Here is a 72,089-nt window from a genome sequence, read left to right as displayed (position 1 = left end):
GTGTTTATTTTTATATTATATTATCTATATATAAAAAGAGCGAAGTTATAATATTTTTGGTTTGTTCAACTTGCACTGTTTCAACGGCCGCTTTTTTTTTTTTTTTGGAATGCGTAAAGCTACAGTAGTTTTGCTATATTATTTTTGATTTGTTCAATTCGCAATGTTTTACAAAACTATTTTCGATAGACTTAGGAAGAGTGTCTCGGTTTAGTCAAGTATTTGGAATCATTCAAATGCTCGCAATGTTTCACAAAATTATTTTCGATAGACTTACGAATAGTGTTTTGGTTTAGTCAAGTTTTTGGACTCATTCTAATGCTTCTAAAAAATCTTTCATACCTATTCAAGGCATTTGGCCAATCTGGTGAGATGGATTTTTTTTCTTCTCATGTACGCCAATTTGTTTTTGTTTTGTTTCATATTATATTATCTATATATAAAAAGAGCGAAGTTATAATATTTTTGGTTTGTTCAACTTGCAATGTTTCACCGGCCGCTTTTTTTTTTTTTTTTTTTGGAATGCATAAAGTTACAGTAGTTTTGCTACAATATTTTTGTTTTGTTCAATTCGCAATGTTTCACAAAATTATTTTCAATAGACTTAGGAATAGTGTTTTGTTTTAGTCAAGTTTTTGGACTCATTCTAATGCTACTCAAAAACCTTTCATACTAATTCAAGGCATTCGGCCAATCTAGTAAGATGGATTTTTTTTTCTTCTCACGTACGCCAATTTGTTTTTGTTTGGTTTTATATTATATTATCTATATATAAAAAGAGCGAAGATATAATATTTTTGGTTTGTTCAACTTGCACTGTTTCAACGGCCGCTTTTTTTTTTTTTTTTGGAATGCGTAAAGTTACAGTAGTTTTGCTACATTATTTTCAATTTGTTCAATTTGAAATGTTTCACAAAATTATTTTCAATTGACTTAGGAATAGTGTTTTGGTTTAGTCAAGGTTTTGGACTCATTCAAGTACACGCAATGTTTCACAAAATTATTTTCAATAGACTTAGGAATAGTGTTTTGGTTTAGTCAAGTTTTTGGACTCATTCTAATTCTCGCAATGTTTTACAAAATTATTTTGAATAGACTTTGGAATAGTGTTTTGGTTTAGTCAAGTTTTTGGACTCATTCTAATGCAAGTAAAAAATCTTTAATACTTATTCAACGCATTTGGCCAATCTAGTGAGATGGATTTTTTTTCTTCTCAGGTACGCCAATTTGTTTTTGTTTTGTTTTGTTTTATATTATATTATCTATATATAAAAAGAGCGAAGTTATAATATTTTTGGTTTGTTCAACTTGCACTGTTTCACCGGCAGTTTTTTTTTTTTTTTTTTTTTTGGAATGCGTAAAGTTACAATAGTTTTGCTACATTATTTTTGATTTGTTCAATTCGCAGTGTTTCACAAAATTATTTTCAATAGAATTAGGAATAGTGTTTTGGTTTAGTCAAGTTTTTGGACTCATTCTAATGCTCGCAATGTTTCACAAAATTATTTTCAATAGACTTAGGATTAGTGTTTTCGTTTAGTCAAGTTTTTAGACTCACTCTAATGCTACTAAAAAATCTTTCATACTTATTCAAGGCATTTGGCAAATCTAGTGAGATCGATTTTTTTTATTCTCATGTACGCCAATTTGTTTTTGTTTTGTTTTATATTATATTAACTATATATAAAAAGAGCGAAGTTATAATATTTATGGTTTGTTCAACTTGCACTGTTTCACCGGCCACTTTTTTTTTGGAATGCGTAAAGTTACAGTAGTATTACTACATTATTTTTGATTTGTTCAACTCGCAATGTTTCACAAAATTATTTTCAACCGACTTAGGAATAGTGTTTGGGTTTAGTCCAGTTTTTGGACTCATTCTAATGCTCGCAATGTTTCACAAAATTATTTTCAATAGACTTAGGAATAGTGTTTTGGTTTAGTAAAGTTTTTGGACTAATTCTAATGCAAGTAAAAAATCTTTCATACTTATTCAAGGCATTTGGCCAATCTAGTGAGATGGATTTTTTTTCTTCTCATGTACGCCAATTTGTTTTTGTTTTGTTTTGTTTTATATTATATTATCTATATATAAAAAGAAAGAAGTTACAATATTTTTGGTTTGTTCAACTTGCACTATTTCACCAGCAGCTTTTTTTTTTTTTTTGGAATGTGTAAAGTTACAGTAGTTTTGCAACATTATTTTTGATTTGTTCAATTCGCAATGTTTCACAAAATTATTTTCAATAGACTTAGGAATAGTGTTTTGGTTTAGTCAAGTTTTTGAACTCATTCTAATGCTCGCAATGTTTCACAAAATTATTTTTAATAGACTTAGGAATAGTGTTTTGGTTTAGTCAAGTTTTCGGACTCATTCTAATACTACTAAAAAACCTTTCATACTTCTTCAAGGCATTTGGCCAATCTAGCTAGTGAGATGGATTTTTTTTTCTTCTCATGTACGCCAATTTGTTTGTGTTTATTTTTATATTATATTATCTATATATAAAAAGTGCGAAGTTATAATATTTTTGGTTTGTTCAACTTGCACTGTTTCAACGGCCGCTTTTTTTTTTTTTTGGAATGCGTAAAGCTACAGTAGTTTTGCTATATTATTTTTGATTTGTTCAATTCGCAATGTTTTACAAAACTATTTTCGATAGACTTAGGAAGAGTGTCTCGGTTTAGTCAAGTATTTGGAATCATTCAAATGCTCGCAATGTTTCACAAAATTATTTTCAATAGACTTACGAATAGTGTTTTGGTTTAGTCAAGTTTTTGGACTCATTCTAATGCTTCTAAAAAATCTTTCATACTTATTCAAGGCATTTGGCCAATCTGGTGAGATGGATTTTTTTTCTTCTCATGTACGCCAATTTGTTTTTGTTTTGTTTCATATTATATTATCTATATATAAAAAGAGCGAAGTTATAATATTTTTGGTTTGTTCAACTTGCAATGTTTCACCGGCCGCTTTTTTTTTTTTTTTTTTTGGAATGCATAAAGTTACAGTAGTTTTGCTACAATATTTTTGTTTTGTTCAATTCGCAATGTTTCACAAAATTATTTTCAATAGACTTAGGAATAGTGTTTTGGTTTAGTCAAGTTTTTGGACTCATTCTAATGCTACTCAAAAACCTTTCATACTAATTCAAGGCATTCGGCCAATCTAGTAAGATGGATTTTTTTTTCTTCTCACGTACGCCAATTTGTTTTTGTTTTGTTTTATATTATATTATCTATATATAAAAAGAGCGAAGTTATAATATTTTTGGTTTGTTCAACTTGCACTGTTTCAACGGCCGCTTTTTTTTTTTTTTTTTGGAATGCGTAAAGTTACAGTAGTTTTGCTACATTATTTTCAATTTGTTCAATTTGAAATGTTTCACAAAATTATTTTCAATTGACTTAGGAATAGTGTTTTGGTTTAGTCAAGGTTTTGGACTCATTCAAATGCACGCAATGTTTCACAAAATTATTTTCAATAGACTTAGGAATAGTGTTTTGGTTTAGTCAAGTTTTTGGACTCATTCTAAAGCTACTAAAAAATCTTTCATACTTATTCAAGGCATTTGGCCAATCTAGTGAGATGGATTTTTTTTCTTCTCATGTACGCCAATTTGTTTTTGTTTTGTTTTATATTATATTATCTATATATAAAAAGTGCGAACTTATAATATTTTTGATTTGTTCAACTTGCGCTGTTTCAACGGCCGCTTTTTTTTTTTTTTTTGGAATTCGTAAAGCCACTGTAGTTTTGCTATATTATTTTTGATTTGTTCAATTCGCAATGTTTCACAAAATTATTTTCAATAGAGTTAGGAATAGTGTTTTGGTTTAGTCAAGTTATTGAACTCATTCTAATGCTCGCAATGTTTCACAAAATTATTTTTAATAGACTTTGGAATAGTGTTTTGGTTTAGTCAAGTTTTCGGACTCCTTTTAATACTACTAAAAAACCTTTCATACTTCTTCAAGGCATTTGGCCAATCTAGCTAGTGAGATGGATTTTTTTTTCTTCTCATGAACGCCAATTTGTTTGTGTTTATTTTTATATTATATTATCTATATATAAAAAGAGCGAAGTTATAATATTTTTGGTTTGTTCAACTTGCACTGTTTCAACGGCCGCTTTTTTTTTTTTTTTGGAATGCGTAAAGCTACAGTAGTTTTGCTATATTATTTTTGATTTGTTCAATTCGCAATGTTTTACAAAACTATTTTCGATAGACTTAGGAAGAGTGTCTCGGTTTAGTCAAGTATTTGGAATCATTCAAATGCTCGCAATGTTTCACAAAATTATTTTCAATAGACTTACGAATAGTGTTTTGGTTTAGTCAAGTTTTTGGACTCATTCTAATGCTTCTAAAAAATCTTTCATACCTATTCAAGGCATTTGGCCAATCTGGTGAGATGGATTTTTTTTCTTCTCATGTACGCCAATTTGTTTTTGTTTTGTTTCATATTATATTATCTATATATAAAAAGAGCGAAGTTATAATATTTTTGGTTTGTTCAACTTGCAATGTTTCACCGGCCGCTTTTTTTTTTTTTTTTTTTGGAATGCATAAAGTTACAGTAGTTTTGCTACAATATTTTTGTTTTGTTCAATTCGCAATGTTTCACAAAATTATTTTCAATAGACTTAGGAATAGTGTTTTGGTTTAGTCAAGTTTTTGGACTCATTCTAATGCTACTCAAAAACCTTTCATACTAATTCAAGGCATTCGGCCAATCTAGTAAGATGGATTTTTTTTTCTTCTCACGTACGCCAATTTGTTTTTGTTTTGTTTTATATTATATTATCTATATATAAAAAGAGCGAAGATATAATATTTTTGGTTTGTTCAACTTGCACTGTTTCAACGGCCGCTTTTTTTTTTTTTTTTGGAATGCGTAAAGTTACAGTAGTTTTGCTACATTATTTTCAATTTGTTCAATTTGAAATGTTTCACAAAATTATTTTCAATTGACTTAGGAATAGTGTTTTGGTTTAGTCAAGGTTTTGGACTCATTCAAGTACACGCAATGTTTCACAAAATTATTTTCAATAGACTTAGGAATAGTGTTTTGGTTTAGTCAAGTTTTTGGACTCATTCTAAAGCTACTAAAAAATCTTTCATACTTATTCAAGGCATTTGGCCAATCTAGTGAGATGGATTTTTTTTCTTCTCATGTACGCCAATTTGTTTTTGTTTTGTTTTATATTATATTATCTATATATAAAAATTGCGAACTTATAATATTTTTGATTTGTTCAACTTGCACTGTTTCAACGGCCGCTTTTTTTTTTTTTTTTGGAATGCGTAAAGCCACTGTAGTTTTGCTATATTATTTTTGATTTGTTCAATTCGCAATGTTTTACAAAATTATTTTCAATAGACTTAGGAATAGTGTTTCGGTTTAATCAAGTATTTGGACACATTCTAATGCTCACAATGTTTCACAAAATTATTTTCAATAGACTTAGGAATAGTGTTTTGGTTTAGTCAAGTTTTTGGACTCATTCTAATTCTCGCAATGTTTTACAAAATTATTTTGAATAGACTTTGGAATAGTGTTTTGGTTTAGTCAAGTTTTTGGACTCATTCTAATGCAAGTAAAAAATCTTTAATACTTATTCAACGCATTTGGCCAATCTAGTGAGATGGATTTTTTTTCTTCTCAGGTACGCCAATTTGTTTTTGTTTTTTGTTTTGTTTTATATTATATTATCTATATATAAAAAGAGCGAAGTTATAATATTTTTGGTTTGTTCAACTTGCACTGTTTCACCGGCAGTTTTTTTTTTTTTTTTTTTTTTTGGAATGCGTAAAGTTACAATAGTTTTGCTACATTATTTTTGATTTGTTCAATTCGCAGTGTTTCACAAAATTATTTTCAATAGAATTAGGAATAGTGTTTTGGTTTAGTCAAGTTTTTGGACTCATTCTAATGCTCGCAATGTTTCACAAAATTATTTTCAATAGACTTAGGATTAGTGTTTTCGTTTAGTCAAGTTTTTAGACTCACTCTAATGCTACTAAAAAATCTTTCATACTTATTCAAGGCATTTGGCAAATCTAGTGAGATCGATTTTTTTTATTCTCATGTACGCCAATTTGTTTTTGTTTTGTTTTATATTATATTAACTATATATAAAAAGAGCGAAGTTATAATATTTATGGTTTGTTCAACTTGCACTGTTTCACCGGCCACTTTTTTTTTGGAATGCGTAAAGTTACAGTAGTATTACTACATTATTTTTGATTTGTTCAACTCGCAATGTTTCACAAAATTATTTTCAACCGACTTAGGAATAGTGTTTGGGTTTAGTCCAGTTTTTGGACTCATTCTAATGCTCGCAATGTTTCACAAAATTATTTTCAATAGACTTAGGAATAGTGTTTTGGTTTAGTAAAGTTTTTGGACTAATTCTAATGCAAGTAAAAAATCTTTCATACTTATTCAAGGCATTTGGCCAATCTAGTGAGATGGATTTTTTTTCTTCTCATGTACGCCAATTTGTTTTTGTTTTGTTTTGTTTTATATTATATTATCTATATATAAAAAGAAAGAAGTTACAATATTTTTGGTTTGTTCAACTTGCACTATTTCACCAGCAGCTTTTTTTTTTTTTTTTGAATGTGTAAAGTTACAGTAGTTTTGCAACATTATTTTTGATTTGTTCAATTAGCAATGTTTCACAAAATTATTTTCAATAGACTTAGGAATAGTGTTTTGGTTTAGTCAAGTTTTTGAACTCATTCTAATGCTCGCAATGTTTCACAAAATTATTTTTAATAGACTTAGGAATAGTGTTTTGGTTTAGTCAAGTTTTCGGACTCATTCTAATACTACTAAAAAACCATTCATACTTCTTCAAGGCATTTGGCCAATCTAGCTAGTGAGATGGATTTTTTTTTCTTCTCATGTACGCCAATTTGTTTGTGTTTATTTTTATATTATATTATCTATATATAAAAAGAGCGAAGTTATAATATTTTTGGTTTGTTCAACTTGCACTGTTTCAACGGCCGCTTTTTTTTTTTTTTTGGAATGCGTAAAGCTACAGTAGTTTTGCTATATTATTTTTGATTTGTTCAATTCGCAATGTTTTACAAAACTATTTTCGATAGACTTAGGAAGAGTGTCTCGGTTTAGTCAAGTATTTGGAATCATTCAAATGCTCGCAATGTTTCACAAAATTATTTTCAATAGACTTACGAATAGTGTTTTGGTTTAGTCAAGTTTTTGGACTCACTCTAATGCTTCTAAAAAATCTTTCATACTTATTCAAGGCATTTGGCCAATCTGGTGAGATGGATTTTTTTTCTTCTCATGTACACCAATTTGTTTTTGTTTTGTTTCATATTATATTATCTATATATAAAAAGAGCGAAGTTATAATATTTTTGGTTTGTTCAACTTGCAATGTTTCACCGGCCGCTTTTTTTTTTTTTTTTTTGGAATGCATAAAGTTACAGTAGTTTTGCTACAATATTTTTGTTTTGTTCAATTCGCAATGTTTCACAAAATTATTTTCAATAGACTTAGGAATAGTGTTTTGGTTTAGTCAAGTTTTTGGACTCATTCTAATGCTACTCAAAAACCTTTCATACTAATTCAAGGCATTCGGCCAATCTAGTAAGATGGATTTTTTTTTCTTCTCACGTACGCCAATTTGTTTTTGTTTTGTTTTATATTATATTATCTATATATAAAAAGAGCGAAGTTATAATATTTTTGGTTTGTTCAACTTGCACTGTTTCAACGGCCGCTTTTTTTTTTTTTTTTTGGAATGCGTAAAGTTACAGTAGTTTTGCTACATTATTTTCAATTTGTTCAATTTGAAATGTTTCACAAAATTATTTTCAATTGACTTAGGAATAGTGTTTTGGTTTAGTCAAGGTTTTGGACTCATTCAAATGCACGCAATGTTTCACAAAATTATTTTCAATAGACTTAGGAATAGTGTTTTGGTTTAGTCAAGTTTTTGGACTCATTCTAAAGCTACTAAAAAATCTTTCATACTTATTCAAGGCATTTGGCCAATCTAGTGAGACGGATTTTTTTTCTTCTCATGTACGCCAATTTGTTTTTGTTTTGTTTTGTTTTATATTATATTATCTATATATAAAAAGAAAGAAGTCACAATATTTTTGGTTTGTTCAACTTGCACTATTTCACCAGCAGCTTTTTTTCTTTTTTTTGGAATGTGTAAAGTTACAGTAGTTTTGCAACATTATTTTTGATTTGTTCAATTCGCAATGTTTCACAAAATTATTTTCAATAGACTTAGGAATAGTGTTTTGGTTTAGTCAAGTTATTGAACTCATTCTAATGCTCGCAATGTTTCACAAAATTATTTTTAATAGACTTAGGAATAGTGTTTTGGTTTAGTCAAGTTTTCCGACTCATTCTAATACTACTAAAAAACCTTTCATACTTCTTCAAGGCATTTGGCCAATCTAGCTAGGGAGATGGATTTTTTTTTCTTCTCATGTACGCCAATTTGTTTGTGTTTATTTTTATATTATATTATCTATATATAAAAAGAGCGAAGTTATAATATTTTTAGTTTGTTCAACTTGCACTGTTTCAACAGCCGCTTTTTTTTTTTTTTTGGAATGCGTAAAGCTACAGTAGTTTTGCTATATTATTTTTGATTTGTTCAATTCGCAATGTTTTACAAAATTATTTTCGATAGACTTAGGAAGAGTCTCTCGGTTTAGTCAAGTATTTGGAATCATTCAAATGCTCGCAATGTTTCACAAAATTATTTTCAATAGACTTACGAATAGTGTTTTGGTTTAGTCAAGTTTTTGGACTCATTCTAATGCTTCTAAAAAATCTTTCATACTTATTCAAGGCATTTGGCCAATCTAGTGAGATGGATTTTTTTTCTTCTCATGTACGCCAATTTGTTTTTGTTTTGTTTCATATTATATTATCTATATATAAAAAGAGCGAAATTATAATATTTTTGGTTTGTTCAACTTGCAATGTTTCACCGGCCGCATTTTTTTTATTTTTTTTTTTGGAATGTATAAAGTTACAGTAGTTTTGCTACAATATTTTTGTTTTGTTCAAGTCGCAATGTTTCACAAAATTATTTTCAATAGACTTAGGAATAGTGTTTTGGTTTGGTCAAGTTTTTGGACTCATTCTAATGCTACTCAAAAACCTTTCATACTAATTCAAGGCATTCGGCCAATCTTGTAAGATGGATTTTTTTTCTTCTCACGTACACCAATTTGTTTTTGTTTTGTTTTATATTATGTTATCTATATATAAAAAGAGCGAAGTTATAATATTTTTGGTTTGTTCAACTTTCACAGTTTCAACGGCCGCTTTTTTTTTTTTTTTGGAATGCGTACAGTTACAGTAGTTTTGCTACATTATTTTCAATTTGTTCAATTTGAAATGTTTCACAAAATTATTTTCAATTGACTTAGGAATAGTGTTTTGGTTTAGTCAAGGTTTTGGACTCATTCAAATGCACGCAATGTTTCACAAAATTATTTTCAATAGACTTAGGAATAGTGTTTTGGTTTAGTCAAGTTTTTGGACTCATTCTAAAGCTACTAAAAAATCTTTCATACTTATTCAAGGCATTTGGCCAATCTAGTGAGATGGATTTTTTTTCTTCACATGTACGCCAATTTGTTTTTGTTTTGCTTTATATTATATTATCTATATATAAAAAGAGCAAACTTATAATATTTTTGATTAGTTCAACTTGCAGTGTTTCAACAGCCGCTTTTTTTTTTTTTTTTTGGAATGCGTAAAGCCACTGTAGTTTTGCTATATTATTTTTGATTTGTTCAATTCGCAATGTTTTACAAAATTATTTTCAATAGACTTAGGAATAGTGTTTCGGTTTAATCAAGTATTTGGACACATTCTAATGCTCGCAATGTTTCACAAAATTATTTTCAATAGACTTAGGAATAGTGTTTTGGTTTAGTCAAGTTTTTGGACTCATTCTAATGCTCGCAATGTTTCACAAAATTATTTTGAATAGACTTAGGAATAGTGTTTTGGTTTAGTCAAGTTTTTGGACTCATTCTAATGCAAGTAAAAAATCTTTAATACTTATTCAACGCATTTGGCCAATCTAGTGAGATGGATTTTTTTTCTTCTCAGGTACGCCAATTTGTTTTTGTTTTGTTTTATATTATATTATCTATATATAAAAAGAGCGAAGTTATAATATTTTTGGTTTGTTCAACTTGCACTGTTTCACCGGCAGTTTTTTTTTTTTTTTTGGAATGCGTAAAGTTACAATAGTTTTGCTACATTATTTTTGATTTGTTCAATTCGCAGTGTTTCACAAAATTATTTTCAATAGAATTAGGAATAGTGTTTTGGTTTAGTCAAGTTTTTGGACTCATTCTAATGCTCGCAATGTTTCACAAAATTATTTTCAATAGACTTAGGATTAGTGTTTTCGTTTGGTCAAGTTTTTAGACTCACTCTAATGCTACTAAAAAATCTTTCATACTTATTCAAGGCATTTGGCAAATCTAGTGAGATCGATTTTTTTTCTTCTCATGTACGCCAATTTGTTTTTGTTTTGTTTTATATTATATTAACTATATATAAAAAGAGCGAAGTTATAATATTTATGGTTTGTTCAACTTGCACTGTTTCACCGGTCACTTTTTTTTTGGAATGCATAAAGTTACAGTAGTATTACTACATTATTTTTGATTTGTTCAACTCGCAATGTTTCACAAAATTATTTTCAACAGACTTAGGAATAGTGTTTGGGTTTAGTCCAGTTTTTGGACTCATTCTAATGCTCGCAATGTTTCACAAAATTATTTTCAATAGACTTAGGAATAGTGTTTTGGTTTAGTAAAGTTTTTGGACTAATTCTAATGCAAGTAAAAAATCTTTCATACTTATTCAAGGCATTTGGCCAATCTAGTGAGATGGATTTTTTTTCTTCTCATGTACGCCAATTTGTTTTTGTTTTGTTTTGTTTTATATTATATTATCTATATATAAAAAGAAAGAATTAACAATATTTTTAGTTTGTTCAACTTGCACTATTTCACCAGCAGCTTTTTTTTTTTTTTTTTGGAATGTGTAAAGTTACAGTAGTTTTGCAACATTATTTTTGATTTGTTCAATTCGCAATGTTTCACAAAATTATTTTCAATAGACTTAGGAATAGTGTTTTGGTTTAGTCAAGTTATTGAACTCATTCTAATGCTCGCAATGTTTCACAAAATTATTTTTAATAGACTTTGGAATAGTGTTTTGGTTTAGTCAAGTTTTCGGACTCATTTTAATACTACTAAAAAACCTTTCATACTTCTTCAAGGCATTTGGCCAATCTAGCTAGTGAGATGGATTTTTTTTTTCTTCTCATGTACGCCAATTTGTTTGTGTTTATTTTTATATTATATTATCTATATATAAAAAGAGCGAAGTTATAATATTTTTGGTTTGTTCAACTTGCACTGTTTCAACGGCCGTTTTTTTTTTTTTTTGGAATGCGTAAAGCTACAGTAGTTTTGCTATATTATTTTTGATTTGTTCAATTCGCAATGTTTTACAAAACTATTTTCGATAGACTTAGGAAGAGTGTCTCGGTTTAGTCAAGTATTTGGAATCATTCAAATGCTCGCAATGTTTCACAAAATTATTTTCAATAGACTTACGAATAGTGTTTTGGTTTAGTCAAGTTTTTGGACTCATTCTAATGCTTCTAAAAAATCTTTCATACCTATTCAAGGCATTTGGCCAATCTGGTGAGATGGATTTTTTTTCTTCTCATGTACGCCAATTTGTTTTTGTTTTGTTTCATATTATATTATCTATATATAAAAAGAGCGAAGTTATAATATTTTTGGTTTGTTCAACTTGCAATGTTTCACCGGCCGCTTTTTTTTTTTTTTTTTTTGGAATGCATAAAGTTACAGTAGTTTTGCTACAATATTTTTGTTTTGTTCAATTCGCAATGTTTCACAAAATTATTTTCAATAGACTTAGGAATAGTGTTTTGGTTTAGTCAAGTTTTTGGACTCATTCTAATGCTACTCAAAAACCTTTCATACTAATTCAAGGCATTCGGCCAATCTAGTAAGATGGATTTTTTTTTCTTCTCACGTACGCCAATTTGTTTTTGTTTTGTTTTATATTATATTATCTATATATAAAAAGAGCGAAGATATAATATTTTTGGTTTGTTCAACTTGCACTGTTTCAACGGCCGCTTTTTTTTTTTTTTTTGGAATGCGTAAAGATACAGTAGTTTTCCTACATTATTTTCAATTTGTTCAATTTGAAATGTTTCACAAAATTATTTTCAATTGACTTAGGAATAGTGTTTTGGTTTAGTCAAGGTTTTGGACTCATTCAAGTACACGCAATGTTTCACAAAATTATTTTCAATAGACTTAGGAATAGTGTTTTGGTTTAGTCAAGTTTTTGGACTCATTCTAAAGCTACTAAAAAATCTTTCATACTTATTCAAGGCATTTGGCCAATCTAGTGAGATGGATTTTTTTTCTTCTCATGTACGCCAATTTGTTTTTGTTTTGTTTTATATTATATTATCTATATATAAAAAGTGCGAACTTATAATATTTTTGATTTGTTCAACTTGCACTGTTTCAACGGCCGCTTTTTTTTTTTTTTTTTGGAATGCGTAAAGCCACTGTAGTTTTGCTATATTATTTTTGATTTGTTCAATTCGCAATGTTTTACAAAATTATTTTCAATAGACTTAGGAATAGTGTTTCGGTTTAATCAAGTATTTGGACACATTCTAATGCTCACAATGTTTCACAAAATTATTTTCAATAGACTTAGGAATAGTGTTTTGGTTTAGTCAAGTTTTTGGACTCATTCTAATTCTCGCAATGTTTTACAAAATTATTTTGAATAGACTTTGGAATAGTGTTTTGGTTTAGTCAAGTTTTTGGACTCATTCTAATGCAAGTAAAAAATCTTTAATACTTATTCAACGCATTTGGCCAATCTAGTGAGATGGATTTTTTTTCTTCTCAGGTACGCCAATTTGTTTTTGTTTTGTTTTGTTTTATATTATATTATCTATATATAAAAAGAGCGAAGTTATAATATTTTTGGTTTGTTCAACTTGCACTGTTTCACCGGCAGTTTTTTTTTTTGGAATGCGTAAAGTTACAATAGTTTTGCTACATTATTTTTGATTTGTTCAATTCGCAGTGTTTCACAAAATTATTTTCAATAGAATTAGGAATAGTGTTTTGGTTTAGTCAAGTTTTTGGACTCATTCTAATGCTCGCAATGTTTCACAAAATTATTTTCAATAGACTTAGGATTAGTGTTTTCGTTTAGTCAAGTTTTTAGACTCACTCTAATGCTACTAAAAAATCTTTCATACTTATTCAAGGCATTTGGCAAATCTAGTGAGATCGATTTCTTTTATTCTCATGTACGCCAATTTGTTTTTGTTTTGTTTTATATTATATTAACTATATATAAAAAGAGCGAAGTTATAATATTTATGGTTTGTTCAACTTGCACTGTTTCACCGGCCACTTTTTTTTTGGAATGCGTAAAGTTACAGTAGTATTACTACATTATTTTTGATTTGTTCAACTCGCAATGTTTCACAAAATTATTTTCAACCGACTTAGGAATAGTGTTTGGGTTTAGTCCAGTTTTTGGACTCATTCTAATGCTCGCAATGTTTCACAAAATTATTTTCAATAGACTTAGGAATAGTGTTTTGGTTTAGTAAAGTTTTTGGACTAATTCTAATGCAAGTAAAAAATCTTTCATACTTATTCAAGGCATTTGGCCAATCTAGTGAGATGGATTTTTTTTCTTCTCATGTACGCCAATTTGTTTTTGTTTTGTTTTGTTTTATATTATATTATCTATATATAAAAAGAAAGAAGTTACAATATTTTTGGTTTGTTCAACTTGCACTATTTCACCAGCAGCTTTTTTTTTTTTTTTGGAATGTGTAAAGTTACAGTAGTTTTGCAACATTATTTTTGATTTGTTCAATTCGCAATGTTTCACAAAATTATTTTCAATAGACTTAGGAATAGTGTTTTGGTTTAGTCAAGTTTTTGAACTCATTCTAATGCTCGCAATGTTTCACAAAATTATTTTTAATAGACTTAGGAATAGTGTTTTGGTTTAGTCAAGTTTTCGGACTCATTCTAATACTACTAAAAAACCTTTCATACTTCTTCAAGGCATTTGGCCAATCTAGCTAGTGAGATGGATTTTTTTCTTCTTCTCATGTACGCCAATTTGTTTGTGTTTATTTTTATATTATATTATCTATATATAAAAAGAGCGAAGTTATAATATTTTTGGTTTGTTCAACTTGCACTGTTTCAACGGCCGCTTTTTTTTTTTTTTTGGAATGCGTAAAGCTACAGTAGTTTTGCTATATTATTTTTGATTTGTTCAATTCGCAATGTTTTACAAAACTATTTTCGATAGACTTAGGAAGAGTGTCTCGGTTTAGTCAAGTATTTGGAATCATTCAAATGCTCGCAATGTTTCACAAAATTATTTTCAATAGACTTACGAATAGTGTTTTGGTTTAGTCAAGTTTTTGGACTCATTCTAATGCTTCTAAAAAATCTTTCATACTTATTCAAGGCATTTGGCCAATCTGGTGAGATGGATTTTTTTTCTTCTCAAGTACGCCAATTTGTTTTTGTTTTGTTTCATATTATATTATCTATATATAAAAAGAGCGAAGTTATAATATTTTTGGTTTGTTCAACTTGCAATGTTTCACCGGCCGCTTTTTTTTTTTTTTTTTTGGAATGCATAAAGTTACAGTAGTTTTGCTACAATATTTTTGTTTTGTTCAATTCGCAATGTTTCACAAAATTATTTTCAATAGACTTAGGAATAGTGTTTTGGTTTAGTCAAGTTTTTGGACTCATTCTAATGCTACTCAAAAACCTTTCATACTAATTCAAGGCATTCGGCCAATCTAGTAAGATGGATTTTTTTTTCTTCTCACGTACGCCAATTTGTTTTTGTTTTGTTTTATATTATATTATCTATATATAAAAAGAGCGAAGTTATAATATTTTTGGTTTGTTCAACTTGCACTGTTTCAACGGCCGCTTTTTTTTTTTTTTTTTGGAATGCGTAAAGTTACAGTAGTTTTGCTACATTATTTTCAATTTGTTCAATTTGAAATGTTTCACAAAATTATTTTCAATTGACTTAGGAATAGTGTTTTGGTTTAGTCAAGGTTTTGGACTCATTCAAATGCACGCAATGTTTCACAAAATTATTTTCAATAGACTTAGGAATAGTGTTTTGGTTTAGTCAAGTTTTTGGACTCATTCTAAAGCTACTAAAAAATCTTTCATACTTATTCAAGGCATTTGGCCAATCTAGTGAGATGGATTTTTTTTCTTCTCATGTACGCCAATTTGTTTTTGTTTTGTTTTATATTATATTATCTATATATAAAAAGTGCGAACTTATAATATTTTTGATTTGTTCAACTTGCGCTGTTTCAACGGCCGCTTTTTTTTTTTTTTTTGGAATGCGTAAAGCCACTGTAGTTTTGCTATATTATTTTTGATTTGTTCAATTCGCAATGTTTCACAAAATTATTTTCAATAGAGTTAGGAATAGTGTTTTGGTTTAGTCAAGTTATTGAACTCATTCTAATGCTCGCAATGTTTCACAAAATTATTTTTAATGGACTTTGGAATAGTGTTTTGGTTTAGTCAAGTTTTCGGACTCCTTTTAATACTACTAAAAAACCTTTCATACTTCTTCAAGGCATTTGGCCAATCTAGCTAGTGAGATGGATTTTTTTTTCTTCTCATGTACGCCAATTTGTTTGTGTTTATTTTTATATTATATTATCTATATATAAAAAGAGCGAAGTTATAATATTTTTGGTTTGTTCAACTTGCACTGTTTCAACGGCCGCTTTTTTTTTTTTTTTGGAATGCGTAAAGCTACAGTAGTTTTGCTATATTATTTTTGATTTGTTCAATTCGCAATGTTTTACAAAACTATTTTCGATAGACTTAGGAAGAGTGTCTCGGTTTAGTCAAGTATTTGGAATCATTCAAATGCTCGCAATGTTTCACAAAATTATTTTCAATAGACTTACGAATAGTGTTTTGGTTTAGTCAAGTTTTTGGACTCATTCTAATGCTTCTAAAAAATCTTTCATACTTATTCAAGGCATTTGGCCAATCTGGTGAGATGGATTTTTTTTCTTCTCATGTACGCCAATTTGTTTTTGTTTTGTTTCATATTATAATATCTATATATAAAAAGAGCGAAGTTATAATATTTTTGGTTTGTTCAACTTGCAATGTTTCACCGGCCGCTTTTTTTTTTTTTTTTTTTGGAATGCATAAAGTTACAGTAGTTTTGCTACAATATTTTTGTTTTGTTCAATTCGCAATGTTTCACAAAATTATTTTCAATAGACTTAGGAATAGTGTTTTGGTTTAGTCAAGTTTTTGGACTCATTCTAATGCTACTCAAAAACCTTTCATACTAATTCAAGGCATTCGGCCAATCTAGTAAGATGGATTTTTTTTTCTTCTCACGTACGCCAATTTGTTTTTGTTTTGTTTTATATTATATTATCTATATATAAAAAGAGCGAAGATATAATATTTTTGGTTTGTTCAACTTGCACTGTTTCAACGGCCGCTTTTTTTTTTTTTTTTGGAATGCGTAAAGTTACAGTAGTTTTGCTACATTATTTTCAATTTGTTCAATTTGAAATGTTTCACAAAATTATTTTCAATTGACTTAGGAATAGTGTTTTGGTTTAGTCAAGGTTTTGGACTCATTCAAGTACACGCAATGTTTCACAAAATTATTTTCAATAGACTTAGGAATAGTGTTTTGGTTTAGTCAAGTTTTTGGACTCATTCTAAAGCTACTAAAAAATCTTTCATACTTATTCAAGGCATTTGGCCAATCTAGTGAGATGGATTTTTTTTCTTCTCATGTACGCCAATTTGTTTTTGTTTTGTTTTATATTATATTATCTATATATAAAAAGTGCGAACTTATAATATTTTTGATTTGTTCAACTTGCACTGTTTCAACGGCCGCTTTTTTTTTTTTTTTTGGAATTGGTAAAGCCACTGTAGTTTTGCTATATTATTTTTGATTTTTTAAATTAGCAATGTTTTAAAAAATTATTTTCAATAGACTTAGGAATAGTGTTTCGGTTTAATCAAGTATTTGGACACATTCTAATGCTCACAATGTTTCACAAAATTATTTTCAATAGACTTAGGTATAGTGTTTTGGTTTAGTCAAGTTTTTGGACTCATTCTAATTCTCGCAATGTTTTACAAAATTATTTTGAATAGACTTAGGAATAGTGTTTTGGTTTAGTCAAGTTTTTGAACTCATTCTAATGCAAGTAAAAAATCTTTAATACTTATTCAACGCATTTGGCCAATCTAGTGAGATGGATTTTTTTTCTTCTCAGGTACGCCAATTTGTTTTTGTTTTGTTTTATATTATATTATCTATATATAAAAAGAGCGAACTTATAATATTTTTGGTTTGTTCAACTTGCACTGTTTCACCGGCAGTTTTTTTTTTTTTTTTTGGAATGCGTAAAGTTACAATAGTTTTGCTACATTATTTTTGATTTGTTCAATTCGCAGTGTTTCACAAAATTATTTTCAATAGAATTAGGAATAGTGTTTTGGTTTAGTCAAGTTTTTGGACTCATTCTAATGCTCGCAATGTTTCACAAAATTATTTTCAATAGACTTAGGATTAGTGTTTTCGTTTAGTCAAGTTTTTAGACTCACTCTAATGCTACTAAAAAATCTTTCATACTTATTCAAGGCATTTGGCAAATCTAGTGAGATCGATTTTTTTTATTCTCATGTACGCCAATTTGTTTTTGTTTTGTTTTATATTATATTAACTATATATAAAAAGAGCGAAGTTATAATATTTATGGTTTGTTCAACTTGCACTGTTTCACCGGCCACTTTTTTTTTGGAATGCGTAAAGTTACAGTAGTATTACTACATTATTTTTGATTTGTTCAACTCGCAATGTTTCACAAAATTATTTTCAACCGACTTAGGAATAGTGTTTGGGTTTAGTCCAGTTTTTGGACTCATTCTAATGCTCGCAATGTTTCACAAAATTATTTTCAATAGACTTAGGAATAGTGTTTTGGTTTAGTAAAGTTTTTGGACTAATTCTAATGCAAGTAAAAAATCTTTCATACTTATTCAAGGCATTTGGCCAATCTAGTGAGATGGATTTTTTTTCTTCTCATGTACGCCAATTTGTTTTTGTTTTGTTTTGTTTTATATTATATTATCTATATATAAAAAGAAAGAAGTTACAATATTTTTGGTTTGTTCAACTTGCACTATTTCACCAGCAGCTTTTTTTTTTTTTTTGGAATGTGTAAAGTTACAGTAGTTTTGCAACATTATTTTTGATTTGTTCAATTCGCAATGTTTCACAAAATTATTTTCAATAGACTTAGGAATAGTGTTTTGGTTTAGTCAAGTTTTTGAACTCATTCTAATGCTCGCAATGTTTCACAAAATTATTTTTAATAGACTTAGGAATAGTGTTTTGGTTTAGTCAAGTTTTCGGACTCATTCTAATACTACTAAAAAACCTTTCATACTTCTTCAAGGCATTTGGCCAATCTAGCTAGTGAGATGGATTTTTTTTTCTTCTCATGTACGCCAATTTGTTTGTGTTTATTTTTATATTATATTATCTATATATAAAAAGAGCGAAGTTATAATATTTTTGGTTTGTTCAACTTGCACTGTTTCAACGGCCGCTTTTTTTTTTTTTTTGGAATGCGTAAAGCTACAGTAGTTTTGCTATATTATTTTTGATTTGTTCAATTCGCAATGTTTTACAAAACTATTTTCGATAGACTTAGGAAGAGTGTCTCGGTTTAGTCAAGTATTTGGAATCATTCAAATGCTCGCAATGTTTCACAAAATTATTTTCAATAGACTTACGAATAGTGTTTTGGTTTAGTCAAGTTTTTGGACTCATTCTAATGCTTCTAAAAAATCATTCATACTTATTCAAGGCATTTGGCCAATCTGGTGAGATGGATTTTTTTTCTTCTCATGTACGCCAATTTGTTTTTGTTTTGTTTCATATTATATTATCTATATATAAAAAGAGCGAAGTTATAATATTTTTGGTTTGTTCAACTTGCAATGTTTCACCGGCCGCTTTTTTTTTTTTTTTTTTTGGAATGCATAAAGTTACAGTAGTTTTGCTCCAATACTTTTGTTTTGTTCAATTCGCAATGTTTCACAAAATTATTTTCAATAGACTTAGGAATAGTGTTTTGGTTTAGTCAAGTTTTTGGACTCATTCTAATGCTACTCAAAAACCTTTCATACTAATTCAAGGCATTCGGCCAATCTAGTAAGATGGATTTTTTTTTCTTCTCACGTACGCCAATTTGTTTTTGTTTTGTTTTATATTATATTATCTATATATAAAAAGAGCGAAGTTATAATATTTTTGGTTTGTTCAACTTGCACTGTTTCAACGGCCGCTTTTTTTTTTTTTTTTTGGAATGCGTAAAGTTACAGTAGTTTTGCTACATTATTTTCAATTTGTTCAATTTGAAATGTTTCACAAAATTATTTTCAATTGACTTAGGAATAGTGTTTTGGTTTAGTCAAGGTTTTGGACTCATTCAAATGCACGCAATGTTTCACAAAATTATTTTCAATAGACTTAGGAATAGTGTTTTGGTTTAGTCAAGTTTTTGGACTCATTCTAAAGCTACTAAAAAATCTTTCATACTTATTCAAGGCATTTGGCCAATCTAGTGAGATGGATTTTTTTTCTTCTCATGTACGCCAATTTGTTTTTGTTTTGTTTTATATTATATTATCTATATATAAAAAGTGCGAACTTATAATATTTTTGATTTGTTCAACTTGCGCTGCTTCAACGGCCGCTTTTTTTTTTTTTTTTTGAAAGCGTAAAGCCACTGTAGTTTTGCTATATTATTTTTGATTTGTTCAATTCGCAATGTTTCACAAAATTATTTTCAATAGAGTTAGGAATAGTGTTTTGGTTTAGTCAAGTTATTGAACTCATTCTAATGCTCGCAATGTTTCACAAAATTATTTTTAATAGACTTTGGAATAGTGTTTTGGTTTAGTCAAGTTTTCGGACTCCTTTTAATACTACTAAAAAACCTTTCATACTTCTTCAAGGCATTTGGCCAATCTAGCTAGTGAGATGGATTTTTTTTTCTTCTCATGTACGCCAATTTGTTTGTGTTTATTTTTATATTATATTATCTATATATAAAAAGAGCGAAGTTATAATATTTTTGGTTTGTTCAACTTGCACTGTTTCAACGGCCGCTTTTTTTTTTTTTTTGGAATGCGTAAAGCTACAGTAGTTTTGCTATATTATTTTTGATTTGTTCAATTCGCAATGTTTTACAAAACTATTTTCGATAGACTTAGGAAGAGTGTCTCAGTTTAGTCAAGTATTTGGAATCATTCAAATGCTCGCAATGTTTCACAAAATTATTTTCAATAGACTTACGAATAGTGTTTTGGTTTAGTCAAGTTTTTGGACTCATTCTAATGCTTCTAAACAATCTTTCATACTTATTCAAGGCATTTGGCCAATCTGGTGAGATGGATTTTTTTTCTTCTCATGTACGCCAATTTGTTTTTGTTTTGTTTCATATTATATTATCTATATATAAAAAGAGCGAAGTTATAATATTTTTGGTTTGTTCAACTTGCAATGTTTCACCGGCCGCTTTTTTTTTTTTTTTTTTTGGAATGCATAAAGTTACAGTAGTTTTGCTCCAATACTTTTGTTTTGTTCAATTCGCAATGTTTCACAAAATTATTTTCAATAGACTTAGGAATAGTGTTTTGGTTTAGTCAAGTTTTTGGACTCATTCTAATGCTACTCAAAAACCTTTCATTCTAATTCAAGGCATTCGGCCAATCTAGTAAGATGGATTTTTTTTTCTTCTCACGTACGCCAATTTGTTTTTGTTTTGTTTTATATTATATTATCTATATATAAAAAGAGCGAAGTTATAATATTTTTGGTTTGTTCAACTTGCACTGTTTCAACGGCCGCTTTTTTTTTTTTTTTTTGGAATGCGTAAAGTTACAGTAGTTTTGCTACATTATTTTCAATTTGTTCAATTTGAAATGTTTCACAAAATTATTTTCAATTGACTTAGGAATAGTGTTTTGGTTTAGTCAAGGTTTTGGACTCATTCAAATGCACGCAATGTTTCACAAAATTATTTTCAATAGACTTAGGAATAGTGTTTTGGTTTAGTCAAGTTTTTGGACTCATTCTAAAGCTACTAAAAAATCTTTCATACTTATTCAAGGCATTTGGCCAATCTAGTGAGATGGATTTTTTTTCTTCTCATGTACGCCAATTTGTTTTTGTTTTGTTTTATATTATATTATCTATATATAAAAAGTGCGAACTTATAATATTTTTGATTTGTTCAACTTGCGCTGCTTCAACGGCCGCTTTTTTTTTTTTTTTTGGAATGCGTAAAGCCACTGTAGTTTTGCTATATTATTTTTGATTTGTTCAATTCGCAATGTTTCACAAAATTATTTTCAATAGAGTTAGGAATAGTGTTTTGGTTTAGTCAAGTTATTGAACTCATTCTAATGCTCGCAATGTTTCACAAAATTATTTTTAATAGACTTTGGAATAGTGTTTTGGTTTAGTCAAGTTTTCGGACTCCTTTTAATACTACTAAAAAACCTTTCATACTTCTTCAAGGCATTTGGCCAATCTAGCTAGTGAGATGGATTTTTTTTTCTTCTCATGTACGCCAATTTGTTTGTGTTTATTTTTATATTATATTATCTATATATAAAAAGAGCGAAGTTATAATATTTTTGGTTTGTTCAACTTGCACTGTTTCAACGGCCGCTTTTTTTTTTTTTTTGGAATGCGTAAAGCTACAGTAGTTTTGCTATATTATTTTTGATTTGTTCAATTCGCAATGTTTTACAAAACTATTTTCGATAGACTTAGGAAGAGTGTCTCAGTTTAGTCAAGTATTTGGAATCATTCAAATGCTCGCAATGTTTCACAAAATTATTTTCAATAGACTTACGAATAGTGTTTTGGTTTAGTCAAGTTTTTGGACTCATTCTAATGCTTCTAAAAAATCTTTCATACTTATTCCAGGCATTTGGCCAATCTGGTGAGATGGATTTTTTTTCTTCTCATGTACGCCAATTTGTTTTTGTTTTGTTTCATATTATATTATCTATATATAAAAAGAGCGAAGTTATAATATTTTTGGTTTGTTCAACTTGCAATGTTTCACCGGCCGCTTTTTTTTTTTTTTTTTTTGGAATGCATAAAGTTACAGTAGTTTTGCTACAATATTTTTGTTTTGTTCAATTCGCAATGTTTCACAAAATTATTTTCAATAGACTTAGGAATAGTGTTTTGGTTTAGTCAAGTTTTTGGACTCATTCTAATGCTACTCAAAAACCTTTCATACTAATTCAAGGCATTCGGCCAATCTAGTAAGATGGATTTTTTTTTCTTCTCACGTACGCCAATTTGTTTTTGTTTTGTTTTATATTATATTATCTATATATAAAAAGAGCGAAGATATAATATTTTTGGTTTGTTCAACTTGCACTGTTTCAACGGCCGCTTTTTTTTTTTTTTTTGGAATGCATAAAGTTACAGTAGTTTTGCTACATTATTTTCAATTTGTTCAATTTGAAATGTTTCAAAAAATTATTTTCAATTGACTTAGGAATAGTGTTTTGGTTTAGTCAAGGTTTTGGACTCATTCAAGTACACGCAATGTTTCACAAAATTATTTTCAATAGACTTAGGAATAGTGTTTTGGTTTAGTCAAGTTTTTGGACTCATTCTAAAGCTACTAAAAAATCTTTCATACTTATTCAAGGCATTTGGCCAATCTAGTGAGATGGATTTTTTTTCTTCTCATGTACGCCAATTTGTTTTTGTTTTGTTTTATATTATATTATCTATATATAAAAAGTGCGAACTTATAATATTTTTGATTTGTTCAACTTGCGCTGCTTCAACGGCCGCTTTTTTTTTTTTTTTTGGAATGCGTAAAGCCACTGTAGTTTTGCTATATTATTTTTGATTTGTTCAATTCGCAATGTTTCACAAAATTATTTTCAATAGAGTTAGGAATAGTGTTTTGGTTTAGTCAAGTTATTGAACTCATTCTAATGCTCACAATGTTTCACAAAATTATTTTTAATAGACTTTGGAATAGTGTTTTGGTTTAGTCAAGTTTTCGGACAGCTTTTAATACTACTAAAAAACCTTTCATACTTCTTCAAGGCATTTGGCCAATCTAGCTAGTGAGATGGATTTTTTTTTCTTCTCATGTACGCCAATTTGTTTGTGTTTATTTTTATATTATATTATCTATATATAAAAAGAGCGAAGTTATAATATTTTTGGTTTGTTCAACTTGCACTGTTTCAACGGCCGCTTTTTTTTTTTTTTTGGAATGCGTAAAGCTACAGTAGTTTTGCTATATTATTTTTGATTTGTTCAATTCGCAATGTTTTACAAAACTATTTTCGATAGACTTAGGAAGAGTGTCTCAGTTTAGTCAAGTATTTGGAATCATTCAAATGCTCGCAATGTTTCACAAAATTATTTTCAATAGACTTACGAATAGTGTTTTGGTTTAGTCAAGTTTTTGGACTCATTCTAATGCTTCTGAAAAATCTTTCATACTTATTCAAGGCATTTGGCCAATCTGGTGAGATGGATTTTTTTTCTTCTCATGTACGCCAATTTGTTTTTGTTTTGTTTCATATTATATTATCTATATATAAAAAGAGCGAAGTTATAATATTTTTGGTTTGTTCAACTTGCAATGTTTCACCGGCCGCTTTTTTTTTTTTTTTTTGGAATGCATAAAGTTACAGTAGTTTTGCTCCAATACTTTTGTTTTGTTCAATTCGCAATGTTTCACAAAATTATTTTCAATAGACTTAGGAATAGTGTTTTGGTTTAGTCAAGTTTTTGGACACATTCTAATGCTACTCAAAAACCTTTCATACTAATTCAAGGCATTCGGCCAATCTAGTAAGATGGATTTTTTTTTCTTCTCACGTACGCCAATTTGTTTTTGTTTTGTTTTATATTATATTATCTATATATAAAAAGAGCGAAGATATAATATTTTTGGTTTGTTCAACTTGCACTGTTTCAACGGCCGCTTTTTTTTTTTTTTTTGGAATGCGTAAAGTTACAGTAGTTTTGCTACATTATTTTCAATTTGTTCAATTTGAAATGTTTCAAAAAATTATTTTCAATTGACTTAGGAATAGTGTTTTGGTTTAGTCAAGGTTTTGGACTCATTCAAGTACACGCAATGTTTCACAAAATTATTTTCAATAGACTTAGGAATAGTGTTTTGGTTTAGTCAAGTTTTTGGACTCATTCTAAAGCTACTAAAAAATCTTTCATACTTATTCAAGGCATTTGGCCAATCTAGTGAGATGGATTTTTTTTCTTCTCATGTACGCCAATTTGTTTTTGTTTTGTTTTATATTATATTATCTATATATAAAAAGTGCGAACTTATAATATTTTTGATTTGTTCAACTTGCACTGTTTCAACGGCCGCTTTTTTTTTTTTTTTTGGAATGCGTAAAGCCACTGTAGTTTTGCTATATTATTTTTGATTTGTTCAATTCGCAATGTTTTACAAAATTATTTTCAATAGACTTAGGAATAGTGTTTCGGTTTAATCAAGTATTTGGACACATTCTAATGCTCACAATGTTTCACAAAATTATTTTCAATAGACTTAGGAATAGTGTTTTGGTTTAGTCAAGTTTTTGGACTCATTCTAATTCTCGCAATGTTTTACAAAATTATTTTGAATAGACTTAGGAATAGTGTTTTGGTTTAGTCAAGTTTTTGAACTCATTCTAATGCAAGTAAAAAATCTTTAATACTTATTCAACGCATTTGGCCAATCTAGTGAGATGGATTTTTTTTCTTCTCAGGTACGCCAATTTGTTTTTGTTTTGTTTTATATTATATTATCTATATATAAAAAGAGCGAACTTATAATATTTTTGGTTTGTTCAACTTGCACTGTTTCACCGGCAGTTTTTTTTTTTTTTTTTTTTTTTGGAATGCGTAAAGTTACAATAGTTTTGCTACATTATTTTTGATTTGTTCAATTCGCAGTGTTTCACAAAATTATTTTCAATAGAATTAGGAATAGTGTTTTGGTTTAGTCAAGTTTTTGGACTCATTCTAATGCTCGCAATGTTTCACAAAATTATTTTCAATAGACTTAGGATTAGTGTTTTCGTTTAGTCAAGTTTTTAGACTCACTCTAATGCTACTAAAAAATCTTTCATACTTATTCAAGGCATTTGGCAAATCTAGTGAGATCGATTTTTTTTATTCTCATGTACGCCAATTTGTTTTTGTTTTGTTTTATATTATATTAACTATATATAAAAAGAGCGAAGTTATAATATTTATGGTTTGTTCAACTTGCACTGTTTCACCGGCCACTTTTTTTCTGGAATGCGTAAAGTTACAGTAGTATTACTACATTATTTTTGATTTGTTCAACTCGCAATGTTTCACAAAATTATTTTCAACCGACTTAGGAATAGTGTTTGGGTTTAGTCCAGTTTTTGGACTCATTCTAATGCTCGCAATGTTTCACAAAATTATTTTCAATAGACTTAGGAATAGTGTTTTGGTTTAGTAAAGTTTTTGGACTAATTCTAATGCAAGTAAAAAATCTTTCATACTTATTCAAGGCATTTGGCCAATCTAGTGAGATGGATTTTTTTTCTTCTCATGTACGCCAATTTGTTTTTGTTTTGTTTTGTTTTATATTATATTATCTATATATAAAAAGAAAGAAGTTACAATATTTTTGGTTTGTTCAACTTGCACTATTTCACCAGCAGCTTTTTTTTTTTTTTTGGAATGTGTAAAGTTACAGTAGTTTTGCAACATTATTTTTGATTTGTTCAATTCGCAATGTTTCACAAAATTATTTTCAATAGACTTAGGAATAGTGTTTTGGTTTAGTCAAGTTTTTGAACTCATTCTAATGCTCGCAATGTTTCACAAAATTATTTTTAATAGACTTAGGAATAGTGTTTTGGTTTAGTCAAGTTTTCGGACTCATTCTAATACTACTAAAAAACCTTTCATACTTCTTCAAGGCATTTGGCCAATCTAGCTAGTGAGATGGATTTTTTTTTCTTCTCATGTACGCCAATTTGTTTGTGTTTATTTTTATATTATATTATCTATATATAAAAAGAGCGAAGTTATAATATTTTTGGTTTGTTCAACTTGCACTGTTTCAACGGCCGCTTTTTTTTTTTTTTTGGAATGCGTAAAGCTACAGTAGTTTTGCTATATTATTTTTGATTTGTTCAATTCGCAATGTTTTACAAAACTATTTTCGATAGACTTAGGAAGAGTGTCTCGGTTTAGTCAAGTATTTGGAATCATTCAAATGCTCGCAATGTTTCACAAAATTATTTTCAATAGACTTACGAATAGTGTTTTGGTTTAGTCAAGTTTTTGGACTCATTCTAATGCTTCTAAAAAATCTTTCATACTTATTCAAGGCATTTGGCCAATCTGGTGAGATGGATTTTTTTTCTTCTCATGTACGCCAATTTGTTTTTGTTTTGTTTCATATTATATTATCTATATATAAAAAGAGCGAAGTTATAATATTTTTGGTTTGTTCAACTTGCAATGTTTCACCGGCCGCTTTTTTTTTTTTTTTTTTTGGAATGCATAAAGTTACAGTAGTTTTGCTCCAATATTTTTGTTTTGTTCAATTCGCAATGTTTCACAAAATTATTTTCAATAGACTTAGGAATAGTGTTTTGGTTTAGTCAAGTTTTTGGACTCATTCTAATGCTACTCAAAAACCTTTCATACTAATTCAAGGCATTCGGCCAATCTAGTAAGATGGATTTTTTTTTCTTCTCACGTACGCCAATTTGTTTTTGTTTTGTTTTATATTATATTATCTATATATAAAAAGAGCGAAGTTATAATATTTTTGGTTTGTTCAACTTGCACTGTTTCAACGGCCGCTTTTTTTTTTTTTTTTTGGAATGCGTAAAGTTACAGTAGTTTTGCTACATTATTTTCAATTTGTTCAATTTGAAATGTTTCACAAAATTATTTTCAATTGACTTAGGAATAGTGTTTTGGTTTAGTCAAGGTTTTGGACTCATTCAAATGCACGCAATGTTTCACAAAATTATTTTCAATAGACTTAGGAATAGTGTTTTGGTTTAGTCAAGTTTTTGGACTCATTCTAAAGCTACTAAAAAATCTTTCATACTTATTCAAGGCATTTGGCCAATCTAGTGAGATGGATTTTTTTTCTTCTCATGTACGCCAATTTGTTTTTGTTTTGTTTTATATTATATTATCTATATATAAAAAGTGCGAACTTATAATATTTTTGATTTGTTCAACTTGCGCTGTTTCAACGGCCGCTTTTTTTTTTTTTTTTGGAATGCGTAAAGCCACTGTAGTTTTGCTATATTATTTTTGATTTGTTCAATTCGCAATGTTACACAAAATTATTTTCAATAGAGTTAGGAATAGTGTTTTGGTTTAGTCAAGTTATTGAACTCATTCTAATGCTCGCAATGTTTCACAAAATTATTTTTAATAGACTTTGGAATAGTGTTTTGGTTTAGTCAAGTTTTCGGACTCCTTTTAATACTACTAAAAAACCTTTCATACTTCTTCAAGGCATTTGGCCAATCTAGCTAGTGAGATGGATTTTTTTTTCTTCTCATGTACGCCAATTTGTTTGTGTTTATTTTTATATTATATTATCTATATATAAAAAGAGCGAAGTTATAATATTTTTGGTTTGTTCAACTTGCACTGTTTCAACGGCCGCTTTTTTTTTTTTTTTTGAATGCGTAAAGCTACAGTAGTTTTGCTATATTATTTTTGATTTGTTCAATTCGCAATGTTTTACAAAACTATTTTCGATAGACTTAGGAAGAGTGTCTCAGTTTAGTCAAGTATTTGGAATCATTCAAATGCTCGCAATGTTTCACCAAATTATTTTCAATAGACTTACGAATAGTGTTTTGGTTTAGTCAAGTTTTTGGACTCATTCTAATGCTTCTAAAAAATCTTTCATACTTATTCAAGGCATTTGGCCAATCTGGTGAGATGGATTTTTTTTCTTCTCATGTACGCCAATTTGTTTTTGTTTTGTTTCATATTATATTATCTATATATAAAAAGAGCGAAGTTATAATATTTTTGGTTTGTTCAACTTGCAATGTTTCACCGGCCGCTTTTTTTTTTTTTTTTTTTGGAATGCATAAAGTTACAGTAGTTTTGCTACAATATTTTTGTTTTGTTCAATTCGCAATGTTTCACAAAATTATTTTCAATAGACTTAGGAATAGTGTTTTGGTTTAGTCAAGTTTTTGGACTCATTCTAATGCTACTCAAAAACCTTTCATACTAATTCAAGGCATTCGGCCAATCTAGTAAGATGGATTTTTTTTTCTTCTCACGTACGCCAATTTGTTTTTGTTTTGTTTTATATTATATTATCTATATATAAAAAGAGCGAAGATATAATATTTTTGGTTTGTTCAACTTGCACTGTTTCAACGGCCGCTTTTTTTTTTTTTTTTGGAATGCGTAAAGTTACAGTAGTTTTGCTACATTATTTTCAATTTGTTCAATTTGAAATGTTTCACAAAATTATTTTCAATTGACTTAGGAATAGTGTTTTGGTTTAGTCAAGGTTTTGGACTCATTCAAGTACACGCAATGTTTCACAAAATTATTTTCAATAGACTTAGGAATAGTGTTTTGGTTTAGTCAAGTTTTTGGACTCATTCTAAAGCTACTAAAAAATCTTTCATACTTATTCAAGGCATTTGGCCAATCTAGTGAGATGGATTTTTTTTCTTCTCATGTACGCCAATTTGTTTTTGTTTTGTTTTATATTATATTATCTATATATAAAAAGTGCGAACTTATAATATTTTTGATTTGTTCAACTTGCACTGTTTCAACGGCCGCTTTTTTTTTTTTTTTTGGAATGCGTAAAGCCACTGTAGTTTTGCTATATTATTTTTGATTTGTTCAATTCGCAATGTTTTACAAAATTATTTTCAATAGACTTAGGAATAGTGTTTCGGTTTAATCAAGTATTTGGACACATTCTAATGCTCACAATGTTTCACAAAATTATTTTCAATAGACTTAGGAATAGTGTTTTGGTTTAGTCAAGTTTTTGGACTCATTCTAATTCTCGCAATGTTTTACAAAATTATTTTGAATAGACTTAGGAATAGTGTTTTGGTTTAGTCAAGTTTTTGAACTCATTCTAATGCAAGTAAAAAATCTTTAATACTTATTCAACGCATTTGGCCAATCTAGTGAGATGGATTTTTTTTCTTCTCAGGTACGCCAATTTGTTTTTGTTTTGTTTTGTTTTATATTATATTATCTATATATAAAAAGAGCGAAGTTATAATATTTTTGGTTTGTTCAACTTGCACTGTTTCACCGGCAGTTTTTTTTTTTTTTTTTTTTTTTGGAATGCGTAAAGTTACAATAGTTTTGCTACATTATTTTTGATTTGTTCAATTCGCAGTGTTTCACAAAATTATTTTCAATAGAATTAGGAATAGTGTTTTGGTTTAGTCAAGTTTTTGGACTCATTCTAATGCTCGCAATGTTTCACAAAATTATTTTCAACAGACTTAGGATTAGTGTTTTCGTTTAGTCAAGTTTTTAGACTCACTCTAATGCTACTAAAAAATCTTTCATACTTATTCAAGGCATTTGGCAAATCTAGTGAGATCGATTTTTTTTATTCTCATGTACGCCAATTTGTTTTTGTTTTGTTTTATATTATATTAACTATATATAAAAAGAGCGAAGTTATAATATTTATGGTTTGTTCAACTTGCACTGTTTCACCGGCCACTTTTTTTTTGGAATGCGTAAAGTTACAGTAGTATTACTACATTATTTTTGATTTGTTCAACTCGCAATGTTTCACAAAATTATTTTCAACCGACTTAGGAATAGTGTTTGGGTTTAGTCCAGTTTTTGGACTCATTCTAATGCTCGCAATGTTTCACAAAATTATTTTCAATAGACTTAGGAATAGTGTTTTGGTTTAGTAAAGTTTTTGGACTAATTCTAATGCAAGTAAAAAATCTTTCATACTTATTCAAGGCATTTGGCCAATCTAGTGAGATGGATTTTTTTTCTTCTCATGTACGCCAATTTGTTTTTGTTTTGTTTTGTTTTATATTATATTATCTATATATAAAAAGAAAGAAGTTACAATATTTTTGGTTTGTTCAACTTGCACTATTTCACCAGCAGCTTTTTTTTTTTTTTTGGAATGTGTAAAGTTACAGTAGTTTTGCAACATTATTTTTGATTTGTTCAATTCGCAATGTTTCACAAAATTATTTTCAATAGACTTAGGAATAGTGTTTTGGTTTAGTCAAGTTTTTGAACTCATTCTAATGCTCGCAATGTTTCACAAAATTATTTTTAATAGACTTAGGAATAGTGTTTTGGTTTAGTCAAGTTTTCGGACTCATTCTAATACTACTAAAAAACCTTTCATACTTCTTCAAGGCATTTGGCCAATCTAGCTAGTGAGATGGATTTTTTTTTCTTCTCATGTACGCCAATTTGTTTGTGTTTATTTTTATATTATATTATCTATATATAAAAAGAGCGAAGTTATAATATTTTTGGTTTGTTCAACTTGCACTGTTTCAACGGCCGCTTTTTTTTTTTTTTTGGAATTCGTAAAGCTACAGTAGTTTTGCTATATTATTTTTGATTTGTTCAATTCGCAATGTTTTACAAAACTATTTTCGATAGACTTAGGAAGAGTGTCTCGGTTTAGTCAAGTATTTGGAATCATTCAAATGCTCGCAATGTTTCACAAAATTATTTTCAATAGACTTACGAATAGTGTTTTGGTTTAGTCAAGTTTTTGGACTCATCCTAATGCTTCTAAAAAATCTTTCATACTTATTCAAGGCATTTGGCCAATCTGGTGAGATGGATTTTTTTTCTTCTCATGTACGCCAATTTGTTTTTGTTTTGTTTCATATTATATTATCTATATATAAAAAGAGCGAAGTTATAATATTTTTGGTTTGTTCAACTTGCAATGTTTCACCGGCCGCTTTTTTTTTTTTTTTTTTTGGAATGCATAAAGTTACAGTAGTTTTGCTACAATATTTTTGTTTTGTTCAATTCGCAATGTTTCACAAAATTATTTTCAATAGACTTAGAAATAGTGTTTTGGTTTAGTCAAGTTTTTGGACTCATTCTAATGCTACTCAAAAACCTTTCATACTAATTCAAGGCATTCGGCCAATCTAGTAAGATGGATTTTTTTTTCTTCTCACGTACGCCAATTTGTTTTTGTTTTGTTTTATATTATATTATCTATATATAAAAAGAGCGAACTTATAATACTTTTGGTTTGTTCAACTTGCACTGTTTCAACGGCCGCTTTTTTTTTTTTTTTTTGGAATGCGTAAAGTTACAGTAGTTTTGCTACATTATTTTCAATTTGTTCAATTTGAAATGTTTCACAAAATTATTTTCAATTGACTTAGGAATAGTGTTTTGGTTTAGTCAAGGTTTTGGACTCATTCAAATGCACGCAATGTTTCACAAAATTATTTTCAATAGACTTAGGAATAGTGTTTTGGTTTAGTCAAGTTTTTGGACTCATTCTAAAGCTACTAAAAAATCTTTCATACTTATTCAAGGCATTGGCCAATCTAGTGAGATGGATTTTTTTTCTTCTCATGTACGCCAATTTGTTTTTGTTTTGTTTTATATTATATTATCTATATATAAAAAGTGCGAACTTATAATATTTTTGATTTGTTCAACTTGCACTGTTTCATCGGCCGCTTTTTTTTTTTTTTTGGAATGCGTAAAGCCACTGTAGTTTTGCTATATTATTTTTGATTTGTTCAATTCGCAATGTTTTACAAAATTATTTTCAATAGACTTAGGAATAGTGTTTCGGTTTAATCAAGTATTTGGACACATTCTAATGCTCACAATGTTCCACAAAATTATTTTCAATAGACTTAGGAATAGTGTTTTGGTTTAGTCAAGTTTTTGGACTCATTCTTATTCTCGCAATGTTTTACAAAATTATTTTGAATAGACTTAGGAATAGTGTTTTGGTTTAGTCAAGTTTTTGGACTCATTCTAATGCAAGTAAAAAATCTTTAATACTTATTCAACGCATTTGGCCAATCTAGTGAGATGGATTTTTTTTCTTCTCAGGTACGCCAATTTGTTTTTGTTTTGTTTTATATTATATTATCTATATATAAAAAGAGCGAAGTTATAATATTTTTGATTTGTTCAACTTGCACTGTTTCACCGGCAGTTTTTTTTTTTTTTTTTTTTTTTTGGAATGCGTAAAGTTACAATAGTTTTGCTACATTATTTTTGATTTGTTCAATTCGCAGTGTTTCACAAAATTATTTTCAATAGAATTAGGAATAGTGTTTTGGTTTAGTCAAGTTTTTGGACTCATTCTAATGCTCGCAATGTTTCACAAAATTATTTTCAATAGACTTAGGATTAGTGTTTTCGTTTGGTCAAGTTTTTAGACTCACTCTAATGCTACTAAAAAATCTTTCATACTTATTCAAGGCATTTGGCAAATCTAGTGAGATCGATTTTTTTTATTCTCATGTACGCCAATTTGTTTTTGTTTTGTTTTATATTATATTAACTATATATAAAAAGAGCGAAGTTATAATATTTATGGTTTGTTCAACTTGCACTGTTTCACCGGCCACTTTTTTTTTGGAATGCGTAAAGTTACAGTAGTATTACTACATTATTTTTGATTTGTTCAACTCGCAATGTTTCACAAAATTATTTTCAACAGACTTAGGAATAGTGTTTGGGTTTAGTCCAGTTTTTGGACTCATTCTAATGCTCGCAATGTTTCACAAAATTATTTTCAATAGACTTAGGAATAGTGTTTTGGTTTAGTAAAGTTTTTGGACTAATTCTAATGCAAGTAAAAAATCTTTTATACTTATTCAAGGCATTTGGCCAATCTAGTGAGATGGATTTTTTTTCTTCTCATGTACGCCAATTTGTTTTTGTTTTGTTTTGTTTTATATTATATTATCTATATATAAAAAGAAAGAAGTTACAATATTTTTGGTTTGTTCGACTTGCACTATTTCACTAGCAGCTTTTTTTTTTTTTTTGGAATGTGTAAAGTTACAGTAGTTTTGCAACATTATTTTTGATTTGTTCAATTCGCAATGTTTCACAAAATTATTTTCAATAGACTTAGGAATAGTGTTTTGGTTTAGTCAAGTTTTTGAACTCATTCTAATGCTCGCAATGTTTCACAAAATTATTTTTAATAGACTTAGGAATAGTGTTTTGGTTTAGTCAAGTTTTCGGACTCATTCTAATACTACTAAAAAACCTTTCATACTTCTTCAAGGCATTTGGCCAATCTAGCTAGTGAGATGGAATTGTTTTTCTTCTCATGTACGCCAATTTGTTTGTGTTTATTTTTATATTATATTATCTATATATAAAAAGAGCGAAGTTATAATATTTTTGGTTTGTTCAACTTGCACTGTTTCAACGGCCGCTTTTTTTTTTTTTTTTTGGAATGCGTAAAGCTACAGTAGTTTTGCTATATTATTTTTGATTTGTTCAATTCGCAATGTTTTACAAAATTATTTTCAATAGACTTAGGAAGAGTGTCTCGGTTTAGTCAAGTATTTGGAATCATTCAAATGCTCGCAATGTTTCACAAAATTATTTTCAATAGACTTAGGAATAGTGTTTTGGTTTAGTCGAGTTTTTGGACTCATTCTAATGCTCGCAATGTTTCACAAAATTATTTTCAGTAGACTTAGTAATAGTGTTTTGGTTTAGTCAAGTTTTTTGGACTCATTCTAATGCTCGCAATGTGTCGCAAAATTATTTTCAATAGACTTAGGAATAGTGTTTTCGTTTAGTCAAGTTTTTGGACTCATTCTAATGCTTCTAAAAAATCTTTCATACTTATTCTTGGCATTTGGCCAATCTAGTGAGATGGATTTTTTTTCTTCTCATGTACGCCAATTTGTTTTTGTTTTGTTTTATATTATATTATCTATATATAAAAAGAGCGTAGTTATAATATTTTTGGTTTGTTCAACTTGCACTGTTTCACCGGCCGCTTTTTTTTTTTTTTTTTTGGAATGCATAAAGTTACAGTAGTTTTGCTACATTATTTTTGATTTGTTCAATTCGCAATGTTTCACAAAATTATTTTCAATAGACTTAGGAATATTGTTTTGGTTTAGTCAAGTTTTTGAACTCATTCTAATGCTACAAAAAAACCTGTCATACTTATTCAAGGCATTTGGCCAATCTAGCTAGTGAGATGGATTTTTTTTCTTCTCTTGTACGCTAATTTGTTTTTGTTTTGATTTATATTATATTATCTATATATAAAAAGAGCGAAGTTATAATATTTTTGGTTTGTTCAACTTGCACTGTTTCTATGGCCTCTGTTTTTTTTTTTGTGGAATGCGTAAAGTTACGGTAGTTTTGCTACATTATTTTTGAGTTGTTCAATTCGCAATGTTTCACAAAATTATTTTCAATAGACTTAGGAATAGTGTTTTGGTTTAGTCATGTGTTTGGACTTATTCTAATGGTCGCAATGTTTCACAAAATTATTTTCAGTAGACTTAGTAATAGTGTTTTGGTTTAGTCAAGTTTTTGGACTTATTCTAATTCTCACAATGTTTCACAAAATTATTTCAATAGACTTAGGAATAGTGTTTTGGTTTAGTCTAGTTTTTGGACTCATTCTAATGCTACTAAAAAACATTTCATTCTTATTCAAGGCATTTGGCATATCTAGTGAGATGGATTTTTTTTCTTCTCATGTACACCAATTTGTTTTTGTTTTGTTTTATATTATCTTATTTATATATAAAACAAGCAAATGCCTTGAATCTACAATATTTTTGGTTTGTTGAACTTGCACTGTTTCACCGTCTGTTTTTTTTTTTTAATGCATAAAGCTATAGTAGTTTTGCTACAATATTTTCACAATTGTTGAAGTATTAATTTTTTATAGTTCAAAATAAAGTAGTAAAATATATTGGAACCAACCACAACTAAAAATAAAGTTATTGTGCAAAACAAGTGCTACATCCACAACATTTTTCACAACACTTTTATAACAAACCATAGGTGGTAAATTGTTATTGGTTATAATTTAAACTTGCTAATGAAATAACTTTTTTGCTCACCAACAATAACCTACAACAACCTACTATTTATAATTTGTTATAAAAATATCGTGAATATTACATTTTTTTTTTGTAAAAATATTAAAACATTTTGTTGTCATCACAATATTTTCAAAACTGCTGAGTTATCAGTTTTTTACAAATCAAAATAAAATATAACAAAATTATAAGGGTATTATGAAAATTTTGTGCCATTTTATTGTGTTTTTTGAAATTTTTTTTTAGTTTAGTTAACGTTGTTGAGCCAAAACTCATTATTTCATATACAATTTTCTTGAGTTGACTTTTTGTATTTTTTTTTTTCTTTATGCACCATTTTTAGTAAAAACACATAGTTTTACACCAAAAAAAAAAAAACGAAAACAAAAAAAACAACTTTCCATCCTTTATGTTTGAGGTAGTTTACAATTCATCCTCTAACTTTAAAATCAAGCAATTTTTCCCTTAATATTTTGGAAAAGAGCAAATATGTCATATTGTGATTCTCTCAGTTAAACCCTAATGAAAACTTATGATTCTTAAAATATTTTATTTTGTAATGTTTAAAAACTCCCACTAAATTTTAACATTCCAAAAATTTTCTTCACGTATTTTGAGTTTTAGATTTTGTAATGGTTGGAAAGTTGAAATGATAATATAAGGTGTTTTATTTGTTATCTAAAGATCATTGATTTTCTAGGTTTAAATTTTCGAAACTTATGATTTGTCTAATAGAAAATTCAATGACACATGCCTTTTATTGTTGTTGTTGTTGTTTTATTATTTTTTATTTATTTATATTTTTTTCCTTTTCTTAGCAAAACTCAGTTGCTTATTGTTGAAAAATGATAATATTCGTTATCATTCTCAAAGGTTTTTATTGAGTGGATATGTTGCTTTTAGCAAATAGGTATTAAAAAACTATTATACTAAAATTGATATTTATATGTTAAATAGTTACCCTAACTTTGTATAATCAAAATTCTTATAAGAATGTGATTTGGTTTAGTCAAGTTTTTGGACTCATTCTAATACTACTAGAAAACCTTTCATACTTATTCAAGGCATTTGGCCAATCTGGTGAGATAGATTATTTTTTTCTCAAGGACACCAATTTGTTTTTGTTTTGTTTTATAGTATATTATCAATATATATAAAAAGAGCAAATGCCTTGAAACTACAGTATTTTTGGTTTTTCAACTTGCACTGTTTCACCAACCACTTTTTTTTTTTTTAATGCGTGAAGCTACAGTAGTTTTGTTATATTATTTTTGGTTCGTCCAATTCGCAATGTTTCACAAAATAATAAAATATTAACACAACAAATTGATACAATATTTTCACAATTGTTGAGATGTTAAGTTCTTATAGGTCAAAATAAAATAAAATATCATATTGGAACAAACCAAAACTAAAAATAAAGTTATTGTGCCAAAAAAGTGCTACATCCACAACACTTTAATTTCATAACAAACCATAGGTGGTAAATTATTATTGGTTTTAATTCACACTTGCTGATGAAATTACTTTTTTGCCCACCAATAACAACCTGTAAAAACTTACTACTTATAATTTGTTATGAAAATGTCGTGGACATAACATTTCTTTTGTGAAAATGTTAGGACATCTTGTTGTCGTCACAATATTTTCAAAACTGCTGAACTATCAATTCTTTACAAGTCAAAATAAAATATAACAAAATTATAAAGGTATTATGAAAATGTTGTCATTTTATTGTGTTTCAAGAAGTTTTTTATTGGTTTAGTCAATGTTATTGAGCCAAAATTCACTGTTTCACATACAATGTTCTTAGGTTGACTTTTTGTTTTTTTTTTTTTTCTTTACGCATCATTTTAAGTAAAAACACATAGTTTTACACCAAAAATAAAAATAAAAACTTAGGATAAAAACACTTTTAATCCTTTATGTTTGAGATCTTTACAGTTTCTCCTTTAACTTTAAAATCAAGCAATTTTTCCTTTAATATTTTGAAATGTAGCAAATATGTCATATTGTGATTCTCTTAGTAAAACCCTAATGAAAGCTTATGATTCTTAAAATATTTTACTATGTAATGTCTAAAATACTCCTACTAAATTTTAACATCCCAAAAATTTTATTCACGTATTTTGAGTTTTAGATGGTAGTAATGCTTGGAAAGTTGAAATGATAATATAACGTGTTTTATTTGTTATCTAAAGAACATTGATTTTTTAGGTTTAAATTTTCAAACCTTATTATTTATCTAATGGAAAATACAATGACACATGCCTTTTGTTATCATTTTTTTTTTCTTAGCAAAACTTAGTTGCTTATTGTTTGAAGATGATGATATTCGTTATCATTTTTAGAAGTTTTTATTGAGTGAATATATTGCCTTTAGTAAATAGGTACTAAAAAACTATTATAGTAAAATAAATATTTATATGTTAAATAGTTACCCTAACTGTGTGTGATCAAAATTACTATATGAATAAGATTAACTTTTTATGACATAATTACCAAAATTCTTAAAATTAATGTCTATTTTGATTAATGTAAATCTCTATGTACTTTAAAAATCAAGTGATTTATATCTTTATTTTGTGATACAAATAAAATTTAAAATTGACCTTAATCACTACTCTTATTCAATGGCAAGCATGTGCCTTACACGTGTTGTCCTAACAAATATATATATATATATATATATATATATATATATATATATATATAGGGTTGGGTTCAGGTTACACTTAGTGTAACTCTAAGTAATGTTACACCATCCAATAACTTGTTCTCACCGTTGACTTATATGTTTTTAACATTTTTGCCAATTTTCATTTCAGTTGGATGCTATTTACTATTCGATCCATAAACTCATATTTTATACATTATTTTAAACTATACAAATTTGAATTTAAACAATTATTTGATAACATGACTATTAATCTTTGATCACCATGAAAATTTGCAAGCATGTAGAATATATGAAGATAATGTAATCTAACAATGAATTTGTCAAAATTCATATCTAATTAAAAAATATTGAGTGGTGTAATATTGTTTAGAGTTACCCATATTGCTTAGAGGTGAGTTGTGGTATTTGTTGTGCCAAAATGTGTGGTACTAGACTTATTCTTAATAGAATCGACCCCAATAACATATTTGAGGTTTCATATAAACTTATTTAGTTTTTGCTAAAAGAAGGGTTTTTTTTTTTTTTTTTTTTTATACAAGATAGAATTTCTACTCTAACTTAATCTAAGTGTATATGTGTGTGAAACTCCCTCCTGGAGACTTGAACCTCGACCCTTACCCCCTCCCACCCCATAATGTGGCGAGTTGTGGCATTTGTTGTGCCAAAATGTGTGGCACTAGACTTATTCTTAATAAAACCGACCCCCAATAACATATTTGAGGTTTCATATAAACTTATTTAGTTTTTGCTAAAAGAAGGTTTTTTTTTTTAATTTTTTTTTTTATTGATACAAGATAGAATTTCTACTCTAATTTAATCTAAGTGTATATGTGTGTGAAGCTCCCTCCTGAAAACTTGAATTACGGCCCTTTCCCCCTACACCCCACAAGCATTTATACTTGTAGAGTGACCACTGCACCAAGAGTGCGCAGTGGCAAAGAATGTTAAATATTCTTATATTTGAAAATTGATGGAAGGAATAAGTAATCATTTTGGTAAAACTGATGTAGAGAACATGATGGGTTATTGTTTAAGCTAGATTGAATTTGGAAATGAGAATTACTTAGAACAATCAATAGGTGGTTAGGCACCTTTGTAAAGAACACAAGGTTTTCAAAGAAAAGTTCTCAAGGATTTTTTTTTTTTTTTTTTCATTCACTAACAAAAAAAAAAACCCTTCGTTACAATGCTTATCATAGATATTTATAGCCTAGGGTTAGTTATTGGTGATGACATGCACTAACTCATATTTATCACATGTTAGATTATAATTGTAACATATTAATCATATGTTATATTTAATATAGTAAGAGAAAAGCTATGTTTACAACATTTGTATGATAAATCATAAATGATAGGTTGTTATTAGTGGGTAAAGAAATAATTTCAGTGGTAAGTTTAAATTAGAATTAGTAATAACTTATCACATATGATTTGCAGTGCAAATGTTGTGAAGTAGCACTTCTCATTTAATAAAGCACATGACTTATACTTCTAGTTCAAACGAGTAATGACATCTCAAAATCCAGCATTTGTATGTGCCTCTAGTTAATTTTTCATCCAATTTTCAAATACTACAACAAATTTTGTACATGTGAATAATTGGATATAGTTACAATAACCACATGTGACATGTGAAATAGCTGCCCTTAGGATTGGCTAGCCTTGTGTCATGTCATTTTATTGTGCCACTTCACCATGTCATGTCAACCATAGTTCTCAAATCCGGACTGGACCGTACGGTCCGACCGGATTAACCGTGAACCGCAATACTTTGCGGTTCTTTTAGCTCTAAGAACCTCTCTATGTGAAAAAAGCATGAAACCGTTCAACCCACAGTTGGACCATACGGTTCTAAGAACCATAGCCGGTTTTCAAGGTTCACACGGTTCCCTTAAAAAAAAAAATTTAACGGCGTTGTTCCGGGATACATACCTTATTTATGCCGGAAAACAGATATCGCTCGGTGAAGAATTTGAATAAAAAAATCGAGAGAAATAAAAAAGAAAAACAGAGAGCCTCATCTTACATTATAAATCATTTTTGCCTGAATGAACTCATCCTATCGCAGCATGTCGTTGGTCGCCTGAAGCAACCCACAATGGTCGCTCCTTTCTTCTTCTTCTGCGTTTCACATCCTCTACTCTGCTTCTTCTTTTTCAGTTTTTTGTGTGTTGTAATGTCCGCCCCTTCAATGACTTGTTGTTTGTTTTATGTGTAATTTTTTAGATTTGCGTGCCTTCACGTGACTATCTCAGCCTTTTGGTCATTCAGTCATTCTGGTTGACTAAGACTACCTCTACAGTGCTCCACTTTACATTAATATCTAGGTTTATTCTTTCTTTTTTCTTTTTTTTTTCTTTTTTCTTTTGCATTTGTTTTATGATTACTCTTACTAAAATTTAAAAACTATTATTAATTTTTCATCTATATTAGTATTATTAAACTAATACGTGGGATTAAATAAATTGACATACTAGTGGAAATATGAACTTATTACAAAAGTTTTTTGTTTTCGTGTTTTTTTTTTTAACTTATACTATTATTACCATTATTATTAGTATTATAGCAAGTTTTACTAATCAACATATAAAGAAATAAAAAAAAAATACTATATTTATATTTTCTTTGAATTTGATATTTCTTATTTGTTTATAAAAGCTATGGTATGAAAAATATATTTGAAATATGTATCTTTATTTTAATTTGATTATTTTTGTTAATTTTTTTATTTATATTAATTTAATATATTAATTTTATAATTTAAATAATTATTAATTAATTATGATATCATCACGGTTCGACTCCGTTTCGACCTCGGTCCAACCTTAAAAACCTTGAACCTCTTAGTTTTACGGTTCATTGAACGGTCCGGGTCTGAAAACCTTGATGTCAACATCTTCCATTTATTGTACTAGACTTATGTATCAAAGAATTAATGAGTTTTTTAACCAGTAAAGTTTCTTATAGTTGAATATGAGATATAAGGTTCAATCTCCGTCTACACCAAAAATTGATTAATGTCTTAATTAGTCTGATGATAAAGAGTTATCATAAAAAATGGACGCCATAAATTGAAATTTTCTCCAAAAAAAAGAAGAAGAAGAAGAAGGTGGCCACACAAGCCTAGGAGAAAGCGTAAAGGGGGTTAGTTCCTTTATCATCTCAGCAAAAGTTCCTACTGCTCGAGTCTACTTTGCAAGTATTCTCGGTGAAGATTGTATTGTTCAAACTATATTGATGCAGGTATATAAGTTATCATTATGTCAAGTGTGAATTCATTTACTTGTTATATTTTATATTTAAAGTCTCTTAAGTAAATTCCGAACTAACTCAAGTAAAATTCATAAAATTTGGTAAGCAAAAAAAAATTATATATATATATATATAGATTACATAACCTACACAATTTTCATTTTTATCATTTAATATATATATATATATATTTATAGATTACATAACCTTCACAATTTTCTTTTTTATAACATACGACTATCAACAAGTGTGAGCCTCGAGTTTCTTAAAATTTAATTAATGAATAAAATATTATGACAATAGTATTAGTATTATTTTAAGGCAAATTTTAAATACAATTTCTTAAGTGAGATATCTTAAAATTTTCAATTAAATTATGTTTAGGATTTGTAGTTAAATTTTATTTAATTTTTAATTTTTAATTAGTTTTCCTAGGATACATCCAATCATGTCAGCTTGTGATTAGAGTACATTACTTACATGAGACCACATTAGTGAAAAGTGAAATTATTGTGCATTAATCACAAGTTGACACTAAACATATTGTGAAATTAGACATAAATTTAGATATGTCTAAACTCTATAGGATTTCCATTTTATATTAGATGATGTGATACACTTTTGACTCTTGCTTGTAGACACTATAGGGTTTCCATTTTATATTAGAAAATATAATAATGTGAGACTCTTACATTCATTTAATTAGAGAGATCTAATATAAATGCAAGTAGAAGAAACATCACGTTATTATATATATATATATACAAAATTATCTACTAACTACATCTTCTTCTTCTTCTTTTTCTCAATTTAATGACAAAAGTTTCAACTTTCACGTCATACATTCTCAAAAAAATCTTTCACGTCCTAGGAGAAAGAGCAAAATAAGTATTAAAAAAAAAAAAAACCATAAAAATATCACCTTGCATTGCTATCTCTCTCTCTCTCTCTCTCTCTCTCTCTCTCTCTCTCCCCCTCCAACCCTATAGGCTACAGCAAGAAAATAGAATGGATACTTCAATTAATGTTCCTCGATGGACACCAAACCCAAGTCCATCAAAATCAATACTAAAAGAGGCCGAGACAAGTGCAGGATTTGATGATGATATAGAGATGCAAAGCATAGCTTCTGGAGAAGAAGATGGCAGGTCGACATGTACCACAGACAAAACGTTATTCCCATTTAGCATTGCTCATGACTTCGCTATTTCTAGTGCTCCCCACGTAGAGATTCATGAAGCATCATCTCTAAACTCCCAAGTTACAGAAACGTTGGCGATAGAACAAGAAAATGACTTTGCATTCAAGGAAGTTGATTTTGTGTCAAATAGAGATCTAGGTCTTTTCTTGACATGGAAGGAACTGTTGGTTACAGTGCCTGATGGAAAAAGTGGCCGCCGGCCGATACTTGAGGGGCTAACTGGGTACGCTGAACCGGGAAAGATGCTGGCTATCATGGGTCCTTCTGGCTGCGGCAAATCAACTCTTTTGGATTCTTTGGCAGGTAATCTTTCAATTTCAGAAATGACTGTTTCTTCTTTCTCTTTTATTATTATTATTATTATTAGGGTCATGCTAACGAGTGCCCTTAATAATCAATTTTAAGAAAATTTTGATACCACTCTTATGGGAAATGAAAAAAATTACTAAAATATTAATTACTTTTTTTTTCATTTCCCATAAAAACTTTCTTTAAATGGATTATTAATAAGGGCACTCGTTAGTATTTCCCTTATTATTATATAATAGCCACCAAAAAAGAAAAGCAATCCACAGTCATAGTAGTTAACATACCAAGGAGTGTTTGGTAGGGGTGTTTAAATAACAATTTTCAGTGTTTAAACACCATATCACGTATTTTCACAACACTTTTTAACTTACACTTAAATTGATATGGAATAAAGCCAATACTAAATGCAAGGTAATTATAAGAATATATAACTTAACATAAATAATGGGAGATCTACATATCATTTCAATACAAAATATTCATGTATACATTGCCTTAAAGAATAAACAAGTTAGTAAATAAATAAAGTATGCAACGGAGACATAGAGGGTTTGAGGGGTTTGGAAATAGGATATTAACAGTATCGTGGAATGGGTGAGGGAAGAAGGGATGGATTAAAGAGGAAGAGTGAGATAAGAGTATAAAGGACAAGAAGATAAGAGAGAGAGAGAGAGAGAAAAAAAAATCAAAATGAAAGATTTACATAAGTGGTAATACGGGTTACGTGAGGCTTTGGAAACCAAGTGAAGGAGGAAAATAGAAATATGAAACATTAGTAAATTCCATTGATTTAAATATGGAAGTCATTGATAAGCAACTGGCTATTGCAGGAAGGTTAAGTTCAAATACGCAGCAAACTGGGGAGATCTTGATAAACGGACGCAAAGAAACACTTGCTTTTGGAACATCGGTATGCAAAAAGGGTCATATGTGTGTATTATGTTTACCTGTGGATATGTAATGAGCTTAATCCATCAAAATACTTTCTCATGAAATCGTATGGACTAGATGGTTGTCATTGCTTGATTTCATTGATAATTCAGTGTAGTTTACGATGTTCCTTTGTGTTAAAACTTCATTCACTCTTTCTTATGTGTGTATGTTTCTAAATTAAAAAAGAAAAAAGAAATGATCCTTGAAGTACTTCTCATTAATTTCTAAGTCTCAAGGTCTAGATAAATTAGAACTTGGGTTAAAACGTAAACGGTGCAGTGATTTTTTTTTTTTTCCCTAAAAAATGCCTCCTAAATTGCCCTTGATTTTTTCTTACTTTCCGTGATTTAGGCCTATGTAACTCAGGATGACACCTTAATGACAACACTGACAGTAAGGGAAGCAGTATACTACTCAGCGCAACTCCAACTGCCTGATTCAATGTCAAGATCTGAGAAGAAAGAAAGGGCTGAGATAACTATAAGGGAGATGGGCTTGCAAGACTCCATGGACACAAGAATAGGAGGGTGGAGCATAAAAGGCCTTAGTGGTGGACAAAAGAGAAGGGTTAGCATTTGTATTGAAATATTGACACGTCCAAAGCTTCTTTTCCTTGACGAGCCAACTAGTGGGCTAGACAGTGCAGCATCTTTCCATGTCATGAGCAGAATCGTCAAGCTAGCTCGTCAAGATGGAAGGACTGTTATTGCATCAATCCATCAACCAAGCAGTGAAGTTTTTGAGCTCTTCAGCAATCTTTGCCTCCTTTCTACAGGCATAACAATTTATTTTGGTCCCGTTTCAATGGCAGAGGAGGTACAAGAATATTTTTTTTACAATACATTCATGTAAAATCAACATTGTCTCAGCTTTTTCAACCGTATTGAGTTCATCATTTTTCTTTTAAAAACTAAAAAAAAATCTTTGTAGCATGCATCAAATGAACAGTTTAAAATAAATTTATGAATTCTAGGTATATATAAACTTTTTATGCAGTTGTTTGCTTCAAATGGCTTCCCATGCCCAACTCTGAGAAACCCATCTGATCACTACCTTAGAATTATCAACAAGGACTTTGATGCAGTAAGTATATAGATTTTTCTCATTACCATCCCTCTACTATTTGATATAATCATCATGGATGACAAATTGTGAACCATTCGTTATCAAAACTAGGACATTGAGCAACCTGGTGGCACGATAAGGACTGAGGAAGTCATTAATATTCTCGTCAAGTCATACAAGTCATCCAGGACTTTCCAGAAAGTTCAACAATTGGTATCTAAGATATACCAACAGGTAGTTATTAATGTTAATACTAATTGATCAATCATTATCTTCTTAAAATTGAAAAGAAAGAGAGTTAATTTATAAAAATATATATAAGTTAATAACTAAGGCTTAAGTTCTTTGTTTTATAGAAAGGAGGAACTTTGGAGAGGAAGGGAAGCCACACAAATTTCATAACCCAGTGCCTAGTTCTAACAAGGAGATCCTTTGTGAACATGTATCGTGATTTAGGCTATTATTGGCTTCGTCTTGCTATCTATATTGCATTGTGTTTATGTGTCGGGACTATCTTCTATGATGTTGGATTCTCCTTTGGCTCCATTCAGGTAATGGATGAATATAATAAATCTTCTATTATGTCTAACAGGGACTACATGTAACATAGTGATCATATCATTCCGAAGCTAATTGATAATTTGAAACCGATAATCTAGTACATGCTCAACTCTATTTTAAATATATAGGCAAGAGGTTCAATGCTGATGTTTGTTGCGGCTTTTCTAACTTTTATGGCAATTGGTGGATTCCCTTCTTTTGTAGAGGACATGAAGGTCAGTCACTTTTTAAATCTTGAATAATTTTATATGAAAGACAATTTAATATAGAATAAAAGCTATTACACATCAGAAAAAACAATTGAGACTATGACTTGGTGGTTGAAAATTATGACTTCAAGTTATAGTTTTAGTTGCCTTTTAATGTGTGTAATAAAAAACTACTTTTTTTTTTTGGTTGCTACACATACTTTGACCTTTATATTTATTCTTCAACAATATATCAGATCTTTGGGCGTGAAAGATTGAATGGGCACTATGGAGTTGGCGCATATGTGATTGGAAACACGTTGTCTTCCATTCCTTACTTGCTTATCATCTCATTAATTCCTGGAGCAATAGCTTATTTTCTTGTTGGCCTTCAAAAGAGTTTTGAACACTTTGTCTACTTTGCATTGGTCCTCTTTGTGTGCATGATGTTGGTTGAAAGCCTAATGATGATCGTTGCGAGTATAGTGCCAGATTTCCTCATGGGCATCATTACTGGAGCTGGAATACAAGGCGTGATGATGCTAAATGGAGGGTTCTTTCGACTACCAAATGATCTTCCTAAACCTTTTTGGAGATACCCAATGTACTATATTGCATTCCATAAGTATGCCAACCAAGGATTCTACAAGAATGAGTTTGAAGGATTAACATTTCCTAATAACCAAGTCGGTGGTTCACCTTCCATTACTGGTGAAGAAATCTTGCGAAATACTTGGCAGGTAGAAATGGGCTACTCCAAGTGGATTGATCTTGCTATCTTGTTGGGGATGGTGGTTTTATATCGGCTTATGTTTTTGGGCATTGTAAAGATTGTCGAAAAGGTTAAGCCGATTGTTAAAGCTCTTTGATCTGGACCTTCCAAGCATTTGAAATAGATCGCAAAGAACACTTAGCTAATATTCAATCCTTCACTTCAGGAGTAGAACCGAGAATTGCTGTTTGGGGGCCAAGCTTAAACTATTTATTTGCAATTATTCATGAAAAACTCTAAGTAGAATGTGTGTGTATAGATATATATATATATATATATATATATATATATATATATATTAGTTTTATCAAATATAATACTTATTAATCCTTAAAAAACTAAATGACCAATTGAGTATTTTAAGGTCATTCCCCCCCTCCCCCGCCTTAAGTATCTCTTATTCCTTTGAACAACTGAAGCACATAACATTCAAGACATTAAATATATGAATATAATAAGGAAAATGCTGAAACCACAAACTATTTTACAAACTGCCGAAGTGATGAGTAGTTATTATAAGTAAAAAAATGATATTAATAGAAATTAAAAACTAAAGTACTACTACAAGAAGACATAATATTAATATAAATTAAAAAAAAATCATATAAACCAATATGAAACTATAGATAAAAATAAAAATAATAAAAATAAGATCAATTTCGTATGTGGTTGTTTGAATAGAAGCCAGAATAAAACATAACCTATCAAGTATCAATTGGTTTAAAATTAAAGGAAAATAAAATTATAACTCACAGGATAAATAAATATATAGAAATGGTAGGACAAATAAATATATAGAAGAAGAAGAATGAAAAATAGAGTTGAATGCTAAGTGGGAAGGTGAGCATAAAGTATTGGTGGAAGCTTAAATAGGTTGGGTGAAAGCAATTAGCTTTAAAAGATAGGAATTTTGAGCTACAGATTGAAAATTGAAAAAGTAAAGCTTCTAAAGCAAGCCAATGGCCTGATATGTGTGGGGGCCGGTGTTTCAACTTTCAAATTTCAATAGCAAATGCTAACAGTAAAAGATTGAAAATAAGATTTTAGTAAGCTTGAAAAGAACACACATGGACAGGTGCAAGCCAAAGCCGCTACCACATTACTTTGGTGGTCAAGAATCACCATTCACCACTCTCCAATGCTTGCCTTTTGGGTTGTGTGAAGAGTGAGCGTTATAAAAAAAAGAAATTTATTCGAGTCTTTCGGTCGATCCTACTAATTTTTTACGAGTATCTTCCAAAATACTAACTAAAAGTTCAAACCAAAGAACTCATGAATCTAGCCTTCAAAAACCACTAAGCCTTCAAATATACTATACTTTAAAAATTAACAAATTGGAACGTGAGAAACAAGATTTGAAGGAGAGAAGTTGGAATATCAAAAGGGGAAGAAAAAAAACGTGAAACTATTTTATTTAACGAATAAGATTTTAATCATTGGAATGTCAAAAGTGAAAAAAAAAATTACAAGACAAACATATAATAAAAGCATTTCGGGTAATACAAATCTTTCCAACATAATAGTATTTTTTAAAGAAGAGATACCCTTTCCATTGAGTTGGGTCAGCTATCTAGGACCAAGCGTAGTTATAAGTTGACAAATTAAAAAGTGTTATCAGTTGACAGTTGGGTTGGGATGGATAACAGAGATTAATGAGACATCAAGAATAAAAACATGTGCATTCAACAGTCATGGGCTGCCAAAACATTGCTACATATGTACGGCACAATTCTGGTGCCACAACTCACCTATATGACGAGTTATGATTGGTGGAAGGTATCCTCACATGGACTCATCATCATTCCTCCACCAACTACAACTCACTTATGTGGCGAGTTGTGGCACAAGTTATGCCACAAGTTGTGGCATGCACTAGCAATGCTCATATGTACGTGGCCAACCCATACCACGTGAAATTCACCCCTCCACCAACCACATGTGGCACAAGTTGTGCCACAAATTGTGGCATTAGCAATGCTCATATGTACGTGGCCAGCCCACTTCTCATGGAATTAATTAGGAATATTTTTTTGATGAACAAGAATTTTATTCACAAGACCAAACAGAACTACAAAGAGGAATTAATTAGGAATATAGTAATAGACCCATTTGTTTGTTTTATACTATTAAATGTTTCAACTTTCACATTATTACTGACCTAAAAAGTAATAAAAACTAAAAACTAAAAAGAAAACACCTTTTTCAAATGTTTAAATACTGGTGGAAACGTAATGCAAAATATGCAGTACTCCAACTTCGGTCACAACAGCTCTGTGTCTATCTCTGTATACTCCTTAGAAATTCGCCTCTACAGCAAGAAAAGAAATTAAATAGCATGGATTCTTCTTCTTCTTCTTTATCTTCCACTCCAGTTTATGTCCCTCGATGGACACCAAGCCCAACTCAAACAAAGTCGCTTCTGAAAGAACCCGTGACAAGCAGTGCAGGGTTTCATGATGATTTAGAGATGCAAAGCGTAGCTTCAGAAGAAGAAGATAGCACTGAGCAAATGTTCTCATCTAACATTGCTCATTTCACTCCTGGTCCTCACCATTTAGAGACTCGTGAGGCATCAATATCATCATCATCATCGTCTCTACGGTCTGGTTCTCAAGTTACAAAATCGTTTGGTGGAGAACAGGGCAATTACGTTGCTGGTTTTGTGTCAAATAGAGAAGGGCTTTTCTTGACATGGAAGGATCTGTGGGTTACAGTGCCTGATGGGAAAAAAGGGCGACGCCCAATACTTCAGGGGCTGACTGGGTATGCTGAACCTGGAGAGATGCTGGCTATCATGGGTCCATCTGGCTGTGGCAAGTCTACTCTCTTGGATTCTTTGGCAGGTAATTAACAATTATTGGCCAACATTTCAAAATCACTTGCTTAATTTATTTTGAAGAAAAGTATAAGAAGAAGAAACCTCGATATACTACTTCCCAATTTCTGTTCAATTATGATATGATCTTTCACTTTTGGAAGTGCCATTTACTCCCATCCTTCGTAGTGGTTGAAACTTGAAAGCAACAGACTAGGGGAAAATGCTGGTTTCCCATAAATGGCACCTAAAATGCCATTTATGTGGCACCTACGATGCCATTTACGTGACACCAGTATTACTCGGAAAAATGCATGCATTTTATTTGTTGGATAGTCAAAATGGAATTTAAAAATATTATTAGTATTAAGTGAAAAGACAATGCTACAAAAATAAAAATAAAAATAAAAATTTCACAATCTTTTTTTATACTTTATTATAAATTATTAAATTAATAAGTTGTAATTAGAGTATCTTGTATAACTTTCATTTAAGCTTATCATTGATGTCACTTTCATTTAGTCAACTTAAATCTTATGTTAACATCAATAGTTATTAAAAGGCACTACCAAAATATCTTAGGGTCCTATTAACAGGTGTAAATAGAATTCTACTTTAAAATAATTTAAATGCATGTATATATATATATATATATATGTACAAAACTCCTTTTTGAAGAATTAAACCCCAACTCTTGCACCTCGCTCCACTAGAACTTATATTTATAGAGTAATCATTACATCAAAGGTACACGGTAGTCAAACACTATTTTTATGGAAATATTAAAAATTGTCAAAAAATTAATTATTTTTTCTTTTTCATAAAAATTTTTAAAAATATATTTAAACTAATATTTTTAGGGCATTCATTAACTATTCTCAATATTTTAAAAACGTATTGACTAATTAGCTATAAATGAGTGATTGTAACCGGTTACGTAGACTATACTAATCTAGTTGTTATGCTATTGAATCATACACGTATAAAATAAGATTATTATATTGAATCATATATATATATATATATATATAAAAGATTATGTTCATTCCTTATATGGAAAAATTATTAGGTACTCCCGGAATACCATAAATGTGTAGTCCCCCCTCTCACATGAATGGTGGCTCCCACCATGAATTTAATTAGTGGAACCCACCATTCATATGAGAGGAGAGAGTACGTATTTATGGTACTCCAGAAGTACACAATAATTTCCCTCTTATATGTACATCTTTTGTCTTGTAGTATTTACTTTGAAGTAAAGTTAATACATACAATAATTGTACATGATATAACAAGGTTTTTTTTTTTTTTTTTTTGGTTCAGAAAAAGATATAACAAGGGTTATTATCAAGTTACAAGTGGTATAACTTCTTACGATGTTACATCACTCTATACGTTTTTTTTTAGATTAATATTTTGAGAATTTCACCATTAGATGACATATTCTCTTTTTACTTTGTGTTTTATGATAGTTCACCTATGGATTTGTGAGGTTTTCATCATTCGAATTTGAATGGTGTATTCCACTGTTCTGTAAGGATATGTGGTGGTTTTACAAAAAATTATGCTTATTCGTGAAATTTGTGTATAAATACTTAAATGTAATTTACTAATGTATATGGTTATTTATTTATTTATTTGCATAAATTAATAAGCATCTGGGAAGATCAAGTTCAACTAGAGAGAGAAAACTACGACTCATAAGCAAGTAATTACTGTAGGGTGATTAAGTTCAAATACGCAGCAAACTGGGGAGATCTTCATTAATGGACGCAAAGAGACTCTTGCTTTTGGAACTTCGGTATGTGAAAAAGAGTCATATGTGTTTATTGTGTAGGAACTTCGGTGTGTGAAAAAGGGCCGAGTCATATGTGTTGTGTTTATTGTGTTTATGTATATGAATTATAATGTTCTTGGTCTATCAAAATAGTTTCTCTTAAATGTAGGCCTTTGGCTTTGTTATCATTAATTAATAATGATCACAACAATAATGTGGCTTTTTCCAGTCCAGAACTAAATTTGTGCTACACCTTACACTTGTTTTAATGCTATCATCATATTAACCCCTAAAATGATCTGTTTATGACTTCGTTGATGACTAATGAGGTAAATGATATGTCTTGTGAATCACTCTACTTATTCAAGAACTTTCGATTTCCATGTCACAACAACAGTAATTCCTTATGAGCTAAAATCATGGTGTAGGCTTACAAATCGACATAGTAATGAATATCTAAACACAATAAGTAAATGTTTAAATTGCTATTTTTATCATTGATGACACATCACTTTATATTGTAAAGCTTATGTAATAATACATCATTCTTAGATAAATTAGAACTTTAGTGTAAAACCAATACCTAAACTGGGCTTTGATTTTTCTCCCCCTAAAAATTGTTTCACAATTCTCCCTTAATTTCTTTATGTTGTAATAATGGCCTCTCTTACTTTCCATGATTTAGGCCTATGTGACTCAAGATGACACCTTAATGACAACACTTACAGTAAGGGAAGCTGTGTATTACTCTGCACAACTCCAATTGCCTGATTCAATGTCAAAATTCGAGAAGAAAGAAAGGGCTGAGATGACTATAAAGGAGATGGGCTTGCATGACTCAATGGACACAAGAATAGGAGGGTGGAGCATAAAAGGCCTTAGTGGTGGACAAAAGAGAAGGGTTAGCATTTGTATTGAAATATTGACACGCCCAAAGCTTCTTTTCCTTGACGAGCCAACTAGTGGACTAGACAGTGCAGCATCTTTCCATGTCATGAGCCGCATCGTTAAGCTAGCACGTCAAGATGGAAGGACTGTTATTGCATCAATCCATCAACCAAGCAGTGAAGTTTTTGAGCTCTTCAAAAATCTCTGCCTCCTTTCTACTGGCATGACAGTCTATTTTGGGTCCATTTTAATGGCAAAGGAGGTACAACAATAATTTCTTCTACAATGCATGTAAAATCAACATTTTTGTCACCTTGTTTAACCTTATTGAATTCTTCTTTTCAATGGAAAAAAAGGACTAAAAAATAAAATCTTATCAGCATGCATCAAACAAATTGTTTCCAAATAATTATGAAATGTTTATATGTAATTTCTATGCAGTTTTTTGCTTCCAATGGCTTCCCATGCCCAACTCTGAGAAACCCATCTGATCACTATCTTAAAACTATCAACAAAGACTTTGATGCAGTAAGTATATATATATTTCTCTCATTACCATCCTTACTCTTGAATATAATCATCATGGCCATGGGGTACACAAATTGTTTAAAACTCATGTAAACCCTTTGCTTTTGAACACTAGGGCATCATACAAGACCCTGATGGCACAACAAGCACTGAGGAAGTCATTAATATTCTCGTCAATTCATACAAGTCATCTGGGACTTTCCAAGAAGTTCAGCACCTGGTATCTAAGATATGCCAACAGGTAAATAAGTTTATAGTTATTATTGTTAATGACTTAATGCTAACTCATCAATCATTCCCCATAAAGACACAAGTAACTATGAGGCTGAGTTTTTTGTTTTATAGAATGGAGGAACTTTGGAGAAGAAGGGAAGCCAAGCAAGTTTCATTACACAGTGCCTAGTTCTGACAAGTAGATCCTTTGTGAACATGTATCGTGATCTGGGCTATTACTGGCTTCGGCTTGCAATCTATATTGCATTGTGTTTATGTGTTGGAACTATATTCCATGACATTGGCTTCACTTTTGGTTCCATTCAGGTAATTGATGGAAATATAGGTATATACATATACAAATCATTTTTCTGAAAAGCAAACATCCTAGCTAATATTGATTATTTCAAAAAGTGATGTTTATTGCACACTCTAATCCAGAATTTTGCACAAACCCCCCAAATAACAGAACTCTTGACTTAAAGTCATGATTTCAAGTTTATACTATTTCAAAATGATTATCTGATTTAACTTTATTCTAAATTTCTAGGCAAGAGGTTCAATGCTGATGTTTGTTGCAGCTTTTCTAACTTTTATGGCAATTGGCGGATTCCCTTCTTTTGTAGAGGACATGAAGGTTAGTTATTTTTTAAATCTCTAATAATTTTATATGCAACACAATTTTGTATCAATTAATTGGATGTACTTTGACCTTGTTATATTCTTCGATGTATCAGATCTTTGGGCGAGAAAGATTGAATGGGCACTACGGTGTTAGTGCATATGTGATTGGAAACACATTTTCTTCCCTTCCTTACTTGCTTATCATCTCTCTACTTCCAGGAGCAATAGCCTATTACCTAGTTGGCCTTCAACAGAGTTTTGAACACTTTGCCTACTTTGTGTTGGTCCTCTTCGTATGCATGATGCTAGTTGAAAGCTTAATGATGATTGTTGCTAGTATAGTGCCAGATTTCCTCATGGGTATCATTACTGGTGCTGGAATACAAGGTGTGATGATGCTTAATGGAGGTTTCTTCCGATTGCCAAATGATCTTCCTAAACCTTTTTGGAGATACCCAATGTACTACATTGCATTCCATAAGTATGCAAACCAAGGATTCTACAAGAATGAGTTTGAAGGATTAACATTCCCTAATAACCAAGCCGATGGGTCATCTACAACAACTGGTGAAGAAATCTTGCGAAATACTTGGCAGGTAGAAATGGGCTACTCCAAGTGGATTGATCTTGCCACTTTGTTGGGGATGGTGCTTTTATATCGACTTATGTTTTTGGGCATTGTAAAGATTGTCGAAAAGGTTAAGCCGGTTGTTAAAGCTCTTAGATCTGGGCCTCCCAAGCATTCAAAACAGATTGCAGAGAACCCTTAGCTAATATTCAATCCTTAACTTCAGAGGCCAAACCGAGAATTGCTGTTTAGGGCCAAACTTAAACTATGGTATTTGCAAATTTTTTTTTTTTTTTTTGAGATAATATAGATAGAAGACATAGGTGATGGGCCGGAAAGGAGGGGGTGGAAATCGTATTTGCAGTTATTCATGAAAAACTCAAAGTAGAATATATAGTTTTATCAATATACTAATACTTAATAAAACTAAATGACCAAATGATCAATTGAGTATCTTAAGGTCATTTCCCCCTTAGGTTTCTCTTATTCCTTTGAACAACCATAAGTCCATAACATTCAAGAAATTAAATATATGAATATAATAAGGAAAATGGTAAAACTACAAACTATTACAAACTTTTGATATGTGATGAGCGATTATTAATAAGTAAAAAAGTGATGTTAGTAGAAATTAAAATCTAGACTACATCTACAGGAAGACATAATATTAATAGAAATTTTAAAAAAAAAATCATATAAGACAATATGAAACTAGAGTAAAAAAATGTTGTTAGTAGAAATTAAAAACTAGACTACATTTACAAGAAGACATAATATTAATAGAAATTTTTTTAAAAATCATATAAGCCAATATGAAACTAGAGATGATGATGATGATGATGATGATGGTAGAAATTAAAAGTAAAAAAGTGATGTTAGTAGAAATTAAAAACTAGACTACATCTACAAGAAGGCATAATATTAATAGAAATTTTTTTAAAAATCATATAAGCCAATATGAAACTAGAGATGATGATGATGATGATGAAGAATAAGCCCAAATGAAAATTTGAACATAGCCTATTAAGTATCAATTGGTTTAAAATTAGAGGAAAAGAAAATTATAACACATAGGATAAATAAATGTATAGAAATAAAAAAATAAAAATAAAAAGAGAAAAAGAATTTGGTACCTCATATGATTTTAAAGTCATTTTTGCTAAGATTCAAACAAGCTTAAGACTCTGTTAAGAAAAATGGAGGAGTTGAATGATAGTGGGAAGGTAAGCATAGAGTATCGGTGGTAGCTTAAATAGGTTGGGGCGGAAGGCAAGTAGCTTGAAAAATGAGAATTCTAAGCTACAGATAGAAGGTTGAAAATTGAAAAATTAAAGCTTCTAAAGCAAAGCCAACGGCCTAATGTGTGTGGGGGGTTTCAACTTTCAAATTTCAATAGCAAAGGCTAACAGTAAAACAGTGAAAATGATTTGAAGCTTGAAAAGAATACATGTAGATAGGTGCAAGCCAAAGCCACTACCACATTACTTTAATGGTCAAAGATCGCCATTCACCACACCCCAATGCTTGCCTTTTGGGTTGTGTGGAGAGTGAGCGCTCTCAAAATTTGCTTTTTGCCAGTCTTTCGGTCAGCAAACTAACTTTTTACTAGTATCTTTCAGGATATCTTAATCTTTGGGTCCGGTTAATGTGTGCCTTATTAAGTTTTCTATTTTTGGAAATATTTTTTCGGAAATTGAAAAAGCTGTCATTACTTTTTCAATTCTCGAGAAAATTTTTACCAAAAATGGAAATTAATGTGTACCCTTAGGGCACACATTAGTAAAATCCATCTTAATATATAAAAAGTGGCTATGTCGCTACAGTATTTTAATACTGTACACCTAACGTTTTTTAATGTGTAGCACTGTAGTTGCAACAATACTTTTGTTTCGTGAGTCCTTTTTTTTTTTTTTTCCAACCATCTTGTTTAAGTTTTGCACAATAGCTACAGTGCCAAGCAGCACTGTAGCTACAGTAGTTACATTTTTTTAGTCTTCCGTTTGTTTTTTTATTTTTTATATATATATTGTTATACTGACCCAACAAATTTCATAATATTTTCACAATTATTGAAGTGTCAATTTCTTATAAGTCAAAATAAAATAATAAAATATGAAACTGTGACCAATCACAACTAAAAATAAATATTTTGTGAAAATGTTATGACATTTGTTAGTAAAGTATTTGTGCACTGTAGCTATCGTACCAAGCGGCACTGTAGTTACAGTGCCTAATTTATTTTTATTTTTATAGTAATTTGTTTGTGTTTGTTTTTTTTTTTTCTTTTAAATATTTATGTAAATTAGTATATATATTGTTATATTGACACAACAAATTTTAAAGTGGCTATGTCACTACAGTACTTTAATACTGTACACCTAACGTATTTTACTGTACAACACTGTAGCTACAACAGTACTTTTGTTTCGTAAGTCTTTTTTTTTTTCAACCCTTTTGTTTAAGTTTTGCACAATAGCTACAGTACCAAGCAGCACTGTAGCTACAGTAGTTACATTTTTTTAGTCTACCGTTTGTTTTTTTATTTTATATATATATTGTTATTCTGACACAACAAATTTCACAATATTTTCACAATTATTGAGGTGTCAATTTCTTATAAGTCAAAATAAAATAATAAAATATGAAACTGTGACCAATCACAACTAAAAATAAATATTTTGTGAAAATGTTATGACATTTGTTAGTAAAGTATTTGTGCACTGTAGCCACCGTACCAAGCGGCCCTGTAGCTACAGTGCCTAATTTATTTTTCATTTTTATAGTAATCTGTTTGTGTTTTTTTTCTTTTCCTTTTAAATATTTATGTAAGTTAGTATATATATTGTTATATTGACACAACAAATTTTACAATATTTTCACAATTATTGACGTGTCAATTTCTTACAAATTGAAATAAAATAATAAAATATGAGACTGTAACCAACCAAAATTAAAAATAAATGTTTATAATAAAAGTGCGAATGCGCGCACAGTGTCTTGGCACTATACATCCAGTGTTTTTGCACTGTGCAGCACTGTAGCTACAACAGTGCTTTGGTTTAGTTAGTCTTTTTTTTTTTCAATAATCGATTTGTGTTTTTTTTTTTTTTTTAAATATTGATGTAAGCTGACATTTGTATTGTTATATTGACACAACAAATTTCACAATATTTTTACAATTATTGACATGTCAATTTCTTACAAGTCGAAATAAAATAATAAAATATGAGGCTGTAGCCAACCACAACTAAAAATAAATATTTTGAAAAAATGTTACAACACTTATTGTTATCACAATATTTTCACAATTGTTGAAATCTCAGTTTCTTATATATCAAATAAAAAAATGCTAAATCCACAACATTTTAACATTAATTTCACAACAAATCATAAGTAAGCTATTCTTGATGGATAACACTGGAGTTACAGTGCTTTTAGTTTATTCAACTGGCAATGTAGCTACAATGCCTAAAGTTTTCAATGACCAACCACAACTGAAAATAAATGTTTTGAGAATAAAAATAACAATGCTATCAGTTTAAAACCAATAATAACTTGTCGTTTAGAATTTGTTTTAAAAATGTTATGAATGTAGCTGTGGGGCCTGAAATTTGGAATCCCAGCCCACTTCACATTAAGGGCCCAAAGCCCAAGCCGAGGAACCCTACTGCCGAGGAGGTATGAGGAGAACCCCTTGATGGCCCAATAATATAGCCGAGGACAACCTCACGCTCAACGCCTCACAAAACGCCTGAAGAAAAGGACAAACCCAGTACAAGAGCAGTACAAGCTAGAAAGCTGCCAACACCATAACATGGAGCCCAGCACCTGACAAGCCCATACCCCATACCATGCTATCCAGCTTTTCCCAACCACTCTGACGTGAAGATTGATAGGACGAGTAATTACCCCAAACAAGGAGAAACTGACACGTAGATGAAGAAGGGAAATCGAATACTAGTATAAAAGGGAAAAAATGAGGAGAAAGAAGGGAGGGAGGGAAGGCCCCCGGAGAAAGAAGGAAGAAAAAGGAGGAATGGTGAGAATGTAATGCTCCTCGGACTAATTCCGAGGAGTCAAACTTTTCAAACTACATTGATGCAAAGCTCTGCTATACAGTCCAAACTCATCTTTGTATGATCGCTCATGAAACCGGGACCATACCGAAACCCAGCGCCCAAAGGCAGGCCTTTCCAAACCCACTCTCTACAAATCATATTGTTCGGGCCCTTTACACACGAGCCCAACGTTATCCTTGGGTCGTTAAAAATCGTGTCTCTACAATTGGCGCCGTCTGTGGGAAGGCATGCGCGTTGGCGCAGGTGGCGGTTGAGTCAACTCTCTAGCAAGCAGAGGTTCGCGGGGTTTCCTTCATCCCCGGCGGCATGCGGTTGTTGCTCCGACATAAACTTCTGCTAGGGGCTACGCCTTGCAGTGCCAATGGCGCAGGCAGCTCTAGGGGATTCTGGCCTTAAGCCAGCTCTCCCCGCCCTGGTCTAGGGGCTTACGTTCGAAAAATAAATAAATACAAAAGAAAAATCACAAGTTTTGGACAGAACCAAGGCCTTGCATGGTCCTCGGACTCAAGCCTATGGGGAAACCAAGTACACAGAAAAAACTACAAGTTTTGGACAGAACCAAGGCCTTGCATACTCCTCGGACTCAAGCCTATGGGGAAACCAAGTACTCAAAAGAAAAATTACAAGTTTTGGACAGAACCAAGGCCTTGCATGGTCCTCGGACTCAAGCCTATGGGGAAACCAAGTACTCAAAAGAAAAACTACAAGTTTTGGACAGAACCAAGGCCTTGCATGGTCCTCGGACTCAAGCCTATGGGGAAACCAAGTACACAGAAAAAACTACAAGTTTTGGACAGAACCAAGGCCTTGCATGGTCCTCGGACTCAAGCATATGAGGAAACCAAGTACTCAAAAGAAAAACTATAAGTTTTGGACAGAACCAAGGCCTTGCATGGTCCTCGGACTCAAGCCTATGGGGAAACCAAGTACTCAAAAGAAAAATTACAAGTTTTGGACAGAACCAAGGCCTTGCATGGTCCTCGGACTCAAGCCTATGGGGAAACCAAGTACTTAGAAGAGACAATACGGGGATTGGACACAACCTGGACGTTATATGACCCTTAGAATCTACCCCGCGAAAGAGTTCCCCATTGATAAGTGGGCTAATCCCAAGGCTGCATGGATTCCCCAGCCTACCCTCGGATCCTCGGTACCAGAGGAATTGGTGTGACTGCAATATAGTGCCATACGTTGTCAGAACGCAGTTAGAGTCCCTTACTGCTCGGTTACCCCCTCAGATGAATTATTTAGAGTTTATCGTTCTCAGACGGTCTCCTCGCACGTATTACGAAATATTCAGCTATTATCTCGGTTAGTTTCCTGAGTTTAATTTACTGTGAATTATCGTTATTATGCCTGGTAATGTCGGTAAATTAGAATTAGTCGGATTATGTTTCAAGGTTTTCTGCTCTAAGTATCATTGAAGAAAAACACACATGGAGCACACCCATTCACAAAGTAGTTGTTGCAAAAAAGAAAAATATTCAAAACAAGTAAATAAATTCCTCTTTTATTAAGACAAAGAAATAGTACAGCGTACAATGAAAAGCTGGAATAAGCTTATATTAAAGCTAACTACATAATCGAAAAGAAAGATACAAGAGAATAAAGAGAAAGCCGAGGAAGTAGTACAGAGGAAAGGTTGGCTGCTGTTTCAAGACATTCAAGGAAAACCATTTCTCAACACTTTTACATGCCTATAACTCAGGCAGCCAAAGAGCCCAACTCGGGGCCTGCACCGTTGAAGAAAAGGCGTAGAGAGCCCGACTTCGGGCTAGCGGAGCTAAAAAAAAGGTGCAGGGAACCCAACTTGAGGTCAGCACCGTGGAAGAAACGGTGCAGGCAGCCGGAAGTTGATGGGCCTCCACAGAACCACGCCTACAGTATCGCAGACGGCGTTGATGGCAGAAAACCTTTCTTCTGACACACCAAAAATCTGGTGTGACCAGAACCTGCTTCGGATTTTGACTGAAAGAGGGGAGGGTACCGTTCCCACCATATCCAAGCGGGAGGACACCTTAAATCTGTGCCTCCCCTGCCCAGACCATACCACCTTAAGCCTTGGAAGGATCCGGTGCCTCTGTGGCAGGTAAGGTTCCTTCACCTTCACCCCAGCCTCAAACATATGGCACTAAGGGAAGACGACACTGGAGGTGGGAACTGGTTATGGACAAAGGGTTATAATTCTGAAGAGAGTAGAAGGGTTTATATGCCAAGAGAACAACCACCTGTCCTACTTATATAAAGGGTAAAGAGGTGTCATTTAATTTAATTTGAGCAGATTCCCAAGAAACGCTGCAGACAAGGCAGCTCTGGTACAATTTCCAACGCTATCCGCCACCACAAGATTTAAAGGTCCTCGTGAAGGCGCGCCTCAAATACTGAAATGACAAAGGGCACTGCGCGGATGAAGAATAAAGTAATGCCTCTTAATTCGGCACATCTCCCATGCAAATGGAAGAACACAAGCAGCAATAAGGCACAGAACTTGAACAAGTCATGAGATGGGCTCAGCATCACCAAAACCCTCCTTCCCAACTAAAAAGTCGGGAAGCAGGATTTCAAGGGGCTATTGTGGGGCCTAAAATTTGGAATCCCGGCCCACTTCACATTAAGGGCCCAAAGCCCAAGCCAAGGAGCCCTACTGCTGAGGAGGTATGAGGAGAACCCCTTGATGGCCCAATAATATAGCTGATGACAACCTCACGCTCAACGCCTCACAAAACGCCTGAAGAAAAGGACAAACCCAGTACAAGAGCAGTACAAGCTAGAAAGCTGCCAACACCATAACGTGGAGCCCAGCACCTGACAAGCCCATACCCCATACCATGCTATCCAGCTTTTTCCAACCACTCTGACGTGAAGATTGATAGGATGAGTAATTGCTCCAAACAAGGAGAAACTGACACGTAGATGAAGAAGGGAAATCGAATACTAGTATAAAAGGGAAAAAATGAGGAGAAAGAAGGGGGGGAGGGAAGGCCCCCGGAGAAAAAAGGAAGAAAAAGGAGGAATGGTGAGAATGTAATGCTCCTCGGACTAATTCCGAGGAGTCAAACTTTTCAAACTACATTGATGCAAGGCTCTACTATACAGTCCAAACTCATCTTTGTATGATCTCTCATGAAACCGGGACCATACCGAAACCCAGCGCCCAAAGGCAGGCCTTTCCAAACCCACTCTCTACAAATCATATTGTTCGGGCCTTTTACACACGAGCCCAACGTTATCCTTGGGTCATTAAAAATCGTGTCCCTACAATAGCATTTCTCTCAAACAAAATAAAAAAAAAAATATCTATTCAAATCCTAAAAATGAAAATATTGTGAAAATATTGTGATATTTTGTTGTATTCTTAAATTTTTTTTTAATATAATCAAATTAGGTGAGCCAAAATTCACGATTTCACATACAAAATTTATATTAATTTTCTCATTACCGGGGCTGCATGTGCAAGTGCTAACTAAAAGTTTTGAACCAAAAAACTCTTCCAAGATACTAACTAAAGGTTTCGAATCAAAGAACTCATGAATCACGCCTCAAAAACCACTAGGCCTTAAAATATACTATACTTTATAAATTGAAAAATTGCAACGTTAGAGGAAAACAAGATTTGAAGGAGGAGAAGTTGGAATATCAAAAAGGGAAGAAAAAAAATGTGAAACTATTTTATTTAGAGTAATGTTTCGGCCATAAATTATTTTACAATAATTTTATAAAATGTTGATGTGGCTAGCCTCTTATTGGTTTTAATTTAAACCCATCATTAATATTATTTTTTCATTTATCAATAATCACTCACCACATTAGCAATTTATAAAAAAAAAATTGTAAAATAGTTTATATTTCTAGCATTATTCTTTTATTTAACTAATAAGATTTTAATGATTGAATATATATATATATATATATATATATATAAAGAGACAAACATATAATAAAAGCATTTCTGGCAATAAATCTTCCCAACATAATAGTATTTTTAAAACAAGAGATTCTGGTTCCATTGAGTTGGGTTAGCTATCTAGTTACTAAGTGTAATTAAGAGTTCGTTTAGAAACAGCTTATTTAGATAAAATTAAAATCTTTTTGCTGAAAGTACTGTAGATAAAATTAAAATAACACAGTAGGATTTATGAATAGTACCAAAAATGCAATGAGACCAATGAATAGTAGCAAAAATGAGCTAAATAGTAAAAAAAAATCTAACTTTTTAAGCCAATGCCAAACGTATACTAAGTTGACAAATTAAAAATAGTTATCTGAGTATCATATTGGTGGTGCAAAAAATTTAGCAATTTGGCACCATAAAAAAGTTACTTTATTTATTTTACCATCTCACTTTATAAAACACCTAACATGGTTGGTTTTATTTTAGCATTCAACACAATAAAATAATATAACTAACACAATAAAATAATACATCTTTTAATAAATTTTTTCTTTCTTTTACCATCTTAGCTACATGCATAGCTATATTTAGCTGTGCATTGTAGCTCAAAAGCCAAAAAATTTGGCTTTGCCTTCATTGATGTAGCCTATTTTGCTCTATTTTAATGGTAAATTTAGCATTTTAACAAAATGCCTACACCAATACTAAGATTTTAGCATATCCCGAGTTATAAAACTCCGGATATGTTAAAATTTAGCATCAAACAACTAAAATGACGCATTATTCACCCTTTTAATTGTAAAAAAATTTACAACTTAGGATCTATTTGGAATTCGATTATTTTGCTGAAACTAAAATTTTTTTATTGAAAGTACTATAGATAAAAGTAAAAGTTAACTGAAATAATACAATAAAACTCATAAATAGTACCAAAAAGTGTAGTGGGGCCATGAATAATAACAAAAATAAATTAAATAATGAAATAAATTGACTTTTTAATTTAGAGCCAGGCTAATCTCAAATATGATGTTTACTATTGAACGGTATTCTTTCTAATTTGGCAAAAATCCAAAACTGACTTTCTAACTTTCAGTTTTTTTCATTTTAGTCCTCTAACTTTTAGTTTTGTCATTTTAGTCTTTTAACTTTCAATTGTTGTCAATTTGGTAGTCCGTTAAACCTTAGTTACTTGTTGCCGTTAAGTGAGCCAAAACGACGTCATTTTGGCTCTCTTTTTTTCTTCTTTTTTTCATGAATTCTGGGATTAAAAGAAAAAAAAAAAAACTGCTATCGTTTTGGCTCTTTTTTTCTTTTCTTTTTTCATGAATTTTGGAATTAGAAGAAAAAAAAAAATCATGTTCTTTGTTCTCAAGCTTTCCAAATATACTTCCATTGGTGGACAAGTCTGACAAAGCATTAGAACAACAACCACCATCTTGACCAGTAGTCTTGAACTCATTTCCACTACAATGATTTAGAGGTCTCATATCATTTAACTTGGTCTTAAAATCATATGCAGGTACCTTCAGATCCTCTAGATTTCCTAGGGCACTCTACCAAATAGATTTCCTTAAATTTCAACCATTCTTTAATGATTTAATGGTCTAGATTCTGTCATGTCAGCATTCCACTAACAATAATCTTAATTGTTTTGTTTGTAACATTATTTTATTATTTTAAGAATATTGTTAGTTGAATGCTGACATGACAGAATCTTGACCATTAAATGATTAAAGAGTGGTTAGGATTTAAGGAAATCTACTGATAGAGTATCCTAGAAAATCTAGAGGATCTAAATCCCATCGAGAGTGGTGGTTTTCCCGCAAACATCCCTCTCATTGGCATCGACACTATTCTGTAAAGCAAGCTCCCTCACAATCTTCTGTGCATTTGTAGTAGCATCATCACCAGTACAAGCAGCTCCAGATTCCAAGTTAGGGATGTCGGTGTCATACCATCGTGTTCTTTGTTCTTTGTTTTTGATTTTAGGGGAAGGGGCGTTCCCCCTTAAATGTTGTTTTTTTTTTTTTTTTTACAAATTTTGACTATTTCCTTTTAATTCCGAATTTTTAAAAAAATAAAAATAAATAGCCAAAACGGCGTCGTTTCAACACTCTTAATGGCAGCACCTAACTGAGCTCTAACGGAATACTACAGGTTTGTTTGGATACAGCTTATTTTGCTGAAAACTATAAACTGAAAACACTGTAACAAAATAATTTTTAAATGTATGAATAGTGCCGTGAAACCTATTTTTAATGAAAAAGTTGCTAAAAAGTGAAGTTTGTGGGTCCCATGAACAGTGAACATGACCCACTTATGTTGCTAAAATGTGCACTGTACACTGGAGAAAAGTCAACAACTGCAGCTAAAAAAAAAAAAAAAAAAAGAGGAAAACGCAAAACGTGAATCCAAACCACACCTACATTGACAAAAAATAAAAGTTAGAGGACTGAAATAACAAAACTGAAAGTTAAAGGACTAAAATAAAAAAATGTTAAAAGTTAGAGGATCAGTTTTAGATATTTGACTTCTAATTTCTAAAAAAGTTTGGATGCCATCTTCATTTAGACCGTTCTTGTTTGGCAACCCAGTCAGCCTTGATTGAATCTTTAGTTTATAAAAGTTCTCTAATTGCGGGTTCAATCTTCTTATGGGCGTGTGCCGCAGTCTGTTTCAGAAATACGTGGGTACATAAAGAACAAAATATCAAGAATAAATAATAGATCTGGTACATGTGCATTCCCACATGTCTACAGTAGTCATGGGCTCGGCCGCCGTCGGTGGCTGCCAAAACATTGTGCTGCCAGGCCAAACCGCGTGGAATTAATTAGGCATAGAACCCTTTTGTTTTATACGTATCAATGTTTCAACTTTCACTTTGTTTTGACCCAAAAAAGTCAAAAAAAAAGACTAAAAGAAAACACCTTTTTTAAATGTTTAAATACTGGTGGAAACGTAATGCAAAATATGCAATACTCCAACATCGATCACAGCAGCTCTGTGTCTATCTCTGTCTACCCCTTAGAAATTCGCCTCTACGTACAGCAAGAAAATAAAATAGCATGGATTCTTCTTCTTCTTCATCTTCTACTCTAGTTTATGTCCCTCGATGGACACCAAGCCCAACTCAAACAAAGTCGCTTCTGAAAGAATCCGTGACATGCAGTGCAGGGTTTCATGATGATTTAGAGATGCAAAGCGTAGCTTCAGAAGAAGAAGATAGCGCTAAGCAAATGTTCCCATTTAACATTGCTCATTTCACTCCTGGTCCTCACCATTTAGAGACTCGTGGGGCATCAATGTCATCATCATCATCGTCTCTACGGTCTGGTTCTCAAGTTACAAAATCATTTGGAGGAGAACAGGACAATTACGTTGCTGGTTTTGTGTCAAATAGGGAAGGGCTTTTCTTGACATGGAAGGATCTGTGGGTTACAGTGCCTGATGGGAAAAAAGGGAGGCGCCCTATAATTCAGGGGCTGACTGGGTATGCTGAACCTGGAGAGATGCTGGCTATCATGGGTCCCTCTGGCTGTGGCAAGTCAACTCTCTTGGATTCTTTGGCAGGTAATTAACAATTATTGGCCAACATTTCAAAAGTAGAAGAAGAAACCTCGATATACTACTTCCCAATTTTTGTTCAATTTTGATATGATCTTTTTGACTTTTGGAAGTGCCATTTACTCCCATCCTTTGTAGTGGTTGAAAGCAACAGGCTAGAGGAAATGGAGTAATTAATGCTGGTGCCAGCATAGAATGGCACAAGTTTTATGCTATTTTACTTGGGAAATGGATACATTTTATTTGTTGGCTCGTCAAAGTGGAATTTAAAAAGATTATTAGACTTTTTTTTATTTTATTATTATCATAGATTATTAAATTAATAAGTTATAATTGGAATATCATATATAACTTTCATTTGAGCGATGATGTCACTCACTTTCATTTAGTAACTAAAATCTTATCAATAGTTATTAAAAAGCTATACCAAAATATTTTAGGGTCATGTTAACAAGTGTAGTGGAATAATTTAAGTGTATAAGCATGTGAAACTCTATTTTGGAGACTTGAACTCCAACTTTTACTTCTAACTTTCCAAGGACTTATATTTATGAAATGATCATTATGTCAAGAGTGTGTGATAGTCAGACACTATTTATATGAAAATATTAAAAATTGTCAAAAAAATTAATTAATTTTTCTTTTTTTATTAAAATTTTTTTTTTTTTTAAATATAGTTAAATCAATATGTTTAGGGTATTCATTAACTTTTCTCAATAGTTTATTCTTATAAATGTGTTGACTTATTAGCTTTAAATGATAGTGACTGTGAAAGGTTGGGTAGACTATACTAATCTACTCGTTGTGCTGTTGAATTATACATATATTCTATTGAATCATATATATATATATATATATATATATAAAAAAGATTATGCGCATTAATTCCTTGTATGTACATCTCTTGTCTTGTAGTATTTATTTGAAGTAAAGTTAATACATACAATAATTGTACATGATATAACAAGGGTTTTTTTTTTTTTTTTTTTTTGAGAAAAAGCTATAACAAGGGTTTGGATTAAGTTATACGCGGTATAACTTCTTACGATGTTACAACACTCTATAAGTTTCTTTTTTTTTTAAATTAATATTTTGAGAATTTCACCATTAAATGACATATTCTCTTTTTACTTTATGTTTTATGATAGTTCACCTATGGATTTGTTAGGTTTTCATCATTTGAATTTGAATGGTGTGTTCCACTCTGTTCTGTAACAAGTTTTGTACTTCAAATTTATTGGTTCTCTAGTTTTTAATGCATCTCCTCTACCAAAAAATAAAAAATAAAATACATTTAATCAAAGAGAGGAAAAAAAAAAGAACAATACAATTTCCTTTCAAAAACCATAGAATTAATTCTTTACACATATTTATGCTTATTAGTGAAATTTGTGTATAAATAGTTAAATGTAATTTACTAATGTATATGGTTATTAATTTTTTTTTTTTTGGGTATAACTTAATAAGCATTTGGGGAGATTATGTTCAACTAGAGAGAGAAAACTACTACTCATAACTTAAGCAAGTAATTATTGCAGGGAGATTAAGTTCAAATACGCAGCAAACTGGGAAGATCTTCATTAATGGACGCAAAGAAACTCTTGCTTTTGGAATTTCGGTATGTGAAAAAGAGTCATATGTGTTTATTGTGTTGGAACTTCGGTGCGTGAAAAAAGGCCGGGTCATATGTGGTTATTGTGTTTACGTATATGAATTATAATGTTCTTGGTCTGTTAAAATAGTTTCTCTTAAATGTATTAACGTAGGCCTTTGGCTTTGTTATCATTAATTAATAATGACCACAACAATAATGTGGCTTTTTCTTATCCAGAGCTAAATTTGTGCTACATCTTATACTTGTTTTGATGCTATCATCATATTAACCCTAAAATGATCTGTTTATGACTTCGTTGATGACTAATGAGGTAAATGATACATGCGTGTGTTGTGAATCACTCTACTTATTCAAGAACTTTCAATTTCCATGTCACAGCAACAGTAATTCCTTATAAGCTAAAATCTTGGTGCAGGCTTACAAATTGACATAGTAATGAATATCTAAACATAATAAGTAAATGTTTAAATTACTATTTTCATCATTGATGACACATCAATTTATATTGTAAAGCTTATGTAATAATACATCATTCTTAGATAAATTAGAACTTTAGTGTAAAACCAGTACCTAAACTGGGCTTTGATTTTTTTTCGCCCCTAAAAATTGTTTCACAAATTGCCCTTAATTTCTTTATGTTGTAATAATGGCCTCTCTTACTTTCCATGATTTAGGCCTATGTGACTCAGGATGACACCTTAATGACAACACTTACAGTAAGGGAAGCTGTGTACTACTCTGCACAACTCCAACTGCCTAATTCAATGTCAAATTTCGAGAAGAAAGAAAGGGCTGAGATGACTATAAAGGAGATGGGGTTGCAAGACTCCATGGACACAAGAATAGGAGGGTGGAGCATAAAAGGCCTTAGTGGTGGACAAAAGAGAAGGGTTAGCATTTGTATTGAAATATTGACGCGCCCAAAGCTTCTTTTCCTTGACGAGCCAACTAGTGGGCTAGACAGTGCAGCGTCTTTCCATGTCATGAGCAGAATCGTTAAGCTAGCTCGTCAAGATGGAAGGACTGTTATTGCATCAATCCATCAACCAAGCAGTGAAGTTTTTGAGCTCTTTAGCAATCTCTGCCTCCTTTCTACTGGTATGACAATCTATTTTGGGTCCATTTCAATGGCAAAGGAGGTACAACAATAATTTCTTCTACAATGCATGTAAAATCAACATTTTGTCACCTTGTTTAACCTTATTGAATTCTTCTTTTTTAATAGAAAAAAAAAGACTAAAAAATAAAATCTTATCAGCATGCATCAAACAAATTGTTTCCAAATAATTACGAAATGTTTATATGTAATTTCTATGCAGTTTTTTGCTTCCAATGGCTTCCCATGCCCAACTCTGAGAAACCCATCTGATCACTATCTTAGAACTATCAATAAGGACTTTGATGCAGTAAGTATATATATATATATATATATATATATATATATATTTTTTTTTTTTCTCATTACCATCCCTACTTGAATATAATCATCATGGCCATGGGGTACACAAATTGTTTAAAACTCATGTAAACCCTTTGCTTTTGAACACTAGGGCATCATACAAGGCCCTGATGGTACAACAAGCACTGAGGAAGTCATTAATATTCTCGTCAATTCATACAAGTCATCTGGAACTTTCCAAGAAGTTCAGCGCCTGGTATCTAAGATATTCCAACAGGTAAACAAGTTTATAGTTATTATTGTTAATGACTTAATGCTAACTCATCAATCATTCCCTATAAAGACACAAGTAACTATGAGGCTAAGTTTTTTGTTTTGTAGAATGGAGGAACTTTGGAGAAGAAGGGAAGCCAAGCAAGTTTCATTACACAATGCCTAGTTCTGACAAGTAGATCATTTGTGAACATGTATCGTGATCTAGGCTATTACTGGCTTCGGTTTGCAATCTATATTGCGTTGTGTTTATGTGTTGGAACTATCTTCCATGACATTGGCTTCACTTTTGGTTCCATTCAGGTAATTGATGGAAATATACGTATATACATATACAAATCATTTTTCTGAAAAGAAAACATCCAAGCTAATATATGATTATTTCAAAAAGTGATGTTTATTACACACTCTAATCCACTCAATTTTGCACACCCTCCAAATAGTAGAAGTCTTGACTTGAAGTCATGATTTCAAGTTTATACTATTTCAAAATGATGATCTAATTTAACTCTATCCTAAATTTCTAGGCAAGAGGTTCAATGCTGATGTTTGTTGCGGCTTTTCTAACTTTTATGGCAATTGGCGGATTCCCTTCTTTTGTAGAGGACATGAAGGTTAGTCACTTTTTAAATCTCTAATGATTTTATATGCAACGCAATTTTGTATCAATTAATTGGATGTACTTTGACCTTGTTATATTCTTCAACGATGTATCAGATCTTTGGGCGAGAAAGATTGAATGGGCACTATGGTGTTGGCGCATATGTGATTGGAAACACATTTTCTTCCATTCCTTACTTGCTTATAATCTCTCTACTTCCAGGAGCAATAGCCTATTACCTAGTTGGCCTTCAAAAGAGTTTTGAACACTTTGCCTACTTTTCGTTGGTCCTCTTTGTGTGCATGATGCTGGTTGAAAGCTTAATGATGATTGTTGCGAGTATAGTGCCAGATTTCCTCATGGGTATCATTACTGGTGCTGGAATACAAGGTGTGATGATGCTTAATGGAGGTTTCTTCCGACTGCCGAATGATCTTCCTAACCCTTTTTGGAGATACCCAATGTACTACATTGCATTCCATAAGTATGCAAACCAAGGATTCTACAAGAATGAGTTTGAAGGACTAACATTCCCTAATAACCTAGCAAATGGACCACCTACCATCACTGGTGAAGAAATCTTACGAAACACTTGGCAGGTGGAGATGGGCTACTCTAAGTGGATTGATCTTGCTATTTTGTTTGGGATGGTGGTTTTATATCGACTTATATTTTTGGTAATTGTAAAGACTATTGAAAAGGTTAAACGTCGTTAAAGCTCATGAAACATGGACCTCCCAAGCATTTGAAATAGATCATAGAGAACTCATAATCCATACGTTCATCAAGCAAAGTAGCAGTGTCTTCCTAATAATTTGAAGTTGCACATATGCTCGGTTTGTTTCAGCATTAACGTTTTTTGAAAAATTTGTCATTTTTCAAAGAATATTTTTTGGAAAATGATCTCATTTTCTGGTATTTGGTAATGACCTTGAAAATGAGCTTGAGAATGTTTTTTGGTGTTTGGTATGCATAAAGAAGAATGGTGAAGATTGAATAATTCTTTGTCATTTCTTGGCGGGTTATCACTAAGCTCTTTCAAATGGTAACGAGCACCACAATAAGGGGAAATAATTCAATTTTGAACTCCATGATCAGCATCACCAAGATAATATTTACCTATTAGTTTATAGTAAAAAAGGAAAAGAAATCACTCCCAAAGCTAGTACCTATAATAAAATCATTTTCTAGTCCTATAATACCTTCAAGAATCTTTAATCCCCTTTGCCTAGATAATGCATCATTTAAGACACATGAGTCATGTGCACTTTCTTCCCAACCAGCTAATACATAAGTGAATTTTAAGTCAAAGGTAGCAGCAGCAAGGACATTTTGTGTTGTTCCATCCTTTCGACCACGAAACTTTCCTTGAATTTGAAGTGGAACATATGCATGAACATGAGTTCCATCAATCGCTCTCACATAATCCTAATTATGATCAATATAAGTTACATTCATTTTACATCTTTATATGTGTAAAAAAAAGGAAAATGAAAGCCTTTAAAACTTACCTTGAAATAGGGGCTAAACTAGTTGCTATTCCTTATCTCTAAGGGTGTATCTTGGTCAGGTAGTCTAATCACATGTTTGTACAATTGTAGAACTGCTCTAAGGACATGCTTAAAGTATCGGTGTACTGTCTCAAATGATCTACAAAACCTCCCACCAACAACTCGAAACCTCATATTATGCCCAATAGTGAGTAAAAAGATTAACACTTGTTCTCTAATGGACATGTAAATGGTTTCTTGAAGTAAATTATTCTCACACAGAATTCTACATGGTGCATAAGAAACAAAGGGTCTCATCCTTATATTATGGACACAGTGCACATCACCTCTATAAAGAATATCACTCATATATGACTCTCTTTCATAATCTCGATTGACATGAGGTTCTCTAGGTATAACACTCCTAGATCTTAACCCTTTCAAAAGAACAACACCCAAAACAAAGACAAATGTAGCTGCCCCTATTATGGCAGCAAAAAGTGATGGGTTATCCATCTACATTCCAAAAATATGATAATTATAAATTAAATGTATATATACTTAAAACAAGACACTTAAAAATAAAATTTTCATGGAATATATATACAAGAACATCGATTATCTAATATATTTTGGAACAAAGGAATGAAAAAAATTCACTATTAATAGCAATATTTTGGAACAAAGGAATGAAAAAAATTCACTGTTATATGATAAGTATATAGGTATATAATGATAAGTATAGCAACATAAATCACTGCAATGCTATTGGTAAATCATTCACACATCAGTGAATCCTTATAATGATGATAAGTAACACCTGCCAAGTAGTGTGACAGTAAAATTCCCACTGCACACGTCAACTGATCATAAGGATTCTTTGGAAACGCTCTAGAAACACTACTCTAGAAACATTATTGATTATAATGAAACGGTTTGTTTTACTGTCACACTACTCTGGAAACACTAAAATTCCTACTATGCTTGTCAACTGATTAAATAAAAAAAGGGATTTCACACATTCTAAAAATCATGTGGGGTTGTTATATTAAAAGACCCTATTGGTTTTGGCTTCACACATAAAAATCTATGCAATTATAACCTATGCAATTATGTAAAGCAATTATGTAAATGAACAAACCCTAGCCCATACAAAGCCAACATACTGTACAAATAGAAAACAAATAAACACGAGAGTTGAACACCATATTTGTGAGGGAGAAAACAAAGAAAAAAGTACTGCTGCAGATTTGTTCGCCCTTGCAAGGAAGAGCTACTGACAGATCTGTAAGGGAGAAAAAAAATATTATCATATTACAATGTTATAGAGGGAGGAGAAACAGGGAGAAAAGAGAGACAAACAAAAAAGTGAAATCAATGGAAAGAGAAGAGATCAGAGAGTGATAGTGTGGACGTGAGAACTGAGAAGAGAGAAAAAGTGAAGGAAAGAGAAGATTTGA

The 72,089-nt window shown here is 30.8% G+C and overlaps 2 protein-coding genes and 1 pseudogene across 2 annotated transcripts; all 3 read left to right on the top strand.

Annotated features, from left to right (window-relative positions):
* The first annotated feature begins 42,179 nt into the window (after positions 1-42,179).
* Positions 42,180-46,551, top strand: LOC126732414 (ABC transporter G family member 1-like). Its single transcript, XM_050435259.1, has 8 exons — positions 42,180-42,778; positions 43,615-43,694; positions 44,069-44,533; positions 44,714-44,800; positions 44,894-45,016; positions 45,139-45,333; positions 45,472-45,558; positions 45,789-46,551. Exons 1-8 carry the CDS (start codon positions 42,283-42,285, stop codon positions 46,398-46,400), a joined length of 2,145 nt encoding a protein of 714 aa, XP_050291216.1. The 5' UTR covers positions 42,180-42,282; the 3' UTR covers positions 46,401-46,551.
* A 1,953-nt stretch (positions 46,552-48,504) lies between these two features.
* LOC126732415 (ABC transporter G family member 1-like) lies at positions 48,505-53,984 on the top strand (annotated as a pseudogene).
* Positions 53,985-64,671: 10,687 nt separating this feature from the next.
* LOC126732413 (ABC transporter G family member 1-like) lies at positions 64,672-70,039 on the top strand. The gene is made up of 8 exons (XM_050435258.1): positions 64,672-65,257; positions 66,790-66,869; positions 67,541-68,005; positions 68,186-68,272; positions 68,417-68,542; positions 68,647-68,841; positions 69,066-69,152; positions 69,256-70,039. Exons 1-8 carry the CDS (start codon positions 64,753-64,755, stop codon positions 69,853-69,855), a joined length of 2,145 nt encoding a protein of 714 aa, XP_050291215.1. The 5' UTR covers positions 64,672-64,752; the 3' UTR covers positions 69,856-70,039.
* The last annotated feature ends 2,050 nt before the right edge of the window (positions 70,040-72,089 follow it).

This window comes from Quercus robur, chromosome 6, assembly GCF_932294415.1.
Source record: "Quercus robur chromosome 6, dhQueRobu3.1, whole genome shotgun sequence".
NCBI classification, from domain to species: domain Eukaryota; kingdom Viridiplantae; phylum Streptophyta; class Magnoliopsida; order Fagales; family Fagaceae; genus Quercus; species Quercus robur.
The sequence above is the reverse complement of the archived record's forward strand: the minus strand, read 5'-3'. Positions and strand labels throughout refer to the sequence as shown.

What these genes read in the sequence shown, in the direction of transcription:
- LOC126732414 (XM_050435259.1), top strand. Translation starts at nt 42,283, where the DNA reads ATGGATACTTCAATTAATGTTCCTCGATGGACACCAAACCCAAGTCCA. An exon ending in TCAACAAGGACTTTGATGCA is followed by an intron (nt 44,801 to 44,893) that starts GTAAGTATATAG and finishes TATCAAAACTAG; the next exon opens with GACATTGAGCAACCTGGTGG. An exon ending in TATCTAAGATATACCAACAG is followed by an intron (nt 45,017 to 45,138) that starts GTAGTTATTAAT and finishes TTTGTTTTATAG; the next exon opens with AAAGGAGGAACTTTGGAGAG.
- LOC126732413 (XM_050435258.1), top strand. Translation starts at nt 64,753, where the DNA reads ATGGATTCTTCTTCTTCTTCATCTTCTACTCTAGTTTATGTCCCTCGA. An exon ending in CTCTTGCTTTTGGAATTTCG is followed by an intron (nt 66,870 to 67,540) that starts GTATGTGAAAAA and finishes TCCATGATTTAG; the next exon opens with GCCTATGTGACTCAGGATGA. An exon ending in TATCTAAGATATTCCAACAG is followed by an intron (nt 68,543 to 68,646) that starts GTAAACAAGTTT and finishes TTTGTTTTGTAG; the next exon opens with AATGGAGGAACTTTGGAGAA.